Source organism: Zootoca vivipara, chromosome 15 (genome assembly GCF_963506605.1).
Source record: "Zootoca vivipara chromosome 15, rZooViv1.1, whole genome shotgun sequence".
NCBI lineage: Eukaryota > Metazoa > Chordata > Lepidosauria > Squamata > Lacertidae > Zootoca > Zootoca vivipara.
Genome location: NC_083290.1, coordinates 32,874,041 through 32,946,129, shown reverse-complemented (window position 1 = coordinate 32,946,129; position 72,089 = coordinate 32,874,041). Strand labels below are relative to the sequence as shown.

The following is a 72,089-nucleotide window of genomic DNA, read 5'->3' as shown; positions in this document are numbered from 1 at the left end:
CTCCAGGCTGCTCTATCGTTGGAAAGCACACATGATAATTAAGAGCTCTTGGTCTGTTAATGAGGATTTAAGCCAGTGGAGGAAAAAAGGGGGGGTGATAGGAGATGCAACAAGATAAATGCAACTAGATCAGGGCCATCCCCTCTTTTTACTGACTTTGCTTACAAAGCAAGATACACTCTAGTTCAAATCAAAACCACAAAGAGGCAGGGTTTATTTAACCTTTACTCTCACACCATTTCCCTGCCAAATGTATCCCCATGAAGCTGTGCTTTGAACCCCAAATGTGCTATCAGCAGCAAAGACCTTCAGGGATAGATGATGATAGATAGATAGATAGATAGATAGATAGATAGATAGATAGATAGATAGATAGATGATTTTGGGAGATGAGGTAACTTCCAGGGAGAGAATGGCCCAGGAGAAATGGCACCATTTAACCACTCTCCCTCTGCATTGGAGTCCCAATCTGTACCCTTCCCTTCCGTTCCAGTGGCTGCTTTAAGAAAAGTGGCAAGCATTATTGACCTTTTAAAGCAGGTGTCCAGGGTTCAATATTTGGCACTGAAGAGGTTTCTTTTCTTTTCCTGAATCACCATTAGAGGCAGACTTCACAGTCTTAAAGCAGATAACTTACTTATTTCCCACAGGAGATTTATCGGGAAGAGGAAGATCACTCCGAGGTGTCAGGAACAGAAGTGGCACTGGACAGGTAATGAAAGATGGAGCCTGTTAATGGAGTTGACACGCATGATGATTGAACTGAATGGCATCAGTACCATGCATAGCCTGATTTCATGTGGTAGGAAAGTTGGTGAAAAAACGGAGTGAGGGGCATAGCTGCCAAGTTATCCCTTTTTTTAAGGGATTTTCCCTTATGCTGAATAGGCTTCCTCATGAGAAAAGGGAAAACTTGGCAGCTATGGTGAGGGGCCAGAGGTGAGCTGGAGAAAGAGGAAAAAGGAGTAGCACTCCCTTTTGGCTCTGGCTCCACCCCTCACTGGCTCCCCCCACCATTATCAGTTCTGCCCCTGCCCACTGTTGGCTTTGGTCTCACCACCACTGGCTCTGGCATGCAGACGTCAAACGATTACCTCCAAGCAGTGGCATAGCGTGGGTTGCTAGTGCCCGGGGCTGCACAGAGGGGCAGGTGGGTGGGAAACAGATGGAATATGCATGCACATTCAAGTGCCTAATAGTACCTGCGCCACCCAGGAGATCACAGCTGCAGATATCAAAAAAGTAGAGGCATTCCATTGTCTGGAGAGGTAATTTCCTGGTTTGCATGGAGAAGCCGTTTTCAATGGAGCCTGGCGTGCAGCTGTATTGAGGCAGCACCGGGGGGGGGGGGTTGAAATTTTGTGCACCCTACATTTTTTGCGCCCGAGGCAACTGTCCCAGTGGCCCCCTATGCTACACCACTGCCTCCAAGGGAATGCTGTCTTTGAACAAGAATGGCGCACCAGTCCTGCTTTTGCAAGTCCGCCCAGTTTATCTGTATTTCCACTTTCTCTGACATCAGCGTAGGCCATGTGCTCTGCTGCTGAACATCAAGTATGGTGAAGAGCAATTGGATTTCTCCAGGCTGCTACTCAAGTGCAGGTTACGCTTTCTGTGGGCTAGTAATGAGGCAATTAGAGGCAGCTCAAGAAACTGTTCCAGATGTTCCGTTTTACTGCTGAGATAATGCCCATATAATTCTAATAAATAAGGACTTCAGTGGGAAAGCGGGAAGCCAGTTGCTGCAGCTGTTGAGGGTTTTTCAGTGTGGCTGTGTCAAGCTTCTGCCGTTACTCCCGGCTGTTGTTTTAAAGATTTGCTTTTAACACTGGAAGATAATAGCCCCAAACTGTTCTGATGTGAACCAGCAGAGGGAGTGTTTTTGAAGGAGGAAAAAAATGGAGGCTCATGGGAGCCTGGAAATGCCCTGACCCTAACCTCAGAAGTCAAGCTTGTGCTGCTGGTTTGGACATGGAACAATCAGGAAACTGTTTTTGTGTTTGGAATCTGAAGGTCATGTCATGGTAGAATTGGCAAAGAGGAATGCAAGCAGCTCCTTTACACTGAGTCAGACCATTGGTCCATCTAGTTCAGTATTGACTACACTGACTGGCAGTGGGTCTCTGGGGTTTTAGGCAGGAGCTTCTACCAGCACTACCTAGAGATGCTGGGGATTGATCCTGGGGCCTTCTGCATGCAAGGCAGATGGCCTGCTACTAAGCTACAACCCTTCCGGTCCTGCCTTCCTGCTGCTCAGCATTGTCTTGCACAGGAGAAACTTCATCCTGAATGCTCCCAGAGGAAAATAATATAGCAGGCCTGACTAACCTGTGACCCTGCAGTTTTTCACCAATGTTCCAACCACATGAATTCAGAGTTGGGCTCCAATTCTCACCAGCCACAGCCAAGACGGCCAGTAATCAGGAGTGAGGGGAACTGTAACCCAACAACAGCTGTGATAGGGCTGGGGGAGAATTGGCTTGGCTTTGCATTTTAATGAGCACCTATGGACGAGACCAATAGTGGGTCCAACAGTCAATAAAGCAGTTTCTGCATATGCTGCTGAGGGAAATGAGGGGCAGGTGGGGCTTGTCAACCTAGGAAGGTAACTGATTTAGGAGAAGGAAAATTGTGTTCCTAAATCTCTGCTGCTTTGTGGCTATCCTCATTCATGAGAAAGGCTTGGGGAGTAAATCCCAAGGAAAAATCCACACACACTGCCTTGCAGTTCATCTTTGGGAGAAGAAAAGGCCAAGGACAAAACCCTATACAAATCTGGAGTGGAATCCCCAAGGCAGTTGGATGGCACCTTGTGTGCCTCCTTCTGGCAACTCCTGCAGCAAAAATGGTGCTAAACGTGTTGCTCTGCTTTCTTTTGGACCACATCAGCGAGGACGAGAGGGAGGTCTGGCCAGCTCAGGACCTCCATACACACTGCTCAGGTCACTTCAGTGCTGCAAATCACAGTAAAACAATGTGGGAGGCAGCAGTTATGAGTTATAAGCGCTATCTGATTGGTGTAAGGTACCTAATTCACACTTTCCAAAGCAATATGTGGACTGAAATATACAGCTATCCTTCAAAATTTGTTACTCCTCTGAATTTTCTGGTGCACTTCTCCAAACAGAATACAGTCATACCTCGGTTTAAGTACGCCTTGGTTTGAGTATTTTCAGTTTAAGTACTCTGCGGACCCGTCTGGAACAGATTAATCCACTTTCCATTGCTTTCAATGGGAAAGTTCGCTTCAGTTTAAGTACTCCACGGACCGCCGGGAACTGATTAATCCACTTTCCATTACTTTCAATGGGAAAATTCGCTTCAGGTTAAGTACGCTTCAGGTTAAGTACAGACTTCCAGAACCAATTGTGTTTGTAAACCGAGGTACCACTGTATGCGTACAAAAATGACTATATCGGGCACTGGGGGGGGGGTGTTGCATAAAGAGTCACATCAAGTGCTAATGTCACCTTTCTGGGCTAAGGTGGTGGTGCTTCACCATCAGGCATACTTTGCTAAAGTGAACAGGACAGGGTTTTAACCCTCCCCCCTTGTGCCGGTCGCCCACTCTATGTACAAACATAAAGCTGCTGCTATTACTGAGGACAATTTGGAGCCTAATCTGTTGACTGGAAATGTGGCTGATACAGGAAAAGCACATCACAAAGTGAGAGAAGCTCTGGAAATTGATACTTAGCAGAGAATTGCTTGATACCACTTGAAGGTCAGTTGTCTCCCTCACCCAATGGGTGGGCTGGCTCTGAGCAATTAAGCTTTTTGTTTTGTTTCACCTGATATGTATTTGAAAGAAGTGTTCAAGGATGGTCCAGGAGATTTGGGTGCCAGCGATGGGAAGTTCAAATTGTGAAGCCTTGGTGCTAAAAACTCCACAAATAATTGATTTGCTGTCCTTCATGGGTACTACAGCAACTGCCAGTTGAAGTGGGCTACCTCACCCATGCCTAATAGTAGGGCTGCCCCTGAAGTTGTGGTTTCTCCTGCTGATTGTGATAGGCAGCCATATTGTGTATAGTTAAGCAAAGAAAACTAAACAGACCAAAGTTTTCACATCATTCTATCACTGGTATAGTTCTACTGAAGTTCCTGGTGCAATGTTGGAAGAATTGGTTTAAAAGATGGATGACTGAGGTTCACTACAAGAGGTACCCCTCCCCTTTGTTATTTTCTCTTAATCTAAATGAAAACATTTGTATATGGGGGAAATGGTCCTCTTACAAACTGCTGATTGTTTTGTCTCAGTGGCTCATACAATTTGATTTAGTTCAGAGGTTTTCCAGCAATTGCTCTTGTTACCATAAACATCCATCTCTAGGGCTTCAGATCTCTTGGCCAAAAGGACTTCTGCATTTTCCTTCCCATCCTTAGCATTTCAAAACATTGTTCTGGCTGATTTTTCATAGGCTTCTGCCAAGAAAGACTGGGAGGAGATAGGAGAGGCCACGATGAAAACTAAAACTGGCTCTGAGGGAGTTGATCTTGGCATTTTGTCACTGGTGGGATTACAAACAGCAGAATATTTAAAAAGTGCAATTGTGTTGTTATTCCCCTGTTGTAGGGTTGCCAGATCACAACCAGAACATCCTCTCTCTCTCTCTCTCTCTCTCTCTCTCTCTCTCTCTCTCTCTCTCTCTCTCTGGACAGAAACGTACTGTGCACCAGCCACCAGCCATTGCAATTTATAGATATATATCAAGCATAAAAAATGCAACCGGACCAATGAAATGACCAAATCAACAACTGTAAGAATTAAGACGCAGAGAGCACCATACTAGCCCTTATTTCAATGGCAGCTGCCCAAAATTTTGTAGGCCTTGCTTTCACCAGATGGTTTTGGCTTGCAAGAATAAAAGTCACATTAAAAAAAAAACCAACCACAACAGATGAAAGCCTTAGGTGAAGTAATAATAATGGAGTAATTAGCTCTTTACACAAAGCTTTCCAAAATAACAAAAGAGATGGAGATGGTCATCTGCACACAAACATACACAGTTTTGAAAGGAATTCTCTTAAAATGTCCCTTAAGAACTGCTGACCAGTGCTTTGCCAAAATGTGCTCTCTGGTTTTCTTCCTTTGTGAAAAAGGCTTCCATTTTTCTGAGACAAGAAGACCAAGGCCTCGGCTGGGCAATGCCTGCATGCCTCAAGTACACAGCCTGCTAATTCTCTGGCACCACAATGCCGAATCTCATCTCTTTATCAATCTTTGTTCCCAGGGGTTTGAGGCCAGAGGAATCTCCCCAAAAGGTCTACCTGATGCAGAGTTCTTGGCACTGCCTCTCTCATCCTTGCAGGCAGGTAGTACCATGCTGAAAGCTCTTGTCATGGCTGAAGACAGACCGTGGTCTCATTAGCCTTCCACCCTGGTCAAGGTGCGAGAAGAGTGCAATGGAATTTGCCACCAGCGGGCAAAGCTTATGGAATGTTAAAACTGTTGTATAATGAATGAGTTAACACACAGGCGTCGTTTAAGGGCTGCTCATGGTAGTCAAAGCAGAAAATTGCTAGGATTGCTGAAGAGTTACTCAAATCTGGTATCTCCCCCCCCCCCCAATCTCTCTTTCGCTCTCCCCCCATAGTTGGGCTGCTGGATCCCAACTGCGACCCAAGAAGAAGGCAGGAACAAAGCCTCTAGTGTATCATCTTGGTCATGTGACATCCCTTGCCCTTCTCTATTAAAAGACTGATCTCTTCTCTGTGCCTCCCACTCTGTCAGAATCGCAGGACATGATGGCAGTTAAATTGCTCAGGGATGAGTGACACAAAGCTAGGAAGAAGCCTTGCCTATCGCAAGTGCTGACATATAACTGCCAGGCCCCACCCGTCATCCCCCACCCGTTTCTTAGCTTTTTCAGACTTCAGGGAGCTGAGGAGTCTGCCTTGTTTCCGTACAGTCCTGACCCCAGTGGCAGGGATGGTCATAAGAAAGACCAGCTTCCATATTTCCGAACTTCCTGATACCCCTGCAGATGTAAAGAATCTTGCTTTCGACTCCAGTGTGACTGCTATTTATGAATTAATGTAGACAATTTATACACTACTTAATTACAATTGTCTCTTAACAGACCCTCCAAGGGTCCCTGTTTTCCAGGGACAGTCCTGGATTTATAGGAGCCATTCCGGTTTCTGATTTGATCCCACAATGTCCCACTTTCCTTTAGGACATCCCTCTTTTCATTGGAGAAATGTTGGATAGTACAGAGTTAGGCAACCCCTGAACCAAGGAGATAAGTTAGCTATACTGTACAAACTTTCGAAGACATCTGAAGACAATCCTGTATAGGGAAGTTTTTTAAATGTTTTGTTATGATTTTATATATGTTGGAAGCCGCCCAGAGTAGCTGGGGCAATCCAATCAGATGGGTGAGGCATTGTTGTTGTTACTATTATTGTTATTATTATGAATAGAACATCCCTATTTTCACTGGGGAAATGTTGCCGGGTATGTCTTAAGCGGCATACAAGGAACACAATTCAATGCAAATAAAAATTGGTTAAAATAGTAACATCAGCATGCAGTTTAAATGCCTGCAGGGATTTTTTAAAAAAGTATTCAGTAAGCACTTTATGTTCTACAGGGAGGTAGCCTGTCTGACCTCAATTGGAAGGCAGTTCTGGGCCCACAATACGGAACTCACTGCTCCTGGGTGATTCGAATGGTGCATCCAAGCCAGGCATTCCCAAACTGCGGCCCTCCAGATGTTTTGGCCTACAACTCCCATGATCCCTAGCTAAGAGGACCAGTGGTCAGGGATGATGGGAATTGTAGTCCAAAACATCTGGAGGGCCGAAGTTTGGGGATGCCTGATCCAAGCCATGGGGAACCCCCACTGGCTGAGAGGTATCACAGTGTGGCAAGCTCTGAACTGGGATAATATGAGGCCAGTGTGGTGTAGTGGTCAGAATGTCAGACTAGGCATTAGGAGAAACGTGGGTTTGAAATCAGGAATGTCTGGCCCGGTGGGTCAGAACTGAAGCAAGAGGCTCCTGATAGTGGTGTCATTTCTGCTTAACCGGGATGTGGATAGGTGAAATGATGGAAAGGTTGGGGCTGCGTGGGCACACCAGTGGAGCCACTCCAGTGCTTACTGTCCCCCATTTTTGCAGCCCACAACATGCTGAGTTCCTAAAAGGAAATATTTTTGACACAATAAAGCTGTAGGGTCTGGGTGTAAACGGCCAAATTTAAAGATACTTGCATGAATATCTACTCATGGAGCTGAGTCTTCATGAGGCCTACTGGGAAAATCACATAAGAGAGAGGAACTATGAGCCAAGCGAAACAATCATATTTATGAAGCGTGGGTAGAGATCCTGGAGAATTTTGACATTTGCAAATTCCACCATGCAATGACTTGGATCTGCACTTCTTGGACCAGTGTCCAGATTGGAATTTAGCTATCCACCAGATTTAATGCTTCCTGAGACATTGCAACACAGCTCTTGGCAGTTTAAGTGTAAAAGGCACCTTTAAATACATGCTTTGGAGAGAAAATGCACATGTATATCCTTTAAAAAGGGTCACAAATTCATGGAGACACAAAATATGCAAACATGCCACAGACTAGAAGTAGACATTCAGCCATGTCTAGATGTGGGTCACTCTCTCCTCCTCACTACAAAATAATAATAATAATAATTCCATGGCAACCTGGCTTTTTACTCTGCCTTTTTAGAAGGTGTCGCTGCAACTCAGTTTGAGTTATAAATCCGAGGGACTCTGGGGAGGAACTCATTCCCACAAAGGTGAGGTGAGGTGAGAATCAAAGCATATAGTTTCCAAAGTGACCACTCTGGGGCCTGGAATGAAAGAACAAAGCTGCAAAAATTGCCCTAGGAAGCCCTTACTCTCTCAGTAGGGAGCTCTCCTTGAGCAGCCACTGAGCCTACTTATTGGGCCTCTTGCCATTACTTAATCAGGGACTGGAACAATGGCTCATTTCTTACCAGGCCCGCTTTGCTTTCCACTCCTGCCATCACTTTTAGGATTATCTGCTGTTCTTCGTTCTTTGTCCTTCCTACTCCCCCCCCCCCCAGCCAAGAGTGATTTTCAAATCCATCAGCTACTGTATCTCGTTTTGTCCTTCAACGCCCCCACTTCTAGTCCTCCTGGATTGTAGTTGAAGAGCTAGAAGGCCAAAGCATGTTTCTGCGCACACCATAGCCCTTTTCAGATGTTATGAGTAAGTGGGAAGGGCTGGTAGCTTGGTAGGAGAACATCTGCCTTGCATGCAGAAGGTCCCTGGTTCAATCCCCAGCATCTCCAGGTGGGGCTGGGAATGTCCACTGACTAAAACCCTGGAAAGCAACTGCCAGATAGTGAGGAGACAACACTGAGCTAGATGGACCAGTTTTATTAGGTAGCCTTCGATGTGTCATTGAATTCTACTCTGATCCAGAGTAGATTCCATTGTATGGTTAGCAGAGTAAAAACAAAAACGTTGCAGGATTCCCTAAAAATAGACCAGAGGCAATTGTATTTCATCCAGCAGAGCTTTACTGCTGTTGAAGGCAAATGAGCATAATGGTCACAAATCCAATACATTCAGGATTGGCACCGTCCATAAGAAATCCAGTTTGCAGCAGACTTGACTTAAACTTACAATAACTTATAATAAGTCTAAAGCTTAACACTACATACAGAACACCACACCAGATGGAAGAAAAAAAACCAGGCTCCTTCTGGCCTTACTTATCTCTTTCTGTCAAGGTAATGCTGACTATAAGAGAACCAGTTTAGACCAGCTGTACTCTGATTCTCTGATGGTATAACCCAAACATCATGAACCTTCTGCTTGTTTCTTTCACACAGAGAAGCTTTGAGAACCCTCTTGAATTAATTAGAACAGGAAAGATCTCTACACATCAGATCAATACTTTCTGCACCAAGAACTGATACTATGTTCCTAATATGGAAGTGGTGGTGGTGGGGTTAATGGGGAGAAGCAGACTCTATCCCTAGAGTTGCAAGGGATCCTAAGAGTCATCTAGTCCAACCCCCTGCAATGGAGGAATCCTTTGCTCAACGTGGGGCTCGAACCCACGACCCTAGCATTAAGAATCTCATGCTCTTACAAACTGAACTACTCTACCCACAACGGACCTTGTTCATTTTAACATTGACCAAATACTCCTTCCTGTAAGGAGCAGTGTCTTTGCATGAGTGTAGTTGTTCTCCTTTCAGATAATTTGACCTCCGTGCTGCGCACACACCATACATTTGAAGCCCATTTAAGGTGTGTTTTTCCCACCTCAAGTCTCCTGAAAACTGTAGCTTTGTGAGGGGTAAACTACAGTTCCCAGGATTCTTCCCCTCCCCCTTTTTTGAGGGGGGGGGCACCCTTTGAATGTACACAGCCACAGAGTCATTTTTAACAGAACTGGGAGAAAACCTTCTGGAAAATTCCGTAACTGTAGACAAGAAAAAGACCAGATTCCAAGAGCTGTTCTGACTTGGCATCTGTTCAGCGGGGGCCCTGGTGCTTACACTGGGATAGATAGTTGCCCTCCATGAAGTAGAAGACTGCTGTCTGTAATGGGGAGTCTCCTCTACCTGTGTAAACTAACTGTGTGCTGTAGAAACCAGGAAATAAAGGAGACTCCCCATTGCAGACAATCACCCTTCACAAGTTGATGGGTAGAGGGCAGAGGTAGCACACTCATCTGCTCTGTCTTCTACTTACTTGTGAGTATGACATCTGAATAAGGGCTCGTGGAAAAGCACAATGCACCTGGGTGTAGCAAGAGAAGCTGTAGATCAGGCATCCCCAAACTTCAGCCCTCCAGATGTTTTGGACTACAATTCCCATCATCCCTGACCACTGGTCCTGTTAGCTAGGGATCATGGGAGTTGTAGGCCAAAACATCTGGAGGGCCGCACTTTGGTGATGCCTGCTGTAGATCCACCTAATTTGGAGACAGAGAGGGCCAAACCACCTTCGCATAAAGAGAATCATAGAGTTGGAAGAGACCACAAGGACCATCCAGTCCAACCCCCTGCCAAGCAGGAAACACCATCAAAGCATTCTTGACATATGCCTGTCAAGCCTCTGCTTAAAGACCTCCAAAGAAGGAGACTCCACCACACTCCTTGGTAGCAAATTCCACTGCCGAACAGCTCTTACTGTCAGGAAGTTCTTCCTAATGTTTAGGTGGAATCTTCTTTCTTGTAGTTTGAATCCATTGCTCCGTGTCCGCTTCTCTAGAGCAGCAGAAAACAATCTTTCTCCCTCCTCCATATGACATCCTTTCATATATTTGAACATGGCTATCATATCACCCCTTATCCTTCTCTTCTCCAGGCTAAACATCCCCAGCTCCCTAAGCCGTTCCTCATAAGGCATAGTTTCCATGGGGAACGTTTCTCCCAAATAACTCCTGTGGAGGTAGCTAATATTGTCAGCGCAGTACAACTGGTTCCCCTGCACTGGGTGTTGAGGCGAGGGGGGTGCAAATACTACAATGTAGTGCATGTGCAGAACAGAAGGGGGGTTGGCTTCACACAGGGCACCACTGAAATTTGAAAGGCCAAAGCCCTTCTGACATTGTTCATCATCTGAAGAAAGTGTAAGGAGCATGAAACATATATTGCACTTACCAGACGGGAAGTCACTAAATGTGGTTTCTGCATGACAAGCAATGACTTCTTAGGCCTTAAATGGGGAGCATTAACCATGCAACAAGCCAACCTAATTTAAATTTTCATGCACTCACTGGTGGTCCCTGGGAATCAGGAACAGGAGCTTTTGGTGAATGCTGAAGATGTACCTCTTTACCCCAGCTTTTTGACGCCAGAGACGTGTGTTTTCAAGACTCACCCTATTCCTGTGGTGGGAATTAAACTGCTTTTAATTTTGAATTTTAAATTGGTGCAAGCCACCCTGGGACTTGTTGGTGAATAGCAGGCAATAAATATAATAACCCTAATAAAAGAAAGCCGTATGGTGGGGCCTTTCAAACATTACGGGTCAGGCAGAAAGAGACCCCTTGCCATCATAGTTACCTCATGAAATTACACACAATAATAGCAAAGCCTAGGTGACCACTTCCAGTCATCCCAGATCACAGATATGGAGCTGGAAGTGGCATTGCCATGTGACTCCGATGCCTTTGACTGACTCGGGTGCAAAGACTCCTTAATGGCAATGCAGGAGAGCACGAAACTTATGGTAGGGCTGCCATATTTCAAAAAGTAAAAACCAGCACACCCTGAGCTTTTTTTAAAGACAAACCCCAAAGTTGTTGGAAAAACCCCATGATTTTTCAATTGACTTGCCTAAGATCCAGGACGAAGCACTGTCTTTCAGAAATCCCCCCCCCCCCGGGATGTCAATTCCGCCTTTGAAATTCCGGTAATGTCCATATGGCAGCCCTACTTATGGGAGCTGTTCAATAAGTTGAGAACGGATTTCTGTCCTTTGAAAGGCAACCAGTGGCAAATTACAATGCACCATTGCTCAGGTAACTAACTGTCTATAGCAACCCAAATGGGTGGCCTGGGCCTCTAATTTCCCCATCACATTTCAGTCTTGTCAGTTACATGGCAGTCCACCTGCAGGCTTCAGCAGTGCCCTTGGAATGCAACCCCTGTGCCCTCTCCCTTCCTCTTGTAAAGGATCAGGCTTCATTCCGCACCGTATAGCCCATGGCAGGAATCTTAAGAGGTGAAAGGGGTGGCAGGGGGACTGATTTAAAACCAAGGAAAGCAAGAAGCCTCTTCTCTGCAGCTGAGTGAGCCCACCAGGAATGAGGCCTATTAACAGCTGTGGACAGACACCTGGTCAGTCCATCCCTTCATACCTTCAAATAAAGCCTCTCCCATTGCAATGCCCAACAAAACATCCTCTGTCCTTTTCACTGTACAAATGGAGTTTTTTTTTTTTAAAAAAAACACAACAACAACGTATTATTACAGGGGGCTCAGACCCAGCAAGATCTTCTGGGTTATTTTAATTTGCAGGACTCATACAGCACAATCCTGCATATGTTTCCTAGGCAGGTTGCAAGTCCTACTGTGTTCAGCACAGTACTGTGTGCACAGAACTGCAGCCTTAAATGCTTAAGTCATACATTTCTCTGCTGAAAATAGGGATGTCAATACTAATACCAATACTTTAATTATTTACACTCCACCCATCTGACTGGGTTCCCCCAGCCACTCTGGGTGGCTTCCAACATATATTAAAACATAATATAGCATTTAACACTTAAAAAAAACTTCCTTATACAGGGCTGCCTTCGGATTTATTCTAAAAGGTAAATAGTTGTTTATCTGTTTGACATCTGATGGAAATATGTTTCACAGGGAGGGCACCACTAACAAAAAAAAAAGGCCAACTGTCTGGTGATGTAAAACACAGAGAATTTGGTTCAGGGCCCCAAAGGGGTCCTCTACAGTCGGAGAAGATGGGTAACATCCAACCAAGGAGAGAAAGATGCAAGCACATTTTAAAAGCAAAGATCCTTTATTCAGTTGCAACTGGATTCCCTTCGCAAAGGTGACAAAAGGTATGAGGAACCCTGCTCAAAAGTAAGCCCAGAAATTTATACAGTCACAACTGTGGGTGATCTTATTCGTCACAGGTTCGGCAGTTTACAAGCAGACCGCAAAAGGGAGCTTCGGGTGCAAGATACAAGGTTCAGGTGTGAATTCCTATCTACATGAGTAAGGTAATACAGTGGTACCTTGGTTTACGAATTTAATCCATTCCGGAAGTCCGTTCTTAAACCAAAGTGTTCTTAAACCAAGGCGTGCTTTCCCATAGCAGCAGGGGACTCAATTTAAACCAAGGCGTGCTTTCCCATAGCAGCAGGGGACTCAATTTCGCTTCAGCAGGAAGCGAAACATGTTCTTATTCCAAGGCAAAGTTCACAAACCAAAACACTTACTTCAGGGTTTGCAGTGTTCTTAAACCAAGTTGTTCATAAACTAAGATGTTCTTAAACCAAGGTACCACTGTACCTAGAAATCTAGGGTGAGATGGCAAATGGTAAGATAGTCCGGTTTTTCTAGAATAACAATAGGGATGAGTGTATCTGCAGAAGTGTGCATGCACACGAAAGCTCATACCAATGACAAACTTAGTTGGTCTCTAAGGTGCTACTGGAAGGATTTTTTAAAATTTTGTTTCGAATAGGGATGAGAGTTTTATCTAGCAGATGAATTCCTCTCCCCCGCAGGGTCAAAGGAAATGGATCTGGTCATCTGGCACTTTACAGAAGAAGGAAGGGGAGCTGAGTGGAAGTGATTGGGTTGAGGCTAAAAATAAAATTTATACTTTCATGGTTACAATAAAGTGATGCAATTTGAACATATGGGTTCCAGTTCTTATTTTCCTGAAAGTAGTTACAATCATTGAGAATTTGAACAAACACTGATAAGGCACAAGGATACAAAGGGGTCCAAATGTAACAATTGCATAAAGGTCACCTTAGGAATTCACATTTACAAGTAGTAAAGACACAATTACAAGAGAAATAACTAGATACGATTTAAAATTACCTGGAGACAATTACAAGAAAATACTTGGAAACAATTACAAGAAACTACTTGGATACAATTATAAAAATAGAGATAGGGTAAATTCAGGAAATAGGGTAATGGGCAGTGCAGGGAAGAAAGAAAAGTGCTTTATTTGACAGAAAGGAAATAAGAGATTTGAAGGAGAAGAATAATGGGGACAGCGAATTAAAAGCAGAGCAGAACAGACTAACAGGCAAAATTGAGGAAAAGGTTCATCGTTCTCTTAGGTCAACTTCATTTGGATTATTTGGTCTTGGTTTTCAGCTTCTTTAGCTATTTTCTACATCACTGGTTCCCAATAACCTCAATTATCACACTGAGGGAACTGCAGAAGCCCCTTGGAGCTAGATCTCAGTGTCTGGGGTGAACAGCTCCTGGGGTGAACTGGCTCCTTCAGGGATACAGGGCCAAAGCCGTTTAGGACTTTAAAGGTCAGCACCAACACTTTGTGCTCAGAAATGTACTGGGAGGCAATGTAGTTCTTTTAGAACCAGTGTTATATGGTCCTGGAAGCCACTCCTGGTCACCAGTCCAGCTGTCACATTCTGTATGAGTTGTAGTTTCTGAGTCACCTTTAAATGTAGCCCCATATAGAGTGCATTGCAGTAGTCCGAGTGGGAGATAACCATAGCATGTAGCACTCAATTTAGACACTCTACAAGCGGGTAGAGTCTCAGCCTGCATACCAGATGGAGCTGATAAACAGCTGCCCTGGACACAGAATTGACCTGCACCTCCATGGACAGCTGTGAGTCCAAAATGACTCCCAGGCTGCGCACCTGGTCTTCAGGGGCACAGTTGCCCCATTCAGGACCAGGGAGTCCCCCACACCTGCAAAAGGAAATGTAGGACAGACTGGGCCTTCTTTCTCTGGCTAACGTAGAAGAACAGCAAAAAGAAGTAACAATTTCTATAGCTACTAATGCTACCCAAATTGAATGTGCATTTACCACAAGGTGATTTGCAGTTTGCAACAAAGACTTAGAATATCAGAGAAGTGTTATGAAATGAGAAAAGAAATTGGGAGATCCAGCTGCATTGTGTGAGAGTAGGTTTGGTGTGTGTGTGTGTGTGTGTGTGTGTGTGTGTGTGTGTGTGTTAACACAGTGACTCGCTGCAGCTGCCTGGTGCTTGTCTAAGTTCCAGGTTCCAATAATTTTTTCATAGAGGAACTGGCAGTGGCACAAGCAGGGGTCAGCAGTAGTGGGACCCTGGCATTTTAATCAGTATAACATGTGCCAATGCCTGGCCTGATTGGCATGCACAGTTTTTCTTCCCAGAACCAGTTAAATTACAAGAGGTAGAGAGGGAATTATAGAATCAGAGAATTGTAGAGTTGCAAGGGATCCTAAGAGTCATCTAGTCCAACCCCCTGCAATGCAGGAATCCTTTGCTCAATGTGGGGCTCGAACCCACAACCCTGGCATTAAGAATCTCATGCTCTTACAAACTGAACTACTCTACCCACAAGGGACCTTGTTCATTTTAACATGGACCAAATACTCCTTCCTGTCAGGAGCAGTGTCTTTGCATGAGTGTAGTTGTTTTCCTTTCAGATAATTTGACCTCCGTGCTGCGCACACACCATACATTTGAAGCCCATTTAAGGTGTGTTTTCCCCACCTCAAGTCTCCTGAAAACTGTAGCTTTGTGAGGGGTAAACTACAGTTCCCAGGATTCTTCCCCTCCCCCTTTTTTGAGGGGGGGGCACCCTTTGAATGTACGGTGTGTACACAGCCACAGAGTCATTTTTTAACAGAACTGGGAGAAAACCTTCTGGAAAATTCCGTAACTGTAGACAAGAAAAAGACCAGATTCCAAGAGCTGTTCTGACTTGGCATCTGTTCAGCAGGGGCCCTGGTGCTTACACTGGGATAGAGGAAATTCAGCCAGGCCAATTTCTAGCCAGAGGGAAGGCTACCTCACTCCCCCTTCTTAAATACATGAGTCTTATGTTTTGGGTCTCTTCTCCCCCCACCCAACCACCTTTTGCCTCATTAGTCCTGGTCATGGGGTATGTTATGCACATGACATAATTGCCAGATGGAGCAGACTTTTCTGCAAAAGGAAACATGGGACAGACTGGGCCTTTTCTCTCTGGCTAACTTAGAGGGTTGCGTTTAAAAACAAAACTGTGTAGATATGTGGATTTGGGCACTCAGCTGCTGCTCAGAAGGGACAGTTCCTTGTTTAAACCTTTGGGATATATACTGTATATGGGTTTGGTGTTTCCTTTCTTTTCCTCCCTCCAGAAACCACATTTATGGGTTAAAGACACTTAAAAAGCAAAATCTGTAGGCTGTGCATGAACCAAGTAACTTGTTTTGGGCTAAAGGTGTTAAACAGGTTTAACAGGTCCAGAACCCACAGAGTGTTTTCCATTCCCACCCCCCATATTGTGTCTGAAGGATGCATCCAAGTTAAAGATCTGCACAGGGGCACCAACTTGCCACCCACATGGAGGGGAACATCACGTGACACATCATGTGACATGTCCCGCCCCTGCCTAGCACATCAGTACTTACGTGCCTGGCCAGGACACACAGGTGTCACGCCACTGCAATGCTGGTGTTATGCATCAGGTGGGGAATGGGAAGCGCAGAGCTGGGCTCCATGCTTGGCCTCCTTCTCCTCACATAGCATTGGGTAAGGAGAAGGAGGCAGAGCAGGGCCATAGGGTTTGGGGGGCAGCCCCCTCCTTGAATTTTATTGGGGCGCTGAAGACCCCTCAGTCCCCACTACCTGGCATGCCAGGTTCTACACATATAGATTTGGCACTTTCTTTTTATCTGGACAGTAGAAGAAAAAAACAGGCAGCCATGTTAGTCCATACAGGAAACCCCTTCAAAACCTGAAGACGGGCAACATCTTCATTTGGACAAAATGTGCACAGACTTTAGCATCCTTCAGAACACTTCCTCAGGATGCAGGTGGCAGGGGGATAACTGGGGGAAATAGAAAAATTAGTCTGGATGTTGACATCATGAGGTCAGGAGAGACGTTATGTTCCTTTAACTGGTGTGCAGAAAGGCCAAAAGTCAGCTCATGCAATTTTCCTCATCATGAAGATGAAACTTTGGAAAAAGCTGCCCCTGTTGAATTCTTGCCTCCTGTACAGTTGGTGAAGTGCAGAGCCGCATGATGTGCAGACCCAGCCACCCCTTGAGAAAGACCACTGGCCCTACTAGAAGTCTTTTTGCTTTCCTTGAGATTTCCTCCAGAGGTTTCTCCTAAGCAGATGGTGTTGGGTCAACGTTCCTGTCTTTCACTGCCTGCCCCACACTGCCAGCTTTTGCAGCTTCATCTTCAGGCTGCAAAAGTTGGGTGGGGACTTTCAGTGGTTTGGGGTGGGGTTACTGAAGTTATTTCTTCTTCCCTTGGAATTCCTTAGACATCAGTCTCCAGTCCAGGTTAACACCAGATCTCCCTTTTGGAAAAATTCAATGGTAGCCCTAGGTTCTCTAGGGAATAAATGACACAGAACCTGCTCATGTTGTTTAATACCTTCACCAGGGATAGAAAATTTGCAGTCCCCCAAACTTTGTCTGACCTGACTAGATGAATTTGCTTCAGGTTTTCCTCCACTTGCATCCTAGCCATTGTCTCATCTATTCCATTGCTTCCTAGAAGCTTGGTAGACCCCCCCCCCCCAAAAAAACCCCACCAGTTTGAACAAGCTCTCTCTAGAGGGAGACGGTGCTTAGGAGTGTTTGTGTCTCCAGTCTCAATCATCTCAAAAAGTGACCAGGTAGTCAGTAGGAGATGGATTTGGCTGCACTGCATGGTAGGCTAATGAAAATGCGAGCCATTTGATGAGGATGGAATAAATGATCATGTAACTCAGAACTTGTAGGCAGAGCAGAATAAAATGGCTCCAGTCTGTTTTCTTAACCGTAAAACATGGCAACACAAAGTATTTTTTTATGGTTTTCCCTTTTAGCATAGCTTTAGGAATGTTATGAATCCAAATATTAGAATACCTGATCTGGCTTTATTTGCCTTGCTTCCAGGAGGCAGGAACTACGAGGTCAAGGAAGGGAGCAAAAACCTAGACTTTTTCAGACCCTGGCAGGTGTGCATTCCCTCGATGCTAGAGGGAGCCAAAGCTTTTAACTCATAATTAGCAGGCCAATCATAACTTTAAACAGCCAGGGCCAGGTGTGGCTAATGGCATCAGAATGTGAAACCGGGGGGGGGGGGGGGTTTCTACACTCGCACAGAACCAGTTCATGCCCCCATTGCTAATGTAATAGGTTGTTGAACTTGAGCTAATGGTGGACCCAAGAGCTTTATGGAATGATGAGTCAGGATGCAGAATCAGTGATGACAGAGAAAGGGATCTACATGTTGGTTTTTTCCACCCAGCATGAACAAAATGCACAGGCAAGATGCACACATAGAGGTGAGAATCCTGACAGAAACAGAAATGAGAGCAGAAATTGTTGATGTTTTCTGACTCATCCCATGTCCACAATGGGATCAATCCAGTAAATACAACTGGGGTTTGCTACAGTTGTTGTCCTCAGTCTGCAAATGATACTTATTTGATGTCTGTTCCTGCATTTGCACTATGTTTCCTTGTTTACCAATGAACAGCATAGAATAATGCAATTAATTACATAAAGCCACTTCCGTGCTTTTGCCGGAGGTGGAGTTGTGGGCAGCCCGACGAGCCCATTGCGTGGGGGCTGCAGTTTCAGCCCCCACGCAATGGAAGCCTCCAACTGCGTCACCCGCGCCCCTGTCCAATAGGGACGAGGGGGCGGGGCCGGGCCGCTTAAATCCTCCCGCGCGGCCGGAGCTCCGTCTCTTTATTCCAGTTCGTCGGAGCGAACCGAAGCACCCCTCTGTAGTTTTTTCTCTGCTAGGTTTAGGTTTTCGGCAGCATTTCCATCCCTTATTGCTCCTACTGTGGTCTGTTTTCTCCTTGTTTGTGCCCTCTTGTTTCCTGGACAGGCTTGGTGTGCGGCGTGGGAGACTTGGAGCGGCAAGCGTAGTCGCTACCGCTCATCAGCTGTTCGCCGAGAGTGCCCATCAGCTGATCCCCTCAGTCTACGTCGGATCCCTGCAGCGGAGCCAGCTAGCAACCGCGTCCAGCTGGGTCTGCGGCTCTGTCAGCCTTGCGAAGCCCTTGCAGCCACATCCAGCGCTCTTTGGAGTTGAATCCTTCTTCGGGACGCATCGCCAGCCCAGGAAGAGGCGGCTGACGCTCCGCAAGGCTTTGTTCTGGCAGGGACCGTTGCTGAGCATTGATCAGCTTCGGGTGGCTGCCTGTCTTCTCCCGCGGCCGGGTTTGGCGGCCAGGATCTAGGGGCCATTAAGGAGAGCTATTGGCACGAGGCAGAGGTTTTCTGCCGTGATTTGGGTAGCAGAGTTGAGGCGGCTGCCTCCTCTCCCTTCTCCTGTTCCTGTCTGAGGTCTCTTTGTCGCAGCTGCGGATCCGGTGAGTGTATTCTCCCCCACCTTTTTCTTGCGGACAGTCCTCCTCCCGAGAGCAATCTCATCCACCCCCCCATAGGTTTTTTCTTAAAAAAGAAGAAGAAGAAGAAGAAGAAGAAGAAGAAGAAGAAGAAGAAGAAGAAGAAGAAGAAGAAGAAGAAGAAGAAGGAGATTAAAACCTTTCTAGGGCCCTATTTCCCGGCTTATAGTAGCCTTCTTCCCCTATTGGTATAAAGCAGCCATTTTGAGTGTGGCCTGGCGGGTCTGCTGGGGTCGCCATTTTGAGAGGGCCTCTTGCTTGTGAATTGCGGCAGCCATTTTAAGTGTGGCCACGTGGGTCTGCTGACGGCCGCCATTTTGGAAGGGTCTCTTTTCACTGCAAGTCAGGCAGCCATTTTAAGTGTGGCCACGTGGTGTCCGCTGACGGCCGCCATTTTGGAAGGGTCTCTTTTCAGGGCCATTCAAGCAGCCATTTTAAGTGTGGCCACGTGGTGTCCGCTGACGGCCGCCATTTTGGAAGGGTTTCTTTGCAGGGCCATTCAAGCAGCCATTTTAAGTGTGGCCGCGTGGGTTTGCTGACGGCCGCCATTTTGGTAAGGTCTCTTTTCAGTGCCATTCAAGCAGCCATTTTAAGTGTGGCCTACGTGCCATTTTGATTGGGGCTCCTGGGTTGCTTGCTTTGGCTGCAGCCGCACGTTAGCCATTCCCAGTACCATTCCTTGGCGGTTATTGTGATTAACTGATATAGTCTGTGATATTCCATATTTTCATTCTATCGAATTGGGTGTGCATTTGTGGGTCGCAATTTATCGGGTTTGCCCTAATTGTGATATTCCATAATTTCAACCTCGAAGTGGTTATTAACCGGTCCTCTCTTATGGTGGCTCACAGTGCTTAATTGTGATTACTGGTTTACCGTGTTGTACCTGCTGACTGAGTGAGCCCCTTTAAATAGATTAAAAAATAATAATAATAATAATAATAATAATAATAATAATAATAACAACAATAATAAGCCAATAATAGAAGAGTCAGTCATACATATAGATAAATATAGTTAGTAAATAAACAAATAAATAAATAAATAAATTAAATAAACAAACAAATAAAAAATAAAATAAAAATAAAAATATTAATAATAAATAAATAAACCTTAAATTAAATTAAAAAAAAATAAGAAGAAGTAGAAAGGAAAGAGAGGAGGGGGCAAATTTATTATCTTATACAATTGTCAGAAGCCCTTGTGTCCATGGCGTCCAAAGGCAAGCAGGGCACGGCCAAAAACCTGGCAGCTAAGGTGAATCCTAAGGCTTTCGCCCAGGCTGTTAATGCGTTGCAAACCATCTGCGGCCAGCTGGGCCCTCTCTGCAGCACGCTGGTCCCGCTAGCCGAAAGCCTGCAGGATGAGTCTCCTCCTAACTCACAAGATTGTGTAGCAGATACCCAGTTTGATGACCAGGATGGGCCGTCCACCTCCGCATCCCTTTTCTCTACCTCCACCTCTGGGGGGGTTAGTGACGGGGGTCAGGGGCCGCAGACCCGGTTGCAAAAAGCCCGTTCTAATACTCCCAGCCAGCAATCAGTGGCCGCAGGGTCCCAGGCGTCTGGCTCCCTCAGTGGGGCGACCCAGTCTGTTGCAGGTCGGCAGGGTTCCCAGCCCGCGGCGGCTGCAGCCCAGCAGGGGGCACAAGCGCGCGATTCGACCACGGATGACGAGGCGGCAGGGCGTGCAGAGGGCGGAGTCGCGGAATCGCGGGAGGGAGAAGACCGACGCCAGGGAGGAAAGGCGAAGAAGAAGTCCGAGAAACGAAAGCGGAGCAGAAGGGACGACTCGGACGACGACACAGGTACGTCCTCGGATTCGGAGTGCGACATCCCAATGGAGGACTATTGGGGTGTGGGGGAAGACCAGATGGGTTTCCCCCTCTGGGTGCACAAAAGGAGGGCCAGCTCCCATCGTAAGTCATTTAGGGGTACGCTGGAGTGGCGCGATGGAGCAGTAGTTCCAGATGAAAAGTTCGCCACAAATTCAGATACAGATATTCTTTTGGGGTCTCACCTGTCTGACAAGAAAAGGGAGAAGATTTTAAACGGGGATTATATTGATGTGTTCACCATTCTTCCCCTTACTCAGATGATGGGCAAAGGGGAAAAGCGCCGGGATTACAGGGGTCGGCGTTATAGGACGCCGCGGGCTGACCGCACTTTTGAAAATTGGTTAGAGGGCATACACATTTGGGCGGCCGTGATCTCTGCGGCGTATCCAAAGTGTGCGGTGCACCTATTTGCATACATGGCCGACGTTAGGTTGGCTCACAAGATGGCGGGGGAGACGGCGGCTTTGAACTACGACGAAGATTTCCGCCGGAATGCTTCAAAAAACCCAAAAACGCGCTGGGATCAGCGCCACCAACACTACTGGAGTAACCATGTAGTGCCGTATGTCGAGAAAAAACAAACTGACCCCCCAAAAGCAGGCAGGTTTGAGCCCAAAAAAGACCCGCGGCGTAGGGTCTGTTGGGAGTTCAATAAGGGCCTCTGCCAGAGGCCCAACTGCAAATATGTTCATGAGTGTGAGAAGTGTTTGGGTCAGCATCCGGGGGTATCCTGCTTCAAAGGGAAGCAGTCCTTTCGGGGGGCCAAGGGCAATTCTCACCAGGGCCCCAGATACCCCCCCGGTGCCTCTCACGGACCATCCTCAGGACATAATAGATTCTAACTGTTCTCTAGCCATGGCCTACTCCCCTGTAAAACTTAACCCCTTAAAAAAGCTGCTAGCCCTATACCCTAACAGATCTGCGGCGGTGTACCTTGAGGAGGGTTTCTCCTCAGGTTTTCGTATCCCCGTTCAGATCCCGCCTTCCACAACCGACCCACCAAATCAGAAGTCAGTTAGGGAGCGTCCCGACATAGCCATCAAGAAAATAAATAAGGAACTATCGGCAGGGCGAGTCGCGGGCCCATTTTTAACTTCTCCCATAGCCGACCTCCACATTTCCCCGCTAGGCATAGTTCCGAAAAAGGCCCCAGGAGAATTTAGGTTAATTCATAATCTTTCTCACCCTAGGGGTAGCTCAGTTAATGACGGTATCCCGCAAGAGCTCTGTACGGTGAAATACGCCTCCTTTGACCACGCCGTGAAGCTGGTTCGCCAGTTTGGCAAAGGGGCCCTGATGGCGAAGTGCGATATCGAATCGGCCTTCCGCCTCCTTCCTGTACACCCCCACGACTACAAATGGTTGGGTTTTAGGTTCGGAGGCGCTTATTTCATCGACAAAGCTATGCCCATGGGATGTTCCGTCGCATGTTCGGCCTTTGAAGCATTTAGCACATTCTTGGATTGGGCCCTGCGCGCTAGGACTGGCCTGTCTGGTGTCACGCATTACCTGGACGACTTCCTTTTCGTGGGAGGAGCGCACACTACCGACTGCGCAGGCCTCATGGAGGCCTTTGCTTCCCTTACGAGCGAACTGGGGGTGCCGCTAGCAGCCGATAAAACTGAAGGACCCCTTTCTCGACTGACGTACTTGGGTATTGAATTGGATACGGTAGCGCAAACCTCGCGTTTACCGGCGGAAAAACTTGCAGCCCTCAAGGAGTTAATTAGACAGCTCATTCCCCGCAAAAAGGTCACGTTGAGACAAATCCAATCACTGCTAGGGCATCTCAATTTCGCTTGTAGAGTAATCTCACCTGGGCGCCCCTTTTGCCTGAGGGTCGCCAGGCTCACTGTGGGGCTAACCCGACCGTTTCATAGGGCACGTCTGCCAAAAGGGGTCAAAGCGGACCTTCTGAACTGGCTGACCTTCCTAGAAAACTACAATGGCGTATCCTTATGGCAGGATAACATTACTCTACGCTCAGACTTTCAGATCCACTCAGACGCATCTGGCGCATTGGGTTTTGGGGTATATTTCAAAGGGAGATGGTGTGCTGAACCTTGGCCTCCCAGCTGGAAAAAGATATTACTCGGGATTTAACATTTTTAGAATTCTTTCCCATAGTGGTAGCAGTGCATCTTTGGTCGGACGACTTCAGGAACCGGAGAGTCTGCTTCAACACGGACAATCAAGCAGTAGTCAGTGTACTTACCAGGCAATCGTCGCGCACGGGAAGGGTGTCGGCCCTCCTACGTCATTTTGTGCTGCGTAGTCTCGAGTTAAATATGCACTTCTCAGCCAAATTCGTGCCGGGGCAGGATAATAATGTTGCAGATGCTTTGTCTCGTTTCCAGATGGACCGCTTCCGCTCATTAGCACCAGATGCGCAGCAGTGTCCAGAGAGGTTCCCGGAACATCTATGGAACCTTGGGAACGAGAAATCCTAAAGGGAGTATTTGCTTCCGTGGCCCCTGCTACCCTCAGCTCCTACAAACGGGCTTGGGCAGACTTCCTTGCCTTCCGGCAGAAGGGCGCTGGGGTGCGCCTCGAAGGGCCACCAACCCCTGAGGAGGTTATGCAATACGTGGTGCACCTCAGAGGCCTGGGTCGCGCCGCCAAGACGCTGGGCATCCACACTGCTGCCATCACCTTTTTCTCGAAATCTCTCTATCTCACCGACCCTTGCGATAATTTCCATTTGCGTAGAGCAATGGAAGGCTGGCGTAGGCTGCAGCCTCCCGTGGCTGATTCCCGGCGGCCCATCACGTTTGAGATGCTTACTCAAATCCATAAGCAATTGAGAACCCTTTGTTGGTCCAAATTCGAAGCGCGGCTGTTTTCGGCAGCGTTTTCGTTGGCTTACTTTGGGGCCCTTAGGGTTGGCGAGGTGGTGTGCGAGGACCACCCTGACGGGGTCACCCGGGGTATATTGTTACAGGATCTATCACTGTCCGACTCCCTAGCTCTTGTTCACGTCCGCCAGTCAAAGACGGACCAGAAGGGGAAAGGCGCTACCATTCGCCTCCCGGCAACGGGCGCTGCGGGCCCTTGTCCAGTGAAGGACACCAGACGTTATCTTTGCCTCCGACCGCCAGGTCCCGGCCCATTACTCATTCACCATGATGGTGCTAGGCTTACCCGTCAGCAATTTACCAGGGTACTTCGCAAAGCCATTGCATCTTGCGGGTACAATCCCACTGGATTTTCCGCCCATTCCTTTAGAATAGGCGCTGCTACTTCTGCTATGCACCTAGGTTTGTCGTCAGAAAGGATCCAGGAGATGGGGAGGTGGAAGTCGAACGCCTACAAAAGGTACATTCGCACGTAGGTCGATTCTGGTAGCAATACTGACCCCGGCCTTTTTCATCTCTATTTTCCAGGTTACCATTTCATCCGGGTTTGGATAGCAGGGCACAGTATAGTGCATTGGGCCCAGAGAAGGGCAATCGAAGTTGGTCTGGGAAGCGGACTCGGCTTCCCAGAACATGTTGAGGTGTCCTGGATATCCAGAAGGGGCATGCTGTGGAGCGAGTTGCTACCGATTATCCAAGCCCGGGCTGCTTCACTTGGCCCCCCAGAATTTCTTATAGTGCAGCTCGGTGAAAACGACCTAGCTTACCGCAACGCGGTCGATTTGAGGTTAAATATATGCAAAGATTTTGATGTTATGATGGACAGTTTTCCGGGGATGATGATACTGTGGTCCTCCTTGCTGGAGAGGCGCTGTTGGCGTGATGGACGTTGCCCTAAAGCCTTGAACAATTCCAGGAGGCTTTTAAACTCATTCGTGGCCCGCAGAGTGTTATCGTTGAATGGCCGGGTTATACAGCACCCCACTTTGAAACGAAGTGAAGCAGCCCTCTATCGCGATGATGGCGTGCACCTTTCTTCTATCGGGAATGACATCTGGCTACAGAACGTGATTGCTGGCATAAGAGATGTACTGTATGAGGTAGATTTTTAATTAGGCGAACAAGAGAGTAGGGCCACACCCCCTCGGTTAATAATTAATTAATGCTTGAATATCCGATAATACATTAGCTGAGTGCTAAACTACTAATTAGGGTTACGCTAAATTAATCGTTTTGGTTAGTATAACATGTGAGCGGATTGGCGGCGAGCCCGGGGGGGGGGGGCTCGAGTGGCGGTTAGGCGTTGGAAATTTGCATAACAATAAGATGGAGGAGGGGCAGATTGCATCATCGCCTGCCCAAATATGGAGAAGTAATTCCGTTAAAGGATTCCGGGGGCGAGGCTTGGTCCAGAGCCGGGAGTCGCCAGGGCCGTAAGGCACGCCCCGTACGGTGGCCACAGGAGGAGCTCCGGTTGATCTGCATCGCCGGGTTCCTTCTGGTGGTTAACTTCTCACGGACTTCAACACACGGGTTGGAGTCGGATTTAGTCTGATAGGTTCCAACGCCTAAGCCAATTCCGCTCAACATGCATAATTAATAAAGTTGTGGCCTGAACCACCCAATTTAACCCTTAAATTCTGTGTCACGTGTCAATTATTTCACTGATCGGAGGGACTTGCCACACAATTTAATTATGTGAAATTCCACACACAGTATATCCAGAAGTGCCCTATGCAGACATACTGCAAAGGGCACACAATTGGATGGAAAGCAGTTAGATGGATGAAGATCTTTTGACTTCTGTCTCCACCTCATATACCCATGTTTGCATATATGTGTATATACATGTGTATGTCCTTTTGTCAGAGGAGAATCATTGCCACTTTCTCCATCTCTTCCTCTCTATTCTGCTACAATGAGCCTAGGCTCAGCCTGCTAACAGCTGGCTGGAACTGCAGCTCTGCAAAGGGAATAGAAACTACAGCTCCCAGAATTCTTTGGGGAAAATAATGTGCTTTCACATTTCTCTACATCACATCTAGTTTTGCTCTCAGGTTTTAAAAAAAACTCTCTCTGCTTTCTAGCACTTTCTTTGGTTGATGGGAGTTCCTCTGATCTGATTGCTTCTTCTCCCCTTGGGGGCTTTTGTTCCACTTTTCTGTTTTGTTTTATTTTTGGCAAGGAAAATGGACACAAAAGTGTAACCTTAATGAAATCATCTGAGCAACAAACTTTTAACCCCAAAGTGTATTTATCCCTTTGACAACGTTAGTCGGACAATGGATGAAACAGCTGAGGTGAGCGGTGAAGATGCAGTTATGGAAGCCTTCGAACAAATGTGAGAAAAACTGAACCCACATCCTTGGTCTTGCTTCGCAGCTTCATTGAAGGCCTCGTCATCCCACATCTGGGCCTTGGCAAGCAGAGAACAAATGATTTAATAATAATAAAAAGTTGTTTTAAATGAGTGTATGAATCAATTTCCCTATTTTGGGGTCAGCTTGTATTTCCAAGAACCTATCGTGCTTCCCTTTAGAGACACAAAATGATACTTTCCATTTACTGCTCTCAATGGCTCCTGCTATCAGTGAAAAAAAGAGAAAGAAGAAAGGCAACAACAGCCAGGTCTCAAATACTTTCCAAATTAAATACTTTCCAAATCAATTGGAGATGAGGAATAGCCCACAACAACGAGGTTAACAGCCTATGCTTGAAATCCACCCAAATGGATGCAGGCTGTGTTGTTATTTCTCCCCTCCTTGCAGGAGTCTGGAGTCTTTTCCTGGTGACATAGCACGGAATCCACCAATTTAACTCCTACATCCTTTGTTCGGTTGCTTTTATGAGTGTTTGCTTCTCTCAGAGACTGTGGTGTGCTGGAGAGAATGAGAGGGCAGGGCAGGGCAGCTCCAGGACTTTTCAGAGCAGAAGCAATGACTTAATCTGCTGGAACATCAGGGCAATTGAAAGGCCTTGTTTGCTTTGGTAATCAGGTGAGGTGAGAATGAGGCTTTCAAGTTTGTTTGCGGCAGATCAGCATACAGAAAGTCAGAGAAGGGGGAATAGAATCAAACAGAGACAGAGAGGCTGTCTTTAGCATATGCGGTGCCAGGTACAAAAAACTGCCAAGCACCCCCAATTTTTTTGGGGGGGAGGCCAAAGTTATTGAGGTTTTTTTAGAGGGCAGCTCAGAGTTGTTGAGCAATCCCCACAGAGGCTTGGGAGGGAAACATCTGGAGCACCTGCAGCATAAATGACTGCTCCCTCCGCTCTGCTCCTCTCGGCAGCGGCTATCGGCTGGCCTAGCTCTTCAATCCCTGGACTCCAGATCTTGGCCCCAGACTCTCAGCCTGGCGCCCCTGAAAGCCCAGTGCAGGGCACCCGGGTGCCCAGTGCCTGGGTGCCCTGCGCCCCTAGAGCCTATGGGTAAGCCGGCCCTGACAGCATGTACACCCTTGTGCCATAGCTGCCAAGTTTTCCCTTTTCTCGCGAGGAAGCCTATTCAGCATAAGGGAAAATCCCTTAAAAAAAGGGATAACTTGGCAGCTATGCCTTGTGCAAATTAATTGAAACAAAGCATGTTTTCTATCTTGCTCGTAATCCTGTACTCAAAACAAACACTAAAAGTCAGTCAATCATTATGGTGTCAGAAACCTGCAGCCAATAGAAGGAATGATGCGCTCGCCACAATATATTGAGGTTCTACGAAAGAGAGTTGTTCCAGAGCTGGGAAATAGGTATCCTGACGGTACTGGGATATTGCAGCAGGACCTAGCCCCTTGTCACACATCGGAAGTGGTGAAGAAATCCATGGCAGAGCAGCAAATACAGGTACTTGATTGGCCAGGGAATTCCCTGGATGTAAATCCCATTGAGAATTTGTGGGCTATATGCAAAAGTCGCCTCCGTGCTGTAGATTGTACGACTATGGAGAAGCTCATTCAGGCGCTGATTCAAGTGTGGTACAGGAATTTGTAAATCAACAGTGACTGTTCAAAACTACCGGTAGTAGACTCCATGCCAAACTGTGTTCAAATGCTGCTTTAAAATAACAGAGGTCATATTTGTTACTAATGTACGTATATGTGAGTTTCGTACATGCATATGTGAGTTTTGTACAATAAACTACATTGTTTGTTTCAATTAATTTGCACAAGGGTGTATACTTTCCATGGCTATTGGGGATCTTACACTTCAAAATTTACCACCACACCACAGCTCAGTGACCCTACTAATGTCAGGTCCCCCCCCCCCCCCACAGACATACACATACACATACACATACATATACATATACATATACATATATATTCAGCCTTTCTGAAGGGGCTTTTATGGTTTGGCTACGTGAGCATTCTTTTGTACCGGTCTGTGTCTGAACTCTGAAGAAATGTGGTTTTGATTCCACCCCGTTCCAATTTGGAACGAGTTACATGCAGCAATACCCAATTTTTCTCCTGTCAAACAAGTCTGTTCTCCAGGCTATGAATCATATTTTCTGGCACTGATCCCTCAAGGTTCTTTTTCAGAATTCATCCCAAAGCATTGTCCTCTTGTTATAGCCCCCGATTTCCCTCCCCATGCCCCTTCTCCTATTATTGTATTAACTCCAGAAAGAATGCATGACACTCACTTTGTATAAATTTTAAATGATAAAGGATCCCTTGATGCATAAAGCCAGAACTGATCAACAACAGAAGGGAAGCATGATCCCATGAGTGATCCTGGGACCCTTCACCTAGATGCCTAGTGTGTTGAGATCAACAAAAAGAGTGTGTAATACTGTCCAACATGCCACAGAGGAAAATAAGGACACATGTCTTTCATGTCCGTGCTCCCGTGTTAGTCATTGTGCAATAGCAGGGCCCCCCAAAATGCATGTCATTGGGGGGTGCGCTCTCATAGGAGCCAGGTGACTCACACAAGAGCATGGCCCCCTGAAATATACTCGGAGTCGAGAGTGAATTTCATGCTCTTTATTCAGCTCATAGTCTTCAAGGAGAAGAAGAGAAGAATGGCTCTTTTCCCCAAACCATCTGCTTATATACATTATTTACACAATGGGTCTTGCGTGATTGGCTACTTCAGGGCTACACCTGTGGGCCAATCAGGTTGTGGATTGACTTCTGCCTGCAGCCTGATTGGCTGCTCCTACTGGCCAATCAGGTTGCAGATTCACTTCTGCCAGCCGCCTGATTGGCTGCTCCTGCAGGCCAATCAGGTTGCGGATTCACTTCCACCTGGAGTTGGATTGGGTAGCTCCTGCTGACCAATCAGACTGCTGATTCTGAATCCTATTGTTCTAGGATTCAGCTCAGTACATAACACCCCCCAAAATGGGGGCCTTTGAGGGCCACACTCTTGTGGGAGCAAAAATGGGGCATACCAGGATCCAATCAGAAGCCAAGGTAGCTTCTGTAATTCTAGGATGTGTCGCTCAAAGTGGGACAGTTGACAGGTATGGATTGTTCTGACAAAATGAGCATAGCATTGGGGTGCCAACCAGAGATCCAAGTCCCTTTCCATGCCCCCCCAAACACACACACACACACACACACACACACACACACACACACACACACACAGTGGTTTTCTGGATTTTGCCAGAACCATTAAGCACTTCTTGCAAAATACCACATAACAGAATACTGCTTCATATTTATAACAATAAGCTCTACAACCGCCTGTATTGTAAACTGATATTATTATCCTCGAACACAGGTGGCGGTGGCTTGATGTTGAGGGTTCGTTGCTGAAGGCCATCCACTGAGCTAATGGCTTAACAGGAAATGAAGACCTCATGGCTTTCCCCCAAACTGACCTGAGTCCTGACTCTAAGCAGAACACATTAGACAATTTTAGACTCCGGACTTGATAGACTTACCAGAGAGTTGGGCTGCTTTTTAAAATGATAGTGTGTATTATTGCACTTACCTCAAAGTGTGGTAAGCCAGCCTTTCTGCTGCATTTGTGGGTCTTTCTGTTCATTCTGCTGAGTGGGGTCCTGGATGTCTGCCCCAAAGTTCTGTTCTGATAGCACTGTAGGTCTTATTTCACTCCTTCCCACTGTGATATCTAGGGTGACCTGGTTCAATTTCCCCTTTACCAGGGTAGAAAAGTTCCTTGGTAACAGTGTTGGACTGTAAAACCACTCTGAAAATTGTGGCTCTGTGGAGGAATAGGGGCCTCCTAGCACATTTAACAACAGGATTCATTGAAGGAAGGCATGAATGTTTGAAATGGTATGTCACCACTTGAAATGTATAGCACACCTGGGACCTTAGTGGAATCATGATTTTGTTTAACCCCCTTTGGCCACTGCAAAGCTCACAGAACAGACCCTCCAAGTGCTCCTATTTTCCATGGACACTCCTGGATTTACAGATGCTGTCCCATTTTCTCATTTGATCCCGGAATGTCCTGCTTTTTCTTAGGACAGGCACCCCAAACTTCGGCCATCCAGATGTTTTGGACTACAATTCCCATCTTCCCCGACCACTGGTCCTGTTAGCTAGGGATCATGGGATTTGTAGGCCAAAACATCTGGAGGGCCACAGTTTGGGGATGCCTGTCTTAGGATGTCCCTATTTTCACTGGAGAAATCCTGGAGGGCATGGAGTTATGCCAGCCTTGAGCCAAGGAGATAAGTAACTATACAACCTTTAGAATACCTTTGAAGGCAGCCCTTTATAGTGATTTAAAAAAAAATGTTTAATGGGTGGATGTCAGGGCTGCACTGAGGAAGAATAGTGGGAGCCACCCCCTCCTCCTGATCTTGATCCTGGGTCTTCCCAGGAGCAGGAGGACAGTATAGATTTGGAACAGTGGTTTGCAGAGGGCCATAGAAGGCAGAAGCTGGGAAATACTGGATGGGGAACAGCTAGCAGAAGAAACACTAGAAGAGAGAGAGAGAGAACAGATTCACAGTCTCTGGATAGTATCCACCCCCCTTCCCCGAAGTCACAAAAAACACAGAAAGTGTCAGAACAGAAAGCACAGAGGGTACAAACACAAGATTACAAGACGTAGAAGTGACGTAGATTAATAGGGATGGAGGGGGGAGTGACCTTAATTAGGAGCACTGCCATTCTGGTTAGATGCTTTCTTTCGTCCTTCGCTATGTTTATTAAGGAAATAAACTGGTAAGAATTTCCTTTCATTTGATCTACTCATTTATGGCCACGGGGGAGTAAGCCGATTCCCCAAAGCCTGACAGTGGTGTATAAATAATAAAGTTGTTGTTAAATAGAACGTCCCTATTTTCATCAGATAAATGATGGAGGGTATGATAGAACAGAGATGATGAACCTAGGGCCCTCCTGACATAGTTGTACTACAACTTCCATCAGCACTGACCAAGAGCTATGCTGGCTGGGGCTGATAGGAGATGGAGTCCACCCAGGGGCATAGCAAGGGGGGAGCGGGGGGAGCGGGCTGCTCCCAGCTCCGTGTTTTGGGGGGCAGCGCGAGCAGCGGCGCCGGCCCCCTGCTATGTAGCGCACATGTGCAGTATCGCTACGTAGCGATTCTTTCATGCGCTCCACATAGCAACGCCCCACCCCCGGGGTGCGTCATGTTTGCCTCTCCGTGTGCCTGAGCGGCTTCCGACAGCACTGAGTCCCGCAACATCTAAAGCGCTAAAGTTTCCCCATCCCAGTCCTAGAAGAAAGGCCTGCTTTGCCTGAAACAAGAGGGGAAAGAAGAAAAGATAATTATGTCAGAGAACGCACACTCTCTTTGGTTTCAAAGAGACAGAACTAAGACTGCTTGACATTCTGATTATCCTCCAGCTCCCCTCACCCTCAGTTACTCTCCTGACCTCTGTAATTTAGATCAAAGTGATTTAGATCCAAGTCATCCTTGGGACAGTCACTGAGGACTCTCAGGGGCCTTGTTGATGGATAAATGAAGCTAAATAAAGGTAAATAGCCCCAAACCGATGAGACATGACACAGGCATTGGGGTCTGGAGAAGGAATTTCCCCTGAAGTCCAGGGCGAGGCTGGGATGAAATAACAGAGGGCCTGGATTTGCTTTCTCCTTTTCCTAGTTGCTCAAAAGGAAAGATTCTCGCTGTTGACTAAGGACCACTGCAGTTAGCGAAGCCTTTCCTCATGGGCTTGCCCGCCACAGGAGAGCCATCTCATTGCAGATGGCTCTGGGGGTGGTTATAACTCACTTCCAGGAACTGGCTAGGCCTCACCTTTGTCTCGGGAGAACAATCTATAGAGACCAGAACTCACTAAGCACTCCCGCTTGAATCTCCACCATGCATGGGAAGATCTGCCAGAATCTAGGGGGGGGGGGTGAATCTGGCACTCAGGGATCTGGGGGATTCCTGTTCCCCCACTATCCTATAACAATATGTATTTATATGTATGCTGTAATCCTTGTACAGTATGTGCATTTTTCTTACACATTATTTAACTGGAGAACTGCATTGCAAAATTCAGAGAAGTGCAGATATTGAAGGATTATAGAATTGTAGAGTTGAAATGGGCCACAAGGACCATCTAGTTCAACCCCCTGCAATGTAGGAGTGTTTTGCTCAATGTAGGGCTCAAACTCATGACCCTGAGATTAAGAGTCTCATGCTCTTCTGCCTGAGCTATCTAAGGTGGGATGGCTGTATTTTGGTTCGCATATTGTTCCAGAAACTGCTACTAGATAAGTTTGCCTCTAAATGTGAACTGCACCTGATTTCTCCCCAATCCCTAGTAGCCACAATGACTGCATTCACACTACATTTGGTTCACTACAGAGGAGTTAACAAGAAAAGGCTGGAGCCTTCAGCTTTTCAGTATCCAAGCCAATCTTTTATTCCTGGGCTGAATGTTTCTTCGACAAGAAACAAGCTTACATATTTGGTTGCTACGGGAACAGAGGGCTGCCAGGTGCACTTTCTCTCTGTCAAGAAGCTGGGCTCCATGCTTGCCCTCCAAAACTGGACAGGGTCTCCCAGTACACACACACACACACACACTTCAAAATTCTCTTTCCAGTTCCTCCTTGCAATGGGCTCCTCGAATGGTGGATGTGCCATTTTGGAAGGGCCTCAGTAGGGGAAAATGGAGAAAGAGGGAGGTGTTGAGAATGTCACCCCTTTCCCCAAAACAACCTCAGATTTTGCCAAATGTAAGTTCATTTATTGCAAAAGAAACATCTTAAGTCATGTTTGGGAGTTACTGCAGACTGGAAGTTCTGAGTGTGAGGAGCGGCATGGTATGAGGGTTGTTTGATTGTTTGTTTGTTTGTTTGTTTTAAGCTCTGCCTCCATTTCTAGTGCAATCCATGAATTCAGTGGTGCCTGTTTGCAGCATAGAACCCTCCTGTAGCTGTGGATGCTTTAGCTTGATTTAGAACCCTGGAAAAATCAGGGTTCTCCATCCTGCCAAAGAGCCTACAAAGAAAGAAGCAGGCTCCCCACTGGAGACACTCACCCTTGAACTTGCAGAGGGTGAAAGGAATGTTCCTGCCCTCTCCTTGACACACGCATGTGAATTTTTCCTGTTTGCAGTGATGGCTGAGTAAGACTTCATTTGAAGACGAAAAGCAGATTATAAATGAGCCAACCAAGATAAGAAGGAGCAAAGAGCACACACCTGCATACCATTTATCACAATAAATGCCACAACAAACCAAGCTTTGAGTTACCTACTTGCTACCTTGCCCCCTTCTTCATTAAGAAGGGATCTCCTCTGCTCTGGTATTGAAACAGAGATACCTCCATGAAGAAAGGGATATCGCTGGCCAGTGGAGAAACATAGAGTTGTATCCAACTAACTTGTACACAAATTAGACCCATTGGAATTAGTGGATCTAAGTTGGCCATGTTTATTAATTTCTGTTTCTGTTTGCATAACTGAAGTTGAAGCTATTTGGGGGATGGGAATCTAAGATTTTGAGACTGCTCGTAAGTGTCTCAAAAATCCAGCTGTCTTCTCCTCTGAATATTTTAATTCTGCACTGCTAATCTGTGAGGCAGCTTTCGCCTGAGAAGAGACTCAAAACTGTTATGGTTTTGCTTTTCTTCAGTTTATAAATGGGTGTGTGTGAAGGGGAGTATGATCTAAGCACATAAAATCATGACTGATTTGGGAAAGAGGATGTGGAAATTATTGATGCGCATAGTAAAATAATATGAAGACAACAACTGATATTAACACAGGGGTAGCCAAAGGTGTTGCCTCCAGATGTTGCTGAACAACAACTCTCATCTTTCCTCACAGTTGACTATATTGACGGGGGGGGGGGGGGCAATGAGCATTGCAATCCACAACATTTGGAGGGTACCACAATGGCTCATCCTGCCTTAAGATAGGCCAAGTTAAAAAATGATCGAAAGGATCTTTCCCCCAGGTTAAACACTCATTCAAGTTCTTAATGTTGGAGAGGATGTTCATATTTCCATATGTGGCGGGTATGCAAATCAGTACTATCCTTTTGGGAAATGGTAATCAAAAAAGGTTTTTCAATGATGGGACAGGTGATACAACCTGATCCGATGGCTACATGAATTTACAGTTTAAGGACCTGCTAATCTTTTTCATGTTTGCAGCTAGAAATATATTAACACAATATTGGGACGCAGCTACAAACTTAAACTCTTGGTGTATGGTGGGAGGGGCTATGGAACACAGCATCTTAGAGTACTAAGGATCAGTACACAAAGATCAAATGTGATTTTGAAACTGTTCGGTACATGTTTATCCTTGGCAGATGTCGTTTAGTGCATCAGCTGTAGGGTGGGCACTATTTGCACTGTTGGCAATAAAGATAAGGGCAACATTTCTGAATAGTGCAAGTGCCAAACTGTAGGGATGCGGACGAGAAGGAATGTTCCTATATTTTGGACATTGTAGATTAGTCTTGGTCCGGTGCATGAAATGTCTTTGTTTTTGTAGCTGTGTGATTTGTGCTCATACTGTATTGTGATGGCGATTGGCTATAAACAATAAAAAATATTGATGATACATGTTTATTCAGTACACTGGAAAGGGCACTGTTGTCTCCTCACCAACCAGCCACCCACGGCTCACTCTGTGTTATCATCAGAAGTATTTTCAGAAACTTCCAAAGTGCCCAGGGAGCCGCCATAATCCCCAGCAACCCTTAACAAGTTACAGTGCCAAGAATTCTTTGAGGGAGAGAACATGCTTCGAATGTGCTTTAAAGGGATAGTGATTATGCAGCCTAAGTTTCTGGATTCTGTCTTTGAGGATTATGCAGGTTGCAATAAGAAATTTAAAAAAGCGGAGGCTCTAATTAATTATCTTCTCCCCCCCCCAAAAAAATCTTCGATGCCGCAATTACTTGAGATGAGAAAGCAATAATAAAGCATCATTTCAAAACTCCCTAACAGGTTAGATATGGGAAATTGCTACGAGGCTCAGCCTTTCCATGGGTAGGGAGGGCAGATAGCCTTTCAGGTATCAGAGTTGGCTCACTAGCAATCACATTCTTTTAAAAAAGAGATCTCCCATCTATCCTGGGTGGGCCACAGAAACCCAAGGCATTTGTCTTTGTAGTTTCACAACATCCTGAGCTGCCAAAAAGCTGTCCTTGAATTCAATTGCTCAGAGGTCAGAATGCCCCATTCCACCTGGAGATAATGGCATGCTGTATTTGAAGAACTCAGAGATCTTTTAAGCAAAATGTTTTGGTTTAGGCAGCGTTAGAATCTCACCAAGTTTTCATTGCCGCTCCTATAGTTTTATGAGCTGGCAATTCAAGGTGACCAATAAAGACCTGCTTTTCAGGCTATGCCTCTTATTACATATGATTCCTTTGTGTATGCAACTGTACACATAATGAGGTACAACACTCATCTTGAAAATGCATGGACTCTTGTGTGTTTAGTATAGTGGGAGTGAATCCACAAGAACGTTGCTTGCAGGATTTATTTATGTTTGAACCAAATCTCCAGAGTTACATATTCCAAAGCCAAAGTCTGCCACCTGCTGACCAGCAAGCCACAGTGTCAAACTGTTTTGATTCCCTATACAGGCTCCTGCATCTTTCCTCTAGTCAAGCCGGAAGTTGGATAATGACTAGAAAACTGCACGAAAGCTATACAAATAATATTTACTGTTGTGGTCTGATGCCATAAATGTTGAGTTTTTACAAGCTTCTCCTTTTGCACAGGAGGCAATAAAAATCTCATGGGTTTTAAGTCAGAAAAACACTTGTGATAAGAATTTTGGACAGTGTTCTCGAAGCTACGAACATGAGTTTGACCAAACTGCGGGAGGCAGTGCAAGACAGGAGTGCCTGGTGTGCTATGGTCCATGGGGTCACGAAGAGTCGGACACGACTAAACGACTAAACAACAACAAGAATTTTGAGCTCACTATATAACATTTGTGGCTTTCATGTTCAAAGCTGCAGAGAGGAGATGCTCAGTTTATTGCAAACAATAAAAGGGTGGTGAGATTCTGGGCAGGGTAAAGATGCTGCTCTCCATCACTGTTTTGCCCCTCCTTCCCTACATCCTGCTAAGCAGCAGTGATGGCACACACTAGAAGTTAGTTGGGCGTCATCCCCACCCCACTGATCAAAAACATACATGCAGGTTTTCAAAATGTTACTATGGTTTGTTAAATTGTTATGTGTTAGTTGTGTGCGGCATGAGTCCGGTTCATCCACAAGATCACACTCAAGGGGCTTCTCAAATCCAGATGGCATTGGAAGATAGTGAGCATATGGAACAAGCTTCAGGCCTAGGTTTGAGGTGGAAAAATCCTTGGTGACCTGAGTGGATGATTTGTGAAAGTGATTAAATGATGCAGCATAACTCCATTACCGGTAATTCCCCTGGTCCTGGTGTCTTTCCGTACCATTGACCACAGTATCCTTCTGGGGCATCTGTCTGGGTTAGGTTTAAGGGGTAGATAGATAATTTATTATGGTTGGAGACCAGCATATAAAACACACTTGGGAGTACAATCCCAAAAGGAACACAAACATTTAAAACATTGAACAACAGTAAATTTAAAATTTATAAATGTGATAAGCGTATAGACACTAAAAACTTTGAGATGAGCTACCGCAGAGACATGACCCAGAATCACCTGAGGGACCAAGTTTGGGGATTTTCTTGATGAACTAGTTTGGATCGGGGGATGGCCTGCGCCAGATCTGTACACAGAATCTGGCGACCATCTGGGTCGTCTTTGATCTTTGCCTAACAGGAGACTGTATCGAAGGCTGCTTTTAGATCTACGAAGCCAGCATATAGTGAGCCAATGGGAAGCTGCGCATGGCTCCTCCGTGCCGGAAGGAGCATCGAAATAGTGTTTGAACATGCGTGCAGATGCGCACACACACACTCTGGCCCACTGTGACATCTGCAGGACCGTGAACCGCCCCAAGCCATAAAAACTTTGCTGACCCCTGGATTTATTAAGGGATTCAGTCCCTTGGGGAGTTGGGCAGCAAAAGCCAACCACCCCTATTTTTCTATATCACATTGAAGTTGTAATGATTTTTAGAACCATTGATAGCTTCCTTGAGAGGACATTTTTTTTAAAAAAAAATCCTCTCTCCCTCCACTTCCCCATCTTCACATCTCATCCCTTTTTGCTCCTCTCACTGACTCTCCAGCTGGGTACCCAAAGCTTCAAGTTCCATCCTCCCCAACATTCCAGTCTCCTTAGTAACGCTTTGCTGGAGCTCTACACACTGTCTTGACCTCTCCCTTCCTCCACTCCATCCAGATGCATCTCCCAGGTAGGCACAGCATTATTTTGTTTGGTTGCTAAAGCACTGAAAACATTGAAATGCTATTAATGGATTTTAACTTCCAGCTAGTGAAGCTATCACTTGGTTTTAATGGGTTAAAAGGGAATTCTGGTGAGTATCCTACACTGGAGGATAAGTGGTATCTAAATTTTGACTAAGAAGCTTGCATTGGCTGCCCATATGCTACCAGACCAGGTTCAAAGTTCTTACATTAATTTTCAAGGCCTCTTTTATAGCTTCATATCTCATCTCTTCTTCTTCAGCCACCAACACACCAACAAACTCTCCCGAATCCTCTGCACACTCACTCCATTGACCCCCTTCCTAAAAACATGGAGAGGCACATTTTAAAGCATTGGACAGAAAGCATCACAATACCTTGCATGGATTTTAGCTTCCAGCTGGTGGAGCTATTGCTTCACTTAATTCTGCCATAAGGAATGTTAAAGAGTGAAACTTCTGGTGTGAGTATCCAGCAACAATACAGTGGTACCTCTGGTTGTGGATGGGTTCCGTTTTGGAGGACCTGAGGACCGCTTCTGTGCATGGCGAAACCCGGTCCGATACCTCCGGGTTTGCCGCTTTCGTAACGTGAAGTTTACGTAACCAAAGGGTTACGTAACCAAAGGTACTACTGTAGTTGAGAAACAGCAGGGGGGGAATATGTTAAGAAGAGAAAGGGATAAGTTTAGAGATTAAGTATAATTGTTAGGATGTTTGTTCAAAGAATAAGAGACTAAATTGGGATGAAGAAATCTGCTATGATTATTAGTATGAAAGTATGAAAATCAGAAGGAAGGGATTCGAGGAAGTCACCAAGATAATGTTAAACAACGTAAGAGATTGAAAATGTGATATGTATTATTTGTTCGTCTGTTTTCTTTTTAATGTATGTTCGGATATATAGTTGGGTGGACACCCGGCTTGCACCACTCCTTGTCATTCTAGAGCCTCTTGGTGGCAGGGGGAGGTTCTGGGGGGAGGGAGGGTGGGGTGGGGACAAACCCAATTATAAAATGGACTACCTTCGACTGCCCACTTTTCATGGGACTCTCTTGTGGCAGAAGGGGGCTTGTGGAGGGGGGGTTGGAAAAAGGGGGAGAATATGTTCTGTATGTTTTTCTTTATTATGCAAAATCAATAAAAAGTTATTTTTTTAAAAAAAGAGAGAGACCCCAAAAATAAAATAAAAATCATCTTCACACAACACTTATGGAATCCACTCCCACAAGTTGTATTGATGGGGACTAACCTGGATGGGTTTTACACATTTATAGAGGGTGGCAACTAGCTATGATGGCTGTGTTCCATTTCTACCACCAGAGGCAGCAGGAGAGAGCTTTTACGCTCAGGTCCTCCTTTTGGGCTTCCCATAGGCATCTGGTCAGTCATTGAGAAAAGAGGATGCTGGACTATGGTGGGGGTTTTGTGGCTCAGCCAGCAAGGCACATCTAGTATACATTTTTTTTCCTCTGGCTGGCTTTGGGATTCTCTGTTCCTCTGATATTTGTCTCTGCAGCTTCCTCGTGTGCCCTGAAGGAAAGGGAACGAAGATGTACAAAACTCTGGCACTGAGTTATGTAGTCGCTATCTACTTAGCAAGCAGTCGTAAGTTATTATTATACCATACTTTTCCGTGTATAACACGCCCCCTATTTTGTGGGACTCTGGTTTAAGAAAGAGTTGTGGAGCTTTTTTGGGGGGGGTGGCCCAAAGTTGTTGAGGTTTTTTGGGGGGATGATTGCCCAGAGTTGTTGAGATTTATTTTTTTTGGGGGGGGGGGAAATGCAGTAAACCAGTAACACGATGGTTGAAATCGCTGCAACTAGCACAAACAGCAGCAGGAAATAGCAAGCATAATTGCCACAGCATCAGCCAACACAAAGCAACCCTTGCCGTGCACAATCACACACAAAATCGCCTATGACAATCTGCAGTTTGCAGCTGCAACCAATCACCCGTCACCCCTACCCGTGTATAAGACACCCCTGGTTTTTAAACCTTGTTTTATACTATAAAACCCTCATCTTATACACTGAAAAATACAGTAGTCCAAATGAGGTATAGTTGCAACCAGGGCTGCAATCCTATGTGGAGTTATTTCAGAGTAAATCCCAAAGAGTTCAGTGGTATTTTGTAAACACGCAGGCGGCAGAGCTGGGATTGTTTTTGGGGTATCATTACTTTAGGGTTGCCATATGTCCTCCTTTCCCAGATACATCCACTTTTTCAAGATTAACATTTCCGTCTGGGTGGATTTTTAAAATTTGGCAAAATATCCCGGGGGTTTTGGTTGGTTTTTTTTGTTTTGTTTACAGTAACCAAAGAATTTTTTTCTCATGCATTAGACCCAGTTTATCCAACTCAATACATTGTAGCCATTCAACAAATTATTTTTTTCCCTCCACAGACGTACCTCTCCTATGTCTTACCTGTGCCAAGGTAGATCCAGATGGTAAATGTGTAAATAAACCAGGCAGTTGTATCACCAAAAAGAATGAGCTCTGCTACAACCGGATGGTCAGCTGGAGTGAGTATTAAAGGGAAGGGATGGTGGGAATCTATGTATTTTCTTGGGATAAAAGGGTAACCCAAGGGGCTGTGTTTGGGGTTGCTCTGAGATTTTTGTGGGCACCCTTGAGCCTACAGGCTACGCTGGTGACCTCTGATCTAAATCCAACATCATTCATATTTTTTTATTATTATTAATATATTTTTTATTAATTTTTGCATATATTTTCCATATACTACATAACATCTTTTCTTATCTTATACCTTGTTTTGACTATAAGCCTTGGACTTCCATCAACCACATCTAACGATTTTCAATCTTTCTCACTTATCTTGCATTTCATTATTTTCACTATTACTTTTAATAGTTCATAACAAATAGTCCTTTTCATTATTTTCCCCTGCAATATTTCATATAGTCCTCCTTACAAAACATCTTGCAGTCCTACAAGTGTAATCTGTTGATTACAATTGTTTTTCAAATAGTTCACGTATTTACTCCAATCCTCGAAGAACTTCTGATCCTGCCGGATCTGAATTCCTCCTGTCATCTTATCCAGTTCTGGATAGTCCATTAATTTTGTTTGCCATTCCTCTTTCATCGGTAATTCTTCTTGCTTCCATTTCTGTGCCAATAATATTCTAGCTGCTGTTGTCACATATAAAAACAATTTCTTGTCTTGTCTATTAATATCCTCGCCGGCAATACCAAGTAAAAATGCTTCTGGTTTTATATATATATATATATAAATGTATATTTCAACATCTTTTTCAACTCATTATATATCATTTCCCAGAAGCTTTTTATTTTCTTACATTCCCACCACATGTGATAAAAAGCCCCTTCTTTTTCCTTACATTTCCAACATTTATTACTTATTTTATACATTTTAGCTAATTTCACAGGCGTAATATACCATCTATATATCATTTTCATCACATTTTCTCTCAAGGCATTGCATGCTGTAAATTTTATTCCTTCTTTCCACAATTTTCCACAATCTTTTAGCTGTATGTTATACCCAAAGTCTTTGGCCCAATGTATCATGACTGACTTTACCTCTTCGTTTTTCAAATGCCATTCCAACAGCAATTTGTACATTTTAGACAGTATTTTAGAATTATTATTTAGTATTTCAATTTCAAATTTTGATTTATTATGAGCAAATCCATTTCCTTTAAGTTCTCTTTAAACATTTCATTGATTTGGCGATAGTGCAACCAATCATTTACATACAGTGGTACCTCGGGTTACAGACACTTCAGGTTACAGATGCTTCAGGTTACAGACTCCGCTAACCCAGAAATAGTACCTCAGGTTAAGAACTTTGCTTCAGGATGAGAACAGAAATCGCATGGCGGCAGCGCGGTGGCAGCGGGAGGCCCCATTAGATAAAGTGGTACCTCAGGTTAAAAACAGTTTCAGGTTAAGAACGGACCTCCAGAACGAATTAAGTTCTTAACCTGAGGTACCACTGTATTCTTTTACAGTACTTCTTCCTAGGGTTTAATTTTCCATTTATTTCCTTCCTCTCTTATTAGTTTTTCATATGTGACCCAGTTTTTACTCATATTTATCCTTTTCACACTCATTGCTTCCAAAGGTGACAACCACCTAGGCGTTTTACGTTCTAATAGGTTTTTAGACCTATCCCATATTTCAAATAGAGACCTTTGAAATATATGGTTACCAAATCCTTTATGCACTTTTGTTTTGTTATACCATAAATATGCACGCCAACCAAATCCATTGTTATAACCTTCTAAATCCAACAAATCTGTATTTTCTAACAACATCCATTCCTTTAACCAACAGAGGCAAGATGCTTCATAATACAACTTCAAGTCTGGCAGGGCGAAGCCCCCTCTTTCTTTAATATCTGTTAGCAATTTAAATTTAATTCTTGGTTTCTTCCCCTGCCAGATATATCTTGAAATTGTTTTTTGCCATTCCTTAAATATAGTTGCCCCCTTGATTATTGGAATTGATTGAAACAAAAATAATATCTTTGGTAGCATATACATTTTAATAGCAGATATCCTACCCCATAGGGATAGTTTCATCCTTCCCCATATTGCCAGGTCTCTCTTAATTTCATTCCACATCGGTGTGTAATTATTTTGGAATAGATCTATATTCTTTGATGGCAACCAGATTCCTAAATACTTAACTTTTTTTACTGCTTCTATACCAATCTGCTGTTGCAACCTATCCACCAAATCTTGTTTCATATCTTTTGTTGTTGTTGTTTAGTCGTTTAGTCGTGTCCGACTCTTCGTGACCCCATGGACCAGAGCACGCCAGGCACTCCTGTCTTGCACTGCCTCCCGCAGCTTGGTCAAACTCATGTTCGTAGCTTCGAGAACACTGTCCAACCATCTTGTCCTCTGTCGTCCCCTTCTCCTAGTGCCCTCAATCTTTCCCAACATCAGGGTCTTTTCCAAGGATTCTTCTCTTCTCATGAGGTGGCCAAAGTATTGGAGCCTCAGCTTCACGATCTGTCCTTCCAGGGAGCACTCAGGGCTGATTTCCTTAAGAATGGATAGGTTTGATCTTCTTGCAGTCCATGGGACTCTCAAGAGTCTCCTCCAGCACCATAATTCAAAAGCATCAATTCTTCGGCGATCAGCCTTCTTTATGGTCCAACTCTCACTTCCATACATCACTACTGGGAAAACCATAGCTTTAACTATACGGACCTTTGTCGGCAAGGTGATGTCTCTGCTTTTTAAGATGCTGTCTAGGTTTGTCATTGCTTTTCTCCCAAGAAGCAGGTGTCTTTTAATTTCGTGACTGCTGTCACCATCTGCAGTGATCAAGGAGCCCAAGAAAGTAAAATCTCTCACTGCCTCCATTTCTTCCCCTTCTATTTGCCAGGAGGTGATGGGACCAGTGGCCATGATCTTGGTTTTTTTGATGTTGAGCTTCAGACCATATTTTGCGCTCTCCTCTTTCACCCTCATTCAAAGGTTCTTTAATTCCTCCTCGCTTTCTGCCATCAAGGTTGTGTCATCTGCATATCTGAGGTTGTTGATATTTCTTCCAGCAATCTTAATTCCGGCTTGGGATTCATCTAGTCCAGCCTTTCGCATGATGAATTCTGCATATAAGTTAAATAAGCAGGGAAACAATATACAACCTTGTCGTACTCCTTTCCCAATTTTGAACCAATCAGTTGTTCCATATCCAGTTCTAACTGTAGCTTCTTGTCCCACATAGAGATTTCTCAGGAGACAGATGAGGTGATCAGGCACTCCCATTTCTTTAAGAACTTGCCATAGTTTGCTGTGGTCGACACAGTCAAAGGCTTTTGCATAGTCAATGAAGCAGAAGTAGACGTTTTTCTGGAACTCTCTAGCTTTCTCCATAATCCAGCGCATGTTTGCTATTTGGTCTCTGGTTCCTCTGCCCTTTCGAAATCCAGCTTGCACTTCTGGGAGTTCTCGGTCCACATACTGCCTAAGCCTGCCTTGTAGAATTTTAAGCATAACCTTGCTAGCGTGTGAAATGAGCGCAATTGTGCGGTAGTTGCAGCATTCTTTGGCACTGCCCTTCTTTGGAATTGGGATGTAGACTGATCTTCTCCAATCCTCTGGCCATTGCTGAGTTTTCCAAACTTGCTGGCATGTTGTCTTTGTCCATGGAGTTTTCTTGGCAGGGATACTGGAGTGGCTTGCCAGTTCCTTCTCCAGGTGGATCACGTTTAGTCAAAACTCTCCACTATGACCTGTCCATCTTGGGTGGCCCTGCATGGCATAGCTCATAGCTTCTCTGAGTTATTCAAGCCCCTTCGCCACGACAAGGCATTGATCCATGAAGGGGTTCATATCTTTAGCTAACATTTTAGTTTTGTTTTTATTTAATTTAAAACATGCTACTTGTCCGAACTATTCTATTTCCTCTAATACTTCTTTTGCACTAATTAACAGTTCTTCCATTGTTAAACCAAGTCATCCGCAAAGGCCTTCACTTTATATTCCTTCCAACCGAATGTTATTCCTTTTATTTTTTTATTTTTTCCTTATATACCTTAGGAAGACTTCCAGTACTGAAATGAATAATAATGGGGACAGTGAGCACCCTTGTCTTGTACCTTTCGTAGTTTCGATATTTTCTGATATTACATTACTTACTACGGTATCAATTTTGCTTTTTGATTAGAATATATTGCTTTTATACCTTTTATAAATGATTGTCCAATATCCATTAATTCCATTTTTAATCATAAATTCCCAAGATATATTATCAAAGGCCTTCTCTGCATCTACAAAAATTAATGTCGCTTGCTTTTCATTCCTGGCTGTCAAATATTCAATAATATTCACAATATTCCTTATGTTATCTTTCATCTGTTGGCCAGGTAGAAAGCCTGCTTGATTCTTATGTATTATTTCATTCAATACCTTCTTCAATCTATTTGCCAAAATATTTGCGAACAATTTATAATCATTATTTAACAATGAGATAATTCTTCACTTGCAATAAATCAGAATCTGGTTTTGGTATTAATGTAATATATGCTTATTTCCATGTTTCTAGTAATTCTCCTTTTCTTAATATATTATTCATTACTTCTTATAATGGTACAAGTAGGGTGTATTTTAATTCTTTATAATATTTGCTGTAAATCCATCCGGTCCTGGTGCCTTTCTGCTTTTTAGTTCTTTTATTGCACTTTGAATTTCTTCAATTTCTATTATCTCATTTAGTCACTCTTTCTTTTCTGTTGGGATATGTTGCTCTCCTTTTTGTTTCAGAAATTCCTCAATTCTTTCTATGATTTCCTTTTCAGCTTTTTTATACAACTGTTTATAAAATTTTACAAAGCCATTTCTGATTTCTTTCGGATTCTTTTCCGTCCAATATTATTTTGTTAATTGTGGTTTCAGGTTTTCTTTTTTTAATTTGCCAAGCCAGCCATTTGCCTGATTTATTTGCATACTCAAAAATTTTCTGTCTCATTCTTTTTATATTCCATTCCACTTCTTGGTTTATAATCATCGCAAACTGGCTTTGCAACATCTTAATGTTTTGATTTATTTTCACATCATTGGGTTTTTTAATTAACTTCTTGTTTTCCATTATTTGGTTTAAAAATTCTACCTTTCCTTTTTCTCTTGTTTTTTCCTGATCCTATTTTGTTGTATAAAGAATCCTTGCATCACCACTTTGCAAGCATCCCATACCACATTCATTTTTGTTTCCTTATTACAATTGTTCACAAAATACTCCGTTAAGACCTTTTGTGCCTTCTCATTTATTGTCTGATCCCAATAACCCACCCATTACTCCTCCAAACTTTCTCAAGGCAAAAACCGCAACAAAAACCCACAGCCAAGCATCCATAAAATAAATTGCTAAAAAATGAAAAAAGTAATAATAAAATGCACAATCTTCAGCCACTTGTTGGCTTAATTCCACACCGTTATTATGAAAATAAAAAGACCCACCAAAAGGGAATGAAAAATAAAAGAGAAGAAGAAAAAGGAAGGTCCAGATACCATCCAACCAATTATAAACACAAAAATAAAAAAGCAAAAATAGGGGGACGGGAGTTCAAAATATTATCTCTCCACACGGTTTCTCCTCAAATTATATACAATTATGTAGGGTTTATGAAGTCAAATAAATCCTGTAAGTTGGACTTTTGCAGGTTTTTAAACAAGGACGCTGTTGTCTGGCTTCCTTTTTTGCTAAAAATAGCTCCTTAATTTCTGACTATGCAGTTCCACAAAAACGAAAGTAAAAACCTCTCAGGAAGCTCTCCCCGTAGCATCAGAAGTTCTCAGAAAACAAGTATAATATGTCCAAAATAAAGGGCTTTCGCCCTCTTTTTTACAACTATATAATCTTCTAGCACAAAACAACTGTAATTTGTAAAATTTGTATTTCCGCTGTAGGTAAATTAATTAGCTTTTCGTTCCATAGGAAATTCATGTATGTCCAATCCCAGATGGGGCTGACCTCCTTTTTTCCACCCCACTGCTTTCTGAATTATTATAATTGTCAAATTTTAAAGAAACCTCACCAATTTAATCCAGATTTCTTTTTCTTTTTGAATCAATCGCTGTGCTGGGTAAACTCAAGGCTGCACTTCTCGGGGGTAGAAAATGGTGTCCCATGCCAGCATCTCAATCTCACTGATCTTCTCGCTCTGAAAAGGAGCATTTTGGGCGGCGCTGCTGGGTGCCTGCCCTCAGGATCTTCCTCCTGAGGTTTTGGGGGGCTGGTGACACCCATGCAAAAACCCTCCCCCCCCAAAAAAGCTGGATTCTCTCCGAGGGGCTGAATCCCGCTTGCTCACGGCTCCACGATCAACCGGAAGTCCCCAACATCATTCATACTTGGGATACTTAGGGCTATATCCAACTAACTTCTACTCAAAAGTAAACTCACTGAAATTTAAAAGCCCCTTCCTTTCAATAGATTTACTCTGAGTATGGCTAGCATTGAATGTGATTCTATGGCTGCAATCCTAAGACTGGCTGGTGGACAGATGGACTATAGGTGGTTGAACTGCCAGTCCAATGTCCTGCAGGGCTTTAGCCCAGAGGAATGGTTTGTTTTTGTTTTTTTAAAAAAGTCACAAGCACATGTAGATTTATTTTTAGACAAAATAAAAATTACATTGTGTTTGTTATTTCCTTCGATGTTCACAGACCCTCCAAGTGTCCCTATTTTCCAGGGACTGTCCCGGATTTACAAAAGCCATCCCGGTTTCTGATTTGATCCCGGAATGTCCTGCTTTTCCTTAGGACATCCCTATTTTCATTGGCGAAATCTTGGAGGGTATGGAGTTACGCAATCCCTGAATCAATGAGATAAGTAACTATACAACCTTTAGAAGACATCTGAAGGCAGCCCTGAATAGTTTTATTAATAAAATAAATAATAAACTAATTTATTATTTATACCCCGCCCATCTGGCTGGGTTTCCCCAGCCACTCTGGGCGGCTTCCAACAGAAAAATAAAACACGGTAAACTATTAAACATTAAAAGCCTCCCTGAACAGGGCTGCCTTCAGATGTCTTCTAAAAGTCTGGTAGTTGTTTTCCTCTTTGATCTCTGTTGGGAGGGCGCTTCTCGCAACGAGGGAACCACCAGAAGGCCCTCGGTGCTGGACCTCAGTGTCCGGGCAGAATGATGGAGGTGGAGACGCTCCAATATTATGCTATTGGAAGCCACCCAGAATGGATGGGGCAACCTAGTCAGATGCGCAAGGTATGAATTTAAAAAGTTGTTGTTGTTGCTGCTGCTGCTGCTGCTGCTGCTGCTGTTAAACAGGACATCCCAATTTTCATCAGAGAAATGTTGGAGGGTGTGTGGACAGGTCAGGGAGTGTTTGAGATATTTCCTGCAAAACTTCATTGCCCTTGAAGCTCATTCTTTGCTCATTCTTTCTCAACTCATCATCACAGATTATGAAGTTCTGTTTGTGGACAGGGGCTGCACTTCCAATTGTAGACGAGTACAAGAAAACTCACACTATAGGAACTTTACCTTCTGCTGCCGCAACACCCCTAAATGCAACAATGTGAACATCTGGGAGGATTCCAAGTAGAGCTAATAGAAGCTGGAGCGGTAACCTGCCCATCCCTAATTCAGCACTTCTGTATATATGGAGAATGTGAACTCTTTGTCCAATAAACTCATCTTTGAGCAGATTCAAGAGTGTTTGATCTTCCTAAATATGTTTATTTGCAGATAGGGCTGTGTGAGTCTGGCAATTTTGGTTCCTCCTCATTTCTCAGCCATGACTATATTTCCAAATATTGACCATATTTCAGTACAACTTTATGGTTTCCTTAAAAGCCCCCACAAAAATAAGTTATAGCATTTCTCCTAATATTTGCCACTTTTTAAATATGATATTGCCTAATATACTAAGCAAGGACTTTCCCCTAATACAGTGTATTTTCACTTATGTTTGTTCATTTGTGCACACTTTCCTTTAATATACAATTTTTATATGCATTCTTAATTGGGGAACTGTATTTCAAAATCCTGAGAAGCATGGATTCTGAACGATAGTTTCCTTTCAATTCATGCATGTGAATTAGATGAGTTCTTATGAAAGGGCAGACTTAACCAAATTTCTCACCCATCTTCATGCAAGTTTCACTGGGTACATTCTTTATTAATAAGAAGGAATCATAGAAGCCAACTCCTAGGGGGTGAGGTCCCTTCACCCCACCCCAATAAAATATTTGAGGGGGCCACCCCCCAAGTTGATGGGCATTGTCATTCAGGCAGTGTGCATGTGATTATGTGGGCTGGGGTTTACCTGCCCCCCCCCCCGCCAATATTTTATTCAAGTTAGCACCACTGGAAGGAATCATTTCTTTAGTGTGGCCCGGAATTTTCTGCCTGTTGACATTAGGGAGGAATCTTCAGTAGACATCTGTTGAAAACTTATTCCATCAAAGGAGGAGTAGCAAGTTAAACTGCTTGAATATATGGAACTAGCGAATGTGATGGAAAAGATCAGGGATCGATCTACCCTAAAGTTTAAAAAGGAATGGGAGATTTATAGGCAATATTTAAAAGAACATTGTCCCCATATTAAAACTTTAGAAGGCTTTGAATAACTCTCGGAATTGCAAAACGCATAAAGAACACAAATAAGATATAATACAGGCTAAGTTTATTGAAAAATAGAGGCAAGTAACAAGGAAATGAAGAACCCACACCAAGGAGGTCGGAAGTTGATGGCTGAAGTACTTTTGTGTTTTCGCGTTGTAACTGTGTTTCTTTTTTTTCTTTTGTGAGCTATGTGTTGTTGTTTTTTCTTTGTGTGTCTGTGTCGTTTATAAACCAATAAAGATTGAATTAAAAAAGAAAACTTATCTGTTACAGCAGGCCTATCCAAATACATGATTTAGTTACTGATAATGTTAAGTTGCTTTAAGACTTTATTTTGGTATAAAGCAACTAAGAATTTTTGTTTTTAATGTTTTATAGTTTTTTTGATTGCTTTAAAAGGCTTTTAATTGTTTTTAATGTTTTAAAAAATATATTTAACTGTATTTTTTTCATTTATGTGCTTGCCTCCAAGATGTACATGTAAATAAAAATAATAATAATATTGTCACTGATGAAAAATTAAAGGGCCCATATTTTGTAAAAAACAAAACAAAAACAAAAACCTGCAGAGGCTCAAGGTAATGATCTATTTTAAAAATTAGCTTCTGTGTAATGATACCTTGAGATGGGAAAGAAATAATAAGCATCATATCCAAACTATTGACCAGGTCAGAGATGGGGACCAAACTAGGAGGCTAAGCCTCTGCACAGGGTGGACTGAGGGGCATACCTTCACTGATATTAGAGTTGGCTTATTAGCACCAGAGTAATCACATTAAAAAGGGGACACAGGTGGCGCTGTGGGTTAAACCACTGAGCCTACGGCTTGCCGATCAGAAGGTCAGCGGTTCGAATCCCCACGACGGGGTGAGCTCCTATTACTCGGTCCCAGCTCCTGCCCACCCAGCAGTTCGTAAGCACATCAAAGTGCAAGTAGATAAATAGGTACCACTACAGCGGGAAGGTAAACGGTGTTTCCGTGCGCTGCTCTGGTTCGCCAGAAGCGGCTTTGTCATGCTGGCCACATGACCTGGAAGCTGTACGCCAGCTCCCTTGGCCAATTAAGTGAGATGAGTGCCGCAACCCCAGAGTTGGTCACGACTGGACCTAATGGTCACGGGTCCCTTTACCTTTAATCACATTAAAGGAAAAAAGAAAGATTTCCTATCCTGGGTGGGCCACAGAAACCCAAGGCATTTGTATTTGTAGTTTCACAACACCCTGAGCTGCCAAAAAGCTGTCCTTGAATTCAGTTGCACAGAGGTCAGAATGCCCCATTCTACCCAAGGACAATAGCATACTCTGTATGTAGCAAGAACTTGGAGATATTTTAAGAGAAATGTTTGGCTGTAGGCAGTAACCCTATCCCAGCTAGTATTAGAATCTCATCAGGTTTTCTTGGCTGCGGAGGTAATTTTCTGACTTGGTGAGTCAGTGCAACTGCTTTGCTAATTCTCTAGGTTCTTTGTCTTCTTAAATTGTATTTGGAGTCTGTGAAATCTGTGAAAATGCAAAGTTGGAATTTCAAATTCAACCTAGAAGTGGTGGATCAGGCCAGAGTCCAATCTAGTCCAGCATCCTGTTCTCGCAGTGACCAACCAGATGACCATGGGGCGCTCCAAAAGAGGACCTGAATGCAAGGGTGCTTTCCCCATTTGTGACTTCCCACAACTTCCCATTCTGCCTCTGACAGTGGAGGTGGAACGTAGCCATCATGACTAGCAGCTGGCTAGTATTAGGCTAGCTTCACTCAAGATGAAGATGAAGGCCATTCATCAATAGGGTTCATCAAACGTTATCCTGGGTTAAGGTTACTAGATTTTTTTCAAAGAATTCGGGGACACTTTTTTTTGAAAAGAGAGAAGAAAAAAATATATCAATAAAATAAGAAGTAATATCTTCTCTTCTGTGGTCTCCTCTGTTGCACGGCCTTTCTCTGGGTCCCAGCCTGCCCTCTTACAGTCATAGCTGTCAAGTTCTCCCTCTTTTTAAGGGAAATTCCCTTATGATGAATAGGCTTCCTTGTGAGAAAAGGGAAAACTTGACAGCTATGCTTAGAGTGCTAGCCACCGTGGAGTAGGCTCAGGCCGGGCCTGGGCTTGGCCATGTGTCCTACCTCTCCTCAGCAGCAGCAGTGCAGCAAGGTCGAGGCTCCCTTCTTTTTTCTCCATCCTCTTTTTCTCCCTTCTCCTTCTCCTCTCCTTCTTCTCTCTGCATCAGTTCCGCGGGTTTTACTGGCCCCAGAGTGCCACTGGGCAGTCAGCCGGGTGGCCAGGTGCTCTCGCTCCTGGCTCTATTTGAGTCATGGGGGTTGGTGGTCAGCGTTTCCCCCAGTTGACACGCCAGGCGTCCCTGGTTCCCCCTCAGCAGTGGCAGCAGAAGCGGCAGTCTCAGCAGCCCGGAGCCAGCCTGGTAGCGCAGTTGGCTCTGGCCAGCTTCTGGACCTGCTGGCTGCCATGGCACCCGCCATTTTGCCTCACCAGAAGTCCCCATATCATGCAACATTCATTCCCTACTAATAAATCTACAACACTTAAAATATAAATCCAGGGACATTAAATGAAATCCGGGGACATTCCGGGGATGGATTTTGTCCGGGGACAGATTTGTAAATCCGGGGACAGTCCCCGGGAAATGGGGACGTCTGGTAACCATATCCTAGGTCCCATGTGGATGTTGACTTTTTAAAATCATGGCAATCCTTTGGCCTATATATATGTTGTTTGGAATTGAGTTGTGTGAGCACAACAAACAACTCTTGGTTGGTGACGCTGCCATTAATGACAAATGTCACAACCCCTCCCTGTGTCATGTTGTGATATGAGATGTTGCGGAAGTTCTCCAGCTATGGGATTTGCAAAACCTGCTTCAAGTGACAGGGGAGCTCTGCAAGCCCTTAAATTCTTTTCCAGCTCAAATTAACATCTGAACTGGAGAAAAAAAAGGATCACAAGGGTCATCCAGTTCAGCCCCTTGCAATGCAGGAATATTTTGCCCAAATGGAGCTCAAACTCACAACCCTGAGATTAAGAGTCCTCACATTGTGCTGTCTGGTCTCCCAGAGACAACTGGTTGCTCACTGTGGGAAATGGGACATTGGTCTAGAGGTCTTTGATTTTATCCAGCAGGACTCTTCTTGTGTTCTTTGATATTCAGAAAGCCAGGCTTCAATGGAATCTTATTGTCTGTGGTCTCAGGCCAAATGTCATGGGTATTGCAGAAGCTTCTCTTGCAGCACAAGATCTCTGTTTTACGGAAGTGGAGGACGTTAAAAATTGTATAGCAGGTGGAACCGCAGCCTCGCTGAATCTTCACAATCACCGGGCCTAAGAAAGGAGGCAGAGAGAGAAGCAGTTGTGAGGCATGCAAAGTCACTGAGCCCTCAAGTGGGAGAGGCTGGCAGTGCACACTTCTTGGAAGAGATGCACTGCTATGAAGGCACCTGGTGTTGCATGCTGGGGGTGGAGCTGCAACATTTGGTTAATGGTCACTGTTACTGTCAGGGGACCACCAGGTGTTAGCGGAGAGTCCCGGAAGTGGGGGCCAAAGGCTCTTGTGGAGCCGTCTGCTGAAGATCTTGCTGAACCTCAGGAAGCGGTGCAGACCCTCGAGGATGCTGAGGAGGCAAGGTCCTCAGAGGGAAGCGTGGGGGGGTCGGGTCGGAAAGCCCAGGAAGGAGAGGTGCCAGAGGAGATAGCACCAGCCCCCCCGCTGGGCAGTTTCAGTGGGGAGGGTTCTCCAGCAGCCCCATCACCCCAACAACGGAGGGGTGAAAAGAGGTGGGCAGAGAGGAGGAGATTCCGAACGCCCAGTGTGTTCTGTTGGAGGAGGTCACGAAGGGCGGTGCTTCCAGATTCTGACTCGGGATATATCCATCATGCTTTTTGTTGCTCTATCTTGTACATAAATAAATCTCTGTAAAAACCAGCCACAGAGTTTGGAGCGGATTACTCGTGAGGAAGCCCCAACACCATTAAAGTTACTTTCCCCAAATTATGAGGCTTGGGACATGTGTGCCTCCTTACCAGCCACCTTCTGTAAGAAAGAGCTTTATGTCACCCTGAGCAGAAGTCTCAATGGGATGACAGTGTATTTATTTTTGGTGGATTCCAAAATAAATTTGAAATGATTCTTTGGGGAGATCTGTACTTGAGCCAATTCTGCTTAGCAATGGGAATTCTCCCCAGCAACAGGTTTCTTTATCTGGGCATGTCTGGGGGAGGAGAGATTCAGTGTCTGCCAGTGTCTGTGAGTCTGTGAGCTTGTCTCTCTGGCTGGATGGCTGCAGGGAGCAGAAAGGATCGAAACCTCTGTATATACCAGTAGTTCTGTTTTATTTTATGCCTCCTTCAAGACAAATGGTACCTCCCACCTCGATGGAATCATTAATCACTCGCTGGACCCACCCAGTCAACCTGCTATGTCTACTTCAAAGAAGCTCAAATGGGCAAGGGTCAAGGTGATCAGCCTTCTTCTTCAAGCAGCTTGTCCACAACAGTATAAACTGACCCAGCATAGATGGAACAGACTTTGCTCTAGACACCTACACCAGACTTGCTCTAACTATGGCATCTAACACTGTCCAAATCTGAGTGATTTTGTCCCCAAAGAGCCTCGCAAAGGGGTTACAGCAGGACTCCTAGAGTGTCAGAGGAACCTTCTCTTGGCCAGCTGAGAAAAGCCCCTTCACCACTCAGAAAAGCTCTGTTGGACATCTACTTGCAGACGCAATGGTAGCAGAGAAGTAAGCTTTCTTCTCCTTTGCCACTTCCACCACCATGTGGTAGGCACAGTGGTGCCGCCTCGGTCAGGTTTGGACCTAGTCTTGCACCATCTACCCTCTAACCTCCAATCCCCTTGCTTCGTTGCATGCAGGTCACTAGAATACCAAGGTGATCTACTTGTTCCACAGTGACAGCAAAGCTGCTCAGGGGCGATCGAGTCAGGGTCTCTTGGCATCTCACCATCCCATAGTGAGGCAACAGCCTCAGCTGGAGTGCCAGCCATGCCAGCCAGGAAATCCCTCAGAGGAATCCATTCAGGAATCCATCAGATTCCATCAGTCTCTGAGGATGGACCAACTCAATGGGTCCCCCATTCTTGCCGACTGCTGTAGCTACATTCACTCCATCCATCCATCCATGATAATGGACTCATAACGAGCCTCCCAATCAAAAGAGTATTACCAGTCTGTATGCCCCACCACATGTGCTGGATAATTGAGGTACTGAGACAGCCCTCTGGGGGCTACCAAGTCCTGAGCCAGTTCATCTGAGGCAGCCTCGGCTTGGATTCTGAGGCCCCCCAACAACACGTGTGAGGGTTCTCCAACGCCATATTTGAGACTACCTCAGCCAACTTGGTCAGGTAGGTTACATAGGAGCAGGGCAGGTCATACACTAACAGCATCCTTATTCTGTCTCTCTAGCCCAGCACCACAAACAATCCCCCAAACCCAGACATGAGTAGATTGATCCCCTGATGAGAAAGATGGATTTTTTTATGGAGAACTGCAACTCCCTCTCCCCACCCCTCTAACCTGGAAGGGTGCTGCATATCTGTGTGAACATGTGTCTACTAGTGCAAAGTGTACATATATTGGTGAAAATAAAATACATTCTATTAGGGGAAATTGCTTTGCAAAAAGAGTGTATATTCACCAGAACTGTATGCAAAAATGTGAATATTATTGGAAATTTGTACTATTTTTTAAATGGGGATTTAAAAGAATTCAGAAATTGATGGGGAAATGTTAAGAAGTCAAATACAGAAAAATATTCCACTAACCTACTCAGAGTAGACCCATTGAAACGAATGGCCCCAAGGTGGCCATGTCTCTTAACTTCAGTGGGTCTGCTCTGAAAAGGACCAGCACGGGGATGCAACCCTAAAACTGGGGAAATGAGAAACTGCAGTTGATAGATTCACCCCTCCTTAGTATCAGCATAAAACTCTTTTCTGATCAGCATTAGAGCGGCCAACTGTTAATAAAGCCACATGCATGGTGAGTCTGCCATGGAACCTCCAGCCTCACCTCTTAAGGCTCACCTCGAGAAATTCTCCGAGTGTAGCAGTATTCTGCAACGCCCCCAGAACAAATGTATGTTTTATGGGAACAGGTATTGTCTTTCTTCACGTTGTCACAGACATGGCAGTGGATAGCTCCATCTGTGTAAAGCAGCAGAGGGTTAAAGATGGTCACTTAGAATGGAGAAGCGACAAGGATTCTGCAGAAAATAGAAAGCATCTCCTTAAGGACTCATCTATGTCATGCCAGGGGATGTGCATCAGATGCAGTTTCCAAGACTGAGCTGAAACCTCATATTGACTGAAGTCCTATGCACACTTATTGTGTCTGCAGACTGTCACTATTTTGTGGGAGGGATACGAAGGTCCTTCCTTTGTCTTCTGGAACTAACCATTACACATTTCTTCAAGATGCTTTCTATCCTCAGCCTGCCATTGTACCAACCGAAAAGCTTCTTGAGCAGCAGCAGCAAGCAGGAGGAGGAGGACTTTGGGTTTTCTGTTGGCAATTTACCTGGTTCAAAGCAAAGCAGAAAAGAGAGCCCCAGAATCATAGACCTGTATGCCTTTGTGCTCATCCTGAAAAGTTAGGTTGGAGAAGGAAAGCAATCTGATGGCTACAGGCAACAAATGAATCGCTGAGCACCTCCTACGCTAGAGGATGGGAAAGGTAGGCAGGCAGGATTTATTCCCGGGCCACGGTTGGGAGTTTGATTGAAATCTTATTGAAGATAGAAGAGATAGGCACCTTCATGCATTTGGCAGATCTAGCAAACACCTGGGGGAGAAATAAAATGTGTGGGTCCCTCTGCGAATGTTCAACCTTTTGAAGGGTGAACAACGTGATCTATTTATTCATTATCTAAGAATTACATTTTCTGTTTCTTCCTCTGCCAGTTTGGATTACAAGTGATATTATTATCTTTCCATATGAACCTACCTGGACCCTGAGATCATCTTCTGAGGCCCTCCTTTGTGTGCCTCCTACTTGAGAGGTCCAGAGGGTGGCAACACAAAAACGGGGCTTCTCTGCAGTGGCTCCCCGTCTGTGGAATGTTCTCCCCAGGAAAGTTTGCCTGCCGCTGTCATTATACACCTTTAGGCACCAGGCAAAAATGTTCCTTTTTAACCAGGCCTTTGGTTGATCCAATTTGCATCCTATGCCCTTTTAAAATGGGGGGGGGGGGTTGGGGGGTTATTAGGTTGTTGTTTTTATTCTGATTATATAAATTGTGGTTTTATATTTTGATTTTGTTCTGTGAACTGCCCTGAGACCTCCGGGTATAGGGCCGTAAAGAAATAATAATAATAATAATAATAATAATAATAATAATAATAATAAACAAAGTACCGGAAGCAAAAAGATCCCCTGCAATGAAGGGAGAAAGACCACCAGTTATGCAACATTTTTGGACTGAAAACAACAACAGTGAATTGGCATTCACTGGATTGATTTCTGTTCCGGACTTGAGAGAGAGAGAAAATGAACATTGGCAATTTGGACTTCTGTTTGTTGTTGTTGTTTTCGCTGGAATTCTCGGGCATCCATACAACAGTTGGTTGCAATACAATGCAGTACCTTGAGATGAGCTCTGTGGGATTTAATTCTGAATGAACATTGACAGAATCAAGCCGTGAGTCGTATATGCTGAACACAAACAGACGCCTCTCCAAATCCCAGTTGATAGGTACAATGGACAGAGAAATGCTTATTATTGTTACAACCCACTAACTAAACTTCGCAGAGACATTTTATTATATATATATATATATATATATATATATATATATATATATATATTCTGCTCATGCAGATTTGTTTATTATATTATTTATATACATTTATATACCCCCTGTCATCATAAGATCTTGGATCTTATAACAGATGAATAGATCTACTTCAAAGGCAAAACATGCATTGATTGCTACAATGCACACCAAATTATTGTATAATTGTAAAAAAAAAATTGCATAATGTCAGAAGGATGTATGAGGTGCATGGTTGTAACAGGGCATAGCTGTGACTACCCCACTTCAGCACTTCTGAACATAGCTGCCAAGTTATCCCTTATGCTGAATAGGCTTCCTCGCGAGAAAAGGGAAAACTTGGCAGCTATGCTTCTGAATTTGCCACTACAGCACCATTGTCAAGGGGAGAAGAACTGTGAATCACATGAATTTTGAGATTCAGGCAGGATAAGGCTCAGGATAAGATTTCGCATCCCCACCATCTCCACTTTCTCCCTTGATGAAATGGCTGTTTTACTGCAGCTCAGCTTTTGTATTTCTTGGCAATGTTTTTTCCTTATCTAGTAAGTTCATTTAGTAGACTCAGTAATGCTTGATCTTAACAAAATCCTACCACTTTTGCATTTATCTGTATTACAGCTGTTTTAGAATTTATCTGGATTACAGCTACTTTTATTCCTGCATTTTAGGGGGTTGTAGAAGACCCTTGGGGTCCCTTCCAACTCTACAATTCTATGATTTTAAGGGGGGATAGGTTCTAGTGATCTGGGATTCTTCTGGTTTTAGAAATCACAGCATGCTGCTTATAAGTGACTATTTCACCACCATTATTCCTGCCAAGGGCATGTGATATGAGGGCCCTTGTGTTTCAGGAATGAATTTGCACCTTGGTATTTTAATAGATTACTGCTTAAGATCCAATATATAAACCCACCTCCATTCATCCTACATGGTCCAGTTTATAACCTTGACCACGAATAGCACTTCATTCTCTGGCTGACTTTTAGATTCTCTGTTATTGCTGCAACTTCGTCTCACATTTTGAATCAGTGGAATGAAGATGTTGTACAAGATGCCAGCTGTCAGTTTCTTAGTTGCTCTCTGCTTGGAGACCGTTGGTAAGTCTTTGTCTGCTCAGTCCGAGTGAGGTATCATTGCCACCAAAGCCACAAGGCTGTGCAAAGCTTTTTGAGAATAAGTCTCAATGAGTTCAGTAGGTCTTAGGTCTGAGTAAGCATGGACAGGGTCAAGCTGTGAATCTTTCACAAAGATCTTTCAGTGAAAATTGAAGTCATAAGCTATGGGAACATTTTTCAGAGTGATCATGGTTGCTTCTTTTGAACCCAGCTTTGCAACTTGCCATATGCACATATGCAGGCAAGCAGATAGGCAGGAATGCAAAGTCCAATTCACCATATACTCAGAAATGAAGCGGGGAAATGTTTTGAAAACAAAAGGTCACTTGCAACACACACACACGAGAGAGAGAGAGAGAGAGAGAGAGAGAGAGAGAGAGAGAGAGAGAGAGAGAGAGAGAGAGAGAGAGAGAGACTATAAACCAAAACCAAAAATCCAATATATGCCACATTGTATCCATAACAAACAGATTCTTGTTTGCAAAGGTATTCACCTCTCCCCCTTTCTTCCTGTGCCAGTTCTAAAGGTCATAGCCCTTTGTTTTAGAATTCCAATGTAAAGGCATTATTTCCACCCTCGATAGGAAAAGCTATGTTTGTGCTAGCTGTTTTGTAACAGCAAGGAGCACAATTCATGTTTTCTCTTGCACCTGGCATTGAAATGCAGGCAGTTCTGCACAGCTTCTCCTGCCTGCTTGCAATTCCCAACTAGCCAGGTTTAGAGCAGCCACTTTCAAAGCCAATTCCCCGGCAGGTCTGTGACATCAGGTGCAGGTCAGGTAGCAATGTGACTGCCAATGAGCAATGCAGGGGGGCTTGAAGCATGCTCCTGATTGTGCACTGGCAACCAGATGCTTGGCACTGGCTTTCAGAATGAAAGGATCAGCTGCAATACTGATCCCAGCAGACTAACCCCACCCCTGTCTTAGTACTAGATGAGCAAGAGGCTAGGCCTAATCAGGCTAGGTTTTCCCCCTCACTGTGGTGTTCAGTGAACTTGTCCCACAGCAGTGGATGAAGGGACTCTGTGTTAAGAGCTTCAGCATGTGAGGGAAGACTCGGGTCTATTCAGGGTCCCCTCTCTTGTAGGAGAACTCTAGTTGTGTGTACATGTATTGGTCACACCCAGGGCTTTTTTTTCCCCCAGCCGGAACTTTCAGGGGGACACCATTGCCACTCTAAGAGAATGAGGGCGGTGTTTCAGGGTGAGTTCCGGCACCTCTTTTTCTAGAAAAATAGCACTGATCACATCACATGCTGCCTGAACAGGTGGTTGGTGGGATCACATCGTTAAATCAGTGTATTGAATTTCCTCTCCTCAGAGGTACAAGAGGATACAAGAGATCTCAGGTGTCATGGCTGTGAAGATGTACAACCAAACAATGAATGTGCAAAACACGTATTCACCTGTATTACTGAAGTAACTGCATATTGTTACAACAGAATGGTGAGCTATGGTGAGTCTTAAAGGGGAAATGGGGAGGGGGTGTCACTTACAGTAATTTCTACTTTACATGAGAGTTACTAAGCCAGGGATAGGGAGTTGGATTTGACTGGCAAGCCAGATTAATACCTCCCTCAGCCATTGCAGTCCAGGTTTTGACAGGTTAACAGAGTTATCCTACTTTCAATCACCTGATGCCCAGTGAAGGCTGGCCTATGAGGGCCAAGGAGGCACTGCCCCACCAAACTCAGTCTGCCCTCAGCCAGCCCTCACTTGCCTTGCCTTCTTAATTACAACCAGTCCAGAGGGTGAAACTGGGTATCAGCTTCCTCCTCCTGAATCTCAATGAGGAGGAGGATGGGGGGGGAGGGGGACACTTGAATTTTCTCTCTTCCATGAACTCTGGTTTCACTTACTATCAGAGCTCCCTTCTCCCTGCCCCACCAGCCCCAAAGACCACCAACCACCACAAACCAGAAGAAAAGGGAAAGGCACAGATAGCTCTATAACCGTGAGCCATGTCTTTATTTGATATCAACAGACTGGGATCTGTAACCATCCCACATTGCAGAAACTAAAGAGCTTGGTCTGCCTTTGGCTCTGTGTTCACCTACTGCTGGCCTGCCTGCTTTCAATGGGCACTAGCCGCTAATGCTGATGTCACAATGACATCAGGTGAGCTTTTTTTTTGCCCACAGGGGTCTTACAAAGATAGTGCTTTGCATGGGGCTCCTAAAGACCCAACAATCAGCTGGCAGCCGAATCTCACCAAGCCTCTTTCAAAGCATTGTTGGAACTTCAGAAGCCCCTTTCAAAGTGCTATCTTGTGGAGCACTTTGCTGTGGATTCACCCTTGCTGAACGCCATATGTGCCGAGTTAATCCTGTTATGGAATGCCCGCACTGCAACTTTGAGGCCAAAGTAGATGTGTGACAGCAGCAAACCTGTGTACCCTAATCAGGTGGCTCCTGAATTCCTGTAAAGGGGGATTCAGAGTGAGTTAATGCAATTGGAGAAGTGTTTGTTTTTGAACCTCCTCAAATGTTAGTGGTAGCAGTTGTACTTAGGAAAACATAACTACATTTTTGCATGCCTGTCCAAATACTGTAGAGTTTTCTCACATTCAGGAATGTTTGAAATATTTCCACCACAAATTCAATGCCACCCAAGGCTGACTCTTCTCTCTTTTTGTCTCTTTTCTTGGGCACAGATGATCATACACTGTTTGTGGACCGAGGCTGCGTTGGTAACTGTATTCATGTACTACGAGATGAGCACTATAGGAATCTTACCTGGTGCTGTCGAAAAAATTACTGCAATACGGACAATATCTGGCCCCATGATGTCCCATCAGAGCTAATAATAACATAATAGCATAACAACAGTTTGAGATGGGGATTCTGGGGGCTTGTGTAGCAATGTGCCCGTTCTCTCCCCTACTCCCAGTCACACCTCCCAATCACAACCCGTCTTGTGGCTTTATTGCTTGCATTGCTTTGTCAACGGAATTACATGTTACATTTATGCCATTTTTAATCCATGTTACTTTGTAAATGCTATATAATGTTTCCCTTTATGTCACTACATCATTCTTCAAAGTTCATAATATTTTCTTCATCCATTTTCAGTGTGTATCAATAAGCTAATGAATTCATTTCTACTGCAGCCTGATTAATGCATATAATTTCACAATGGTTTAGATACCACTTGATTGTAATAAAATATCAAAGCAGTTGGTCTTGATCAATAGTTATGCTATACCCCCTGACTCACTGGGTTTCTAAAGTGCAATTTGCAAGACAGATTACATCACCAACATCATCGTTAGGTAAACCCACCAGAGTAGGAGAGGCCCACAAGGACACTTTGCCAAGGGTCTCCTAAAACCAGGAGATGCCCCTGATTGGCAATGACAGTCACAAAAAGATATTGAACTAGGGACTAGTCCCACACCAAAATCAAATGTTTGGCCAACCTCCTGTTACAGACCTTGAGTGATGGAAGAGCATCATGGGACAACCTGACATAGCATTTCACCAGCTTGATTCTTAGGATGTTCCTCCCAGCATGGGACCTAAACCTTATTGTTTTCTTTGTGTTTGGTCAGAGCTCACTGCTACTGCTTGCTGTCTATACAGCAGCCAGGTGGAAGTCACTCATCATGTACCTGACACATGGTAGCTACTTTGAAATACTAGGAACAATCCACTCATTTATCACTTCAGAAATTCCCTTGTTTGTAGGTACAAAAGCTATGTTTATAGGTCACGCCTATTTGTGTTTTCAGGTCATCAGTCTCTTTGCCATACATCTCAGGACAAAATAAGATGTCATGAGAGAAGGGAAAGGGGGTTTCCAACCATACATTCCTCTTGTCACCTTAGCATGGAGACTGGGAACGGGGATGTGTCTGTGTGGAAGAGAACTGGAAAGCAGGTTTAACCTTTTCCTCACACTCAGATTCTCCACTGAAAATGCTGCAAGATTACGGAGGGAAGATCATTTTATTTGGTTCACATTTTAACGCAAACTAGCCTACATTATACCTTCCACAGCGGGTGGCGCTGCAGTCTAAACCACGAAAACTCTTGGGATTGCTGATTGGAAGGTCGGTGGTTTGAATCCATGCGATGGGGTGAGCTTTGTTCCAGCTCCTGCAAACCCAGCAGTTTAAAAGCATACCAGTGCGAGTAGATAAATAGGTATGCTGTGGCGGGAAGGTAAATGGCATTTCCGCGTGCTCTGGCTTTCGTCACAGTGTCCCATTGCACCAGAAGCGTTTTAGTCATGCTGCCACATGAGCCAGAAAGGTTTCTGCGGACAAACGTCGGCTCCCTCGGCCTGAAAGCAAGATGAGCGCCACACCCCATGGATGCCTTTGACTGGGTCCTTTACCTTTACCTTTTTACCTTATACCTTCCACACTAATGCACAGTTGAAGACAAAGTTATCCTTTGGATTTCATACTTCTCTGAGTTGGCTACTTCCAGGTGCTACAGATTTTCCAACCTGTTTTTAAATGTACATGAAAAACATACCAGTCATGGCACCACAGCTTCTCTGGGTGTGGGAGTCTGAGGGGAAGGGAAAAGGTAAAGGGACCCCTGACCATTAGGTCCAGTCGTGACCGACTCTGGGGTTGCACACTCATCTCGTATTATTGGCCGAGGGAGCCGGCGTACAGCTTCCTGGCCATGTGGCAAGCATGACTAAGCTGCTTCTGGTGAACCAGAGCAGTGCACGGAAATGCCGTTTACCTTCCCGCTTGGAGTGGTACCTATTTATCTACTTGCACTTTGACGTGCTTTCGAACTGCTAGTTTGGCAGGAGCTGGGACTGAGCAACGGGAGCTCACCCCGTCACGGGGATTCGAACCACCAACCTTCTGATCAGCAAGCTCTAGGCTCTGTGGTTTAACCCACAGTGCCACCCACGTCCTGGATGAGGGGAAGGGAGACTTGGCTAAAACAGGGTGTTCTCTCTGCTTGCTTGCCCACCCTTCCCATTAGTCTCTTTCTGCCACCAGGTGAAAAAGTTTATTTCCTACAGGATGTCGTTTACCAATCACCCTTAAAACCAGAGCTCCCCCCCCCCCCAGGTGGGCCCCATTGCCATTATGAGAGAACAAGGGAGGTGTTCATGGTGAGTTCCGGCACCTCTTGTTCTAGAAAAATAGCACTGCTTAAAACCTCCTTTCTCCTCCTCCTTATTTCTCCTCCAGAACCCTGAAGATGGCCTAGACTTTGACTCTTGGGCATGGAGTGAAATATTAATGGAGATTGTAAGCCATTAATGAAACAAAATCAACATTTTACTAATGGGATAAAAAAAGTTGTTCTTAGAGACAAAAAGGTTTAAACATAAGACAAATTGCAATGTATACAAGCAATTTCTCCTAATGGAGCAAAAGTACAGCCAAACAAACATAGATGTAAACATAATCCAGTTTTCCCTATCTAGCCACAGTTCCTAAAGCTAAAGACCTATATCAGATTTGATCTTTCTTATGCACTCCAGCTTGGCACATATCTCAGGATCCCTTTGTATCCTGCGATCACACCTTGATCTACACATCCCGTCACATCTCCTAATATTTTGGTATTTTTACTAATATATTCGTTTTTATGCACTCTTTCCCCTTAAACGTGCATTTTATAAACAGTGGTGGGAGAGCTGCATTGCAAACTTTGGACAAGGATAAATTTCAAAGAATGGCTACATCTCGGTTCTCTTATTGCTCCAAACTTGCTGGTTTGGGCTTTGAATGTGAACCTAACTGAATTTCTTTCCCATTCCCTAATGGTCGGTGATAAAAAACACACAGCCCTAACCTCAACCACATGAAGACAGTAAGATTATTTCAGGCATGACACTCACCCACACCATTTTTCTTCAGGTACACGGCAAGCCTGCCAAATCCGCATGAGTCTCTAACTGTTCTTCGCCCTCATAAAGCTCTTTTTTTAAAAAAAAGGAAACTCACCAGAGTCAAGGTTGTAAAATGAAGTCCTCCAGAACTTCCTTCCCATCACCCAGAGCAAAGAGGCTGCAATGTCTCACCGGTTGCTTTTATTTGACTTTGAGGTCCTCAGTTTCTGTTCCTTCCTTGGAAGAAAGAAATGAAAAGATGAGCAATGTTCTGGCCATAGGCTTCTTAGCCCTGCTCTACTTTCATGCTGGTAAGTCACAGAGGCAAGAAGACCAAAACGCTGTAAAAGGGACCTGCCTGGACAAAAGGCATTGGGGAGAGCTGAATTAACTCAGACCACCCAGTCTTGAGAACCCCAGTGGTTGCTGAAGCTGCTATAGCAGGCATCCCCAAACTTCGGCCCTTCAGATGTTTTGGACTACAATTCCCATCTTCCCCGACCAGTTGTGCTGTTAACTAGGGATCATGGGAGTTGTAGGCCAAAACATCTGGAGGGCCGCAGTTTGGGGATGCCTGAGCTATAGCTTACTGCTGTAGTGGAGAATAATAGTAATAAATGCATTTCAAATAATAGTGGAGAATCTCCTTTATCAGTGGAGACTCCCTGCACAATTTCTTACCCTTTGCCATATGCTCAGCCTTTCTAAGTGTGAAGGTGGTGGCTTGCATGGGGGAAAGGGGGGATGCTTCTTTTAAGATGGTATGCCTACCATCAAAGATAAACACCCACTCTCTATTACACAGGGGTCTGAAAACCTTAAAGCCCTGGCTGCATTTGAACACACTTTTCATAAGTGCCACCTTCATTTGGATACCTAACTGGACTTTTGGATGGCCTATATCAGGGGTGGCCAACTCCCAAGAGACTGCGATTTACTTTCAAAATTAAAATCTGGCAGGGATCTACCCCTGTTTTTTAGGGGTTCAGGCCAATGTTGTTGACCAATTTCTTTGGGGGTGGAAAAGAAGCAGCCACTAACCTTACGATTGCTGGCCAGATAACAGCCTCCGTTTCTAAGCTCCGGCTTCCCTTCTGCAACAATAGAGGCTGGCACAAGGAGAAGGGCCGGGGCCGGAAGGGGGCCAGCGATTGACCGCGATCTACAAAAACCTCGCAGGGATCGACCAGTAGATCGTGATTGATGTGTTGGAAATCCCTGGCCTATATCAAGCTATATGTAAAAACTAAGATTTGTTGTAGCAGGAGTGAGGAACCATTTTTATCCCAAGGCCCAAGTTTTCTTGAGCAAATACTCATTGATAAGGTTGAATTTTATTCTTATCAGACCATATTAAAATGTGCAGCGCGAAACTTAAATGCTTGCCTCCCCCCATCACCACAAAAAACCCAGGAAGAGCATTTTTAACCAGCAGTTCTATACTTAAATGCAAAGGAAATTGTATGGGACAGCTTGCAATTTCAGTAGAAGCTTTCAGAATCCTCTCTTTCCCTCATCCCCCATTGGGGAAAAATAGATTCCCTCTGAAATAAAGTACCCAGGTTTGGCCCAAGAAATGTTGGCACCAGAGGTGAACCACAAAATGTCAGGGAAGAAGGGGTGAATGAAGAGCTACATCAGGGGTCAGCAAACTTTTTCAGCAGGGGGCCGTCCACAGTCCCTCAGACCTTGTGGGGGGGCCGGACTATATTTTTTGGGCAAAAATATAAACAAATTCCTATGCCCCACAAATAACCCAGAGGTGCATTTTAAATAAAAGGACACATTCTACTCATGTAAAAACATGCTGATTCCCGGACCGTCCGCGGGCCGGATTGAGAAGGCGATTGGGGGCCGTATGTGGCCCAATTGCCTTCTCAATCCGGCCCGCGGGCCTTAGTTTGGGGACCCCTGATCTATATCAAGAACAGGGGGCAGGGCAGAGAAAGATCTACATTGGGATCTGCTGCTCGTGTGGCTTCTGCTGCCTGAGCTTAGGCTATGTGCCTTGAGGCAAGGTTTCTAAAAGTGAGAAAAGCAGGGACAAATGGGCATGGACATTTTCTCCCTAGCTTTTTCTAGTTGAAAGAGTTGCTTAGTTTTGCTTTTTAAAAAACTGTTTCCTCTCCAAAGGTGGGATCCAATGCTAGTGATTTTTAAGACTGGCTAAGCAATGAAGATGGACAGAAGGCGCTCAGAAATTGGAAATATATCAATGCTATTGATTCCCTCAAGAAATATATTTAAATATATTGATGCTATTGATTCCCTCCTGTGACAGGAGAAAGACTGAACCATGGCTTTGAAAGGTTTTTTGGGGGGGTCAGAATCTTGGATGGCTCCACCCCACTTTAAGAATAAGAGAACTTCCCCTGATCCCTTGTTGAGTGTGCTGCTTTTCATACAGCTATGGCTGTTGCTTGTTCTAGCCTGGGGAGTCTCTTTCTTTCTTTCTTTCTTTCTTTCTTTCTTTCTTTCTTTCTTTCTTTCTTTCTTTCTTTCTTTCTTTCGTCTTCCTTCCTTCCTTCCCTTTCTTTCTATACTGTTTTCATTTTCCTGGTACAGCAAATAAATTTTTAGAAAACAATTGCTACAGCAGTAAACCACAAGTAACTTGTCCTGATAAAATTACAGACTTTTGTCTTAAAGTTTCATTTGATTTCTCTAAGAGATGATGCCACATTTTCCTATTCTTAGTAGCCACTTACTTAATGTTTTCCTTTTCTCTTCATCTGGCTCAGCTGGGGCTCCAAAGTGCCTGACATGTAAAGAAGTCGCAAGAGATAACACCTGTATGCATAAAGAAGCAACTTGCGCAGGGAGATTGTGGAGATTCTGCTATTCCCGGCTGAAGGTTAAAGGTGAGCCCAGGAGGCAATGATTACTTTTGGAATCCTGTGCACACCATGGAAAGAGAATTCTGCTGGAATAGTTATATTCCAGCTTGTTCCTAAAAAAACATTTTGCAATATCTTGCTGCATACATACAGAAAGCACTTTCTGATGTTGCCTCCTATTGGTGAAAACCTACTGATGTTGGGGGGCTGTGCCACTCACCCTTGACATGTTTATTTTTTATTATTAATATACATTTTTATTAGTTTTTACATATATTTTCCAAACAGAACATATAATCTCATTTTATTCAACATTTTGGCTATTTTAGCCTGAGACTTCCATCAACCACGTCTAATGATCTTCAAACCTCATCTCTTAATCTTACATTTGATCCTAACTATTACTTTTAATAATCCATAGCTTAAAATCCATTCTCATGAATCTTTTCTGCAATATTTCATATAGTTCTCCTTACAAAACTTATTGTAGTCCTACAAGTGTAGTCAGTTGATTACAATTGTCTTTCAGATAACTTGTATATTTACTCCAATCTTTCAAGAATTTCTGGTCCCGTTGGTCACCCTTGACATGTTTAATTTGTCTATCGATTGAATTGCTGCTTCTGTATGCCGATATATACCCTTTGTATATCACCATACCAGTTTCCAGCCTCTCTCTTTCAAAAGACTACAAGATAGGTAGGTAATGTAATGTAAAGAACCCCTGGATGGTTAGGTCCAGTCAAAGGCGACTATGGGGTTGCGGCACACATCTTTCTTTCAGGCCGAAGGAGCTGGCGTTTGTCCACAGACGGCTTTCTGGATCATGTGGCCAGCATGACTATACTGCCTCTGGCACAACACTGGGATGGAAGCCAGAGCACATGGAAACGATGTTTACTTTCCTGCCACAGTGGTACCTATTTATCTACTCGCACTGGCATGCTTTTGAACTGCTAGGTTGGCAGAAGCTGGGGCAGAGCAATGGGAGCTCACCCTATCATGCAGATTCGAACCACCGACCTTCCAATCGACAAGCTCAAGAGGCTCAGTGGTTTAGACCACAGTGCCACCCGCATCCCAAGACAGGTAGACATTTGGTTGTCAAATGTACTGTTAAATACATAGGTGATCTACCATGAAAACTGAAATATACTCGGAGTCGAGAGTGAATTTCATGCTCTTTATTCAGCTCATATTCATCAAGGAGAAGAAGAGAAGACGAATGGCTCTTTTCCCAAAACCATCTGCTTATATACATTATTTACACAATGGGCCTTGCGTGATTGGCTACTTCAGGGCTACACCTGTGGGCCAATTATATTGTGGATTGACTTCTGCCTGCAGCCTGATTGGCTGCTCCTACAGGCCAATCAGGTAGCAGATTCACTTCTGCCAGCCGCCTGATTGGCTGCTCCAGCAGGCCAATCAGGTTGCGGATTCACTTCCACCTGGAGTTGGATTGGGTAGCTCCCGCTGATTCTGAATCCTATTGTTCTAGGATTCAGCTCAGTACATAACAAAAACCCTGCCAACTAAATCTGTACCGCACTATCTGCAGTTAAGCCTCTGATCAACTGAAAAAATAGAAATAGAAAATAGGGGGGGGAATGTGTGTTAAGGTTGCATTCCACTAAAAATGAAGCCATCATTTTCGTACTCTGCCCCCATAAGTGGTAAGAGTTCATCCTCTGTAAATGGCTGAAGTTTGTTACAGGAGAGGGAAGAAGAAGAAGAGTTTGGATTTGATATCCCGCTTTATCACTATCCAAGGGAGTCTCAAAGCGGCTAACATTCTCCTTTCCCCTCCTCCCCCACAACAAACCCTCTGTGAGGTGAGTGGGGCTGGGAGACTTCAGAGAAGTGTGACTAGCCCAAGGTCACCCAGCAGTTGCATGTGGAGGAGTGGAGACGCGAACCCGGTTTCCCAGATTACGAGTCTACCGCTCTTAACCACTACACCACGCTGGCTCTCAAGTCTGGAAATGTCATATCACATGTCTATTGAATGTACCCAAAGGAAGCCCAGCCCAGGAGGACCTTTCAGAGCTAACCTCCCCACTGTACTAACTGAGGCATTTCTGCCAATCCTGTTATAGTTATCATTAATGCAATTTATTTAGCTTGTTGTTGCTTACTATTAAAAAAAAAGAAAAAAAACTCCCTGTGACTGGGTTTTTGTTTGTTTGTTTGTTTTAATCTTGCATGTCTGTTGGGCCATTGTCTACCAGGAGACATCTGGAATGCATGCAGTTCTCAATTAGGGAAGAGGCAAGGGCAACTCAGCTCCAATATCATCCCAAAGCACCCATGGGCAGGGACCCAGCACCCTGGAATATATCCCAGAGGTGTGGCTCACAATGACAATGAATGTGTTAGACCCTTCCTAATCCTACTGGTGGTTACCTGGTAAGGGAGGAAAGGTTCTTTGGGGGAAAATATGCTTATCAAGTTGGGGTGTCCTATGGTACATTTTTGTCCTTCTTTCTCTTTTATCCAGGAGACTCTTTTAGTGTGGATCGGGGATGCTCTATGGTTTGCCGCAGCATAAAGAGTATTAACAAACAACGCAATGAGGAAATGTTGTGTTGCGTGAGAAACCTTTGCAACACTCACAACTTGTGGCAGAGTGCCAAGTGGATGGATGAAGACGAAAAAGAAGAAGATGAGTTTGATACCCGCTTCATCACTACCCTGGAGCGGAGACGCGAACCCGGTTCCCCAGATTACAAGTCTACCGCTCTTAACCACTACACCACACCGGCTCCCAGTGTGATTAAATAAAGAATAAATCTTTATTGGGAATGAATTTATGTGTTTGACTGAATTTCCACAGTAGCAGGCTTATGAATGCAAAGGTTGGGAAGCTTTCTCAGCCTCAAGGCCACAATTCCCTTCCGGGCAATATTCCAGGAGCCACAGACTGGTGGTGGGCAGCTCCTGAGAAAACAATTACTGTAAATTTCACCTTTGTGCAGTAGACTAATCTCCATGCATACAGACACACACACACACACACACACACACACACACACACACACACACACACACACTCCTCCTTTCAGACAAGCAAGAGGCCATTATCAGAGTTTCAAGAAACACTCCAGTGAGGCAAAAACACTCATGGAAAGTGCAAAGTGAGGTGTGTGGCTTGGGAAAAGTTTTGAGGGTCAAGCACAGGGGTTCCCCAGTTCTGAGGTTTCCCCACCCCTAATGTTCACACATGGTTCTTAACAGCACATGCACAATGAGAACCGGTGAAATTTGATGCAGGATGATTCACTGAGGGAGAAGGTAGAATAGAATAGAATAGAATAGAATAGAATAGAATAGAATAGAATAGAATAGAATAGGCAACTTGCTTGCTCAGAAAAAGCTGTTACAGTTTCTTCTCCCTTCCCCTCAGGGCAAGATAATCATAGAATCAAAGAACTTCGGGGTTGGAAGGGACCTCTCAAGGGACCACACTTTCAGGGTGGTCATTTGTGAGACTCCAGGACTGTTGGGCTCATTTGTCTTCATCTCTGAGGTCCATCCTTGGCCTCAACTCTGGCTCAGCCTCATGAAGAGTGAAGGCTTCAGACACCGTGAGGAACAGCCACCCACACCATTCTTCCTCGGGAACATGGCAGACCTTCAGAAAGTACATGAGTGTCTTGCTGTACTTCATGCTCAGTGCCCACAATAATAAGGCTCTAATAATAAGGAGGATGGCCGATGAAATCCACCCACTTTGTTCTTCCCATCACCCAGTATAGAAAGATTGCCACTTCGCACTGTCCCCTTACATTTGAGGTCCTTGGCTTTTCTTCCATTGTTGCTTGGAAGAAGGAACTCAAGATGAACAAGGGCTTGGAAATGGGCATCTTAGCCTGGCTGTGCTTTAACAGAGGTATGTCCCAAACACAAGACAAACAAAACATTAGAGAGTGGCCTTTGCCAACCCAGTGCATTCTAGATACTTTGGACTACAGCTGCCAGCATGTGTGCTGGTCACTTGATAAGCAAAGGCTGCCCTAGAGCACAGGTCTTCCCCTATAGGTCATGGCCTGACCCAATTTGGGTTGCAACAGGAGCAGTGCCACTTTGCAAATATATTATAAGAAGTTAAGAAATGGGTCCTGTTTGGGTTAAAAGTGGGTACTGGGTTTGAAAAGGTTGCCTCTCAATTTTAAATTGAGATTTAAATCTTGCTTGCATTGCTTCCCAGGTATTTAATGAAATTCTTACTTTTTTTTTAATGCTGCTATCATTTATTGCTACTACTTTATGAGGCACCCAGAGAACTTCTCTCCATGCCTTCCTACATTCCTGAAGTAAGCATCAGCTGCAGTTGGGTTTTTCCTGGAGTTGTCTCATTTTTCATTCCACCCCTTTCTTTCTCTTTGAAGCCCACAACACCCTCTCAATGTTTCTGTTTTATTTCAGCACACTCGGAGGAGGACGTGTACCCTCTAACCTGACACTGATTATTACCAGGGACTCTTCCTGCAAACATTGACAGAGGTATGAACCAGTCACTATTGCCTCCTCACATGGAGCAAAATAGATTTTAAAAAGTGGGGGGGGGAATAAGATGATGCTGGTGGTGATAATACTTCTCCACCACTGTGCTTTAACATAAACTAATGTAGCAGAGTTCTTCAGTGTACTTCAGGTGACATTTTGGGTATCTTGACTTTTTGCAAAGCCCACGAACATAGAGAAAAATAGAAATATATGAGGTATAAATGATACAGAACTGCAGAAACAGCAGGGCACAGGGTGGCCAAAGGTTTGTGGGGGCTCTGATATGATGTTTGGGAGGGGGTGTTACTGACAATGCATCCTGACTGGCGGCCGGGGGGGGGGGGAGATCCATAAATTACCCCAATTCATCTCTTAGAGCTGACGCATACCTTAGTAAACACGGTTCTCAAGCAAGAAGCATAGTTTGCGTGTCGAAGTCACCAGATTCCCCCCAATAAATTCACACACACACACACACACACGTTAGGTTTTAAGGTTTTTGGCCACAACTTTATTAAATTACAATCAGATGTGAGTGGTTGCTTAGGCATTGGTTAACCCATCTGTCCCCCGCCCTGGGACAGATTCTGCACTGACTTCCTCTAGGCATTTTGTGGAAGTCAGTAGGTAAACATTCCCTGAGGGAGGATGGAGCCGGGTACCAGGCCCTTCTTGTCCTCCCTCGAATGTTCCCCAAGGCTCAATTTGCTCTGTGTTAGGCCCAATCCCCTACCGGGGTACTGACGAGAGCCCTTCGAGCCCCAGGATTCCTTTAACGGAATACGTCTATAAGCAGATATTCATCACTTGCTGTCAAATTCACAGGAGAGCTGTCAGGTAAAGCTTGCCAACCAGGGGCAGCCCATCCTGTCTGAGGCATAATGGGAAGGTGCTGTCCCCCACTGCCACCCCTTAGTCACCCTGCCAAAGCCTCACTTACCAGGGTTACACAGTGGTGGCGGGGGTTGGGGGTCACCCTCCAGGGTTCCACCCCACAAGGTGGGCTGCTTCACTCCAGCTTCTGGGCCCTGCTGCCAACCCTGCAATACTTTCCAATATTTCCTATACCTAGAGGATAACAGATACTGTTATACTTACCTCAATTCTCTGAACCAACAGAGGTTTGGGGTTTTTCCCCCAAGGACTTCCTGCAGGCAACTGGCTTTGTGCAGTACAATATCATACAATCACACATTTAACCTGTGTGATTCCAACCTTACCCCCTTTTGAAGGCTGTCTGGCTGAAACTGTGCAAGTTAAATGCAAGTGAGTGGGAGAACCTCAAAGCTCCTTTTATGCCGAGTCCACTTGCAGTTTTCCAGCATAAGCACACAGACTCGGGGGTGCCTTTGCGAGATCTCATAGGGCCATCGAGGTTCCTGAGAGATATCTCACAAGCATCCTAAGCGTTCCGGACCCAGTGTGCTGAGCAGACCTTCTTTCCAAGCAAGGCAAAGATCTTAAAACTCT

At 44.6% G+C, this 72,089-nt stretch overlaps 1 long non-coding RNA gene across 1 annotated transcript; it reads left to right on the top strand.

Annotated features, from left to right (window-relative positions):
* The first annotated feature begins 38,923 nt into the window (after positions 1-38,923).
* On the top strand, positions 38,924-47,480 carry LOC132593237 (uncharacterized). Its single transcript, XR_009558591.1, has 3 exons — positions 38,924-39,061; positions 39,864-39,983; positions 47,385-47,480. It is a non-coding gene; the product is annotated as an uncharacterized LOC132593237 (long non-coding RNA).
* The last annotated feature ends 24,609 nt before the right edge of the window (positions 47,481-72,089 follow it).